This window comes from Chlorocebus sabaeus, chromosome 29 (assembly GCF_047675955.1).
Source record: "Chlorocebus sabaeus isolate Y175 chromosome 29, mChlSab1.0.hap1, whole genome shotgun sequence".
NCBI lineage: Eukaryota > Metazoa > Chordata > Mammalia > Primates > Cercopithecidae > Chlorocebus > Chlorocebus sabaeus.
The window spans coordinates 19,010,894-19,082,982 of record NC_132932.1 but is presented as its reverse complement, the minus strand read 5'-3'; positions in this window follow the sequence as shown (position 1 = coordinate 19,082,982).

The window sequence follows — 72,089 nt, the reverse complement described above, 5'->3', positions numbered from 1 at the left end:
TGTTGATGGTCATGTAAAATGATACAGATGCTTTGCAAAGCAGTATAGCGCCCCTCAAAAAAGTAAAACTAAAATAATCATATAATACATCAAGTTACTTCTGGGTCTTGAAAACATATTTGTAGACCCATGATAATAGCAGCATTATTCACTATAGCTAAAACAGAAGAAATCCAAGTATCCATTGACTAATGAATGAATTAGCAAAAAGTTTTATGTACATAAAATGGAATATCATTCAGCCTTAAGAAAGGAATTGTGACACTTGCTACAACATAGATGGTCTTTGAGGACATAATGCTAAGTAAAATAAGCCAGATACAAAAAGACAAACACTATTATTTCACTTATATGAGCTACCTAGTGTAGTCACACTCACAGAGACAGAAAGTAGATTAGTGGTGTTAGGGGCTGGGAGATGGGAGAAAAGAGGAGTTACTGTTTAATTGGTACAGTTTCAGTGTTGCAAGATTAAAGGAATTCTTAATATGGATGGTGGTGATGGTTGCACATCAGTTTGAATGTACTGAATGCCAATGAGCTGTACACTTAAAAATGGTTATGATAAATATTTTGTGTTATGTGTATTTTACTACAATAAAAAAATAGAAAAAGTGATACATGAGGAATAGATTATAGAAGTCTCTATTTATCTCTATTATAACATTTATTGCTGCAATAGTAAATCCTGTCCCAGGAAAACGTTGTACTAATTCATCTGTTTATGAGTCTGCCTCCCCAAGTAGTCCTTGAACTCAAAAGACATGTACGGTGTTCACTCTTTCTTGGCATCCAAAATATCCACCATGGTGTTGACATTCAGAAGGTATTCAATGACTATTTTTTGAAACTGTTGACTATATACTTATATTCCATTGTAGCTAGAGAGGTAGGATACCATCTTCACTAACATAAAGCCTACTTGTATTTGGTCCAAATTAAGAATCATTTATTTAAAGAATGAGGTATTAATTGTAAGCCATTCATTATTAGTGTCTGTAACTGATACCATGTAGAAGACAGAGAGTAGGAACTGATATGTGTGTGTAGCAGGGGTGGGGGTGTTGTCTCTAGATTTAAGTTTTAAAACAATGAAGGAGAAAGAGCAGAAAAAGATGGAAAAAGAGAAGGAGAAAGAGGAGGAAGAGAGAAGAAAGAGGAGGAGAAAGGGAGGAAAACAAAGAGGAGCGGGAGGAAGAATAAGAAGTAAGGTAGGGAGAGGAAAAGAAAGAAGGAAGGGAGGGAGAAAAGAAGAGAGGGGAAAAGAGAGGGAGAGAAGACACGAGGAAACGAAGGAGTGGGAGAGATGGAGAGAGAGAAAGTTAGAATATGAACACAAAAGGCTTTCTCAGCTGGAGAAACTAGAAAAGATTAGTATCCGGCATGTCTTCTGCACTGTAAAAATGGTTAGGCAATAGAATATGCCTGAGGGTTTGGTTTGGGAATCTAAGCATCAAGTCTACTTGTGCAGTTCTCAGGAAACCACACACCCAATTCCTAGTAGAGTTGAGTCATGGCTTTATCCTTCTGACTATTCAGAAATAGAAACCTTCAGTTTGGAGCATAGGATTACCTTCTGCAACCACAGTATTAAAAGTCAAAGTCATGGATGCTCCAAAGAGCCATTAAGCATCCCTTTCTTAACTTTGTTTCCATCCAGAGGAAGATTGTAATTAGTCTGTCTGTGTGTCAGAATTTTGCTCACTTACTGCCCATTTATCAGAGAAATTGCAAGCACATTTGGTGGAAGGATGGAGAGAGAACATCTTTGGTGGTGGGATTATGCATGATCTCATATCCACCTAAATTACTTTTCTGAAGATCACAGATTATTGCAAATGGGGGAGAAAATAAATAAGTAATTGGTGTTATGGAAGAATGGAACCCATAAACCTCTAGTACTTTGTAACTCTGAGAAACGTTGATAGATTATTAAGTAGTAACAATAGGTAAAAAATTACTGAATTTCCAGTGATTACCCTAATGAGCACTACTTCTTTGCTCTCTTATACGATATTGTGCAAAGAAATGTGTGACTAATTCTTGAATTAAAAGCATTATTTAATATGGTTCCAAGATCCCTGAAATCAATAAAATGACCGTAGGTTCCTTTGAAAAAAAGTAAAAAGGCATCATTGCGTTACTACTATTGAGCAAAATAGAAAACTCCTCATAAGCATTTGTGGTTGAGGAAGTGAGAAAATCTTGTTTCAGTCAAGAAGGTTTATATAATCCTAAGCAGTCTAATCTAATAAACATTGCATTAAGAATTTGAATTTTATTATCAAGGCCAACAGTCTTCATAGGGTGCAAAACAACCCACTGAGATGCAGAAAGAAATTATTAGATTTTCTGTTTATAATGCTAAGCTAAAATGTAAAGAAAATAAGCTTTATTTATATCACTATATAAATTGTCACCAGACTCATTATTTGGGTCATATGGAAAATGGTCCTAAGTGTCATCTGGCATGCAGGTGTTCTGGGTGAAGGCTACAAGGGCCCAAAGCAAGGGTTGACCACTCTACCCTTTCTTGTTTGCACATTTTCAGCACATTACAACATGTTGCAGTTTCTGTGGACCAGGTTGAGTGGATTTGTGTATTAAATTATCTGGCTTTAATTAAAGTATCATAAAGTGGACAAGTGGTTTAAAAAGATTTTTTTCCCAAGAGCTGCAGGCTGAAGATAACACTAAAAATGCAGATACAAGTGATGAACTCAAAAATGGCAAAGCTGACACTCTTTCTTCACCTTGTAGTAACTTTTCATCAGCCACATGATGAAGAAAAACGTAATGACAGTGTAATCAGCTCTGACAAGGCATCAGCTAAAATGCTCGACATCATCAAGAAGGTCCTCTAAAACGTCTACATTTATTATTCAGAATGAACTTTGTTCTAAGTGTATATTTTGTTATAAGCTATTGGCTAATAATAGTATAGATTCAATATGATTAGTAAGACATACTAAAATGCTATTTTCATACTATTCCTATGCTTTTATATGACACATTATGCAATATACTAATATGCTAATTATAGTTTAAGATTGTGATTCATGGGCATGCTTCATAGATATTCATAAAAAATATAAATGTAACAGGTGAGGGATTCATGTCCAATAATGTTTAGTGATGGAACGGTTGAAAACAAAATTGGAAACTACTGTTTAAAAAACTTTTCAAATAGAATAATAACCTGAAATCTAGTTTTAGAAAGGTTAACTAAAAGATTATGTTATAGAAGGTAGATTTGGGGAAAGAATCCAAGCAGAGTTACCATCTAGTATGATATTTTGATGTTGAAGACAAGAGTCAAATAGATTTCAGAAAAATCAAGTAGTGTTTAGTTTCTGCGGAGCAAAGTAGTCCTGAGAAGACCTGTTTGTCCACAGGGAATATTCTTTTAAAGAAACATTATAACTCAGAGGAAAAACCATAACAAGGTAAAGAAAACAAGAACAAGGGGAGGAAAAAGCCTGCTACCAGGAAGATAGGCCACCTTTCCTTTGACTGTTCAGAGCTAAAAATTAGGAGGGAAAAAATAAAATTTGTCTCTTCCCTAGGAAAATAATTAAATCAATATGAAAAATATTTTATTTTCTCTTTTCTTCAAAGGATCCTGTAATTTAAATCGGAAAGGATGTACAAGGCCAGCCCTTTGTTTTTCTAAAAATGCACTGAGCAAAGAAATCACCTGAGAATATAGTGAAAATGCAGATTCTGATTCAGCAAATCAAACAGTCACTTAGGCAAGGCTGTTGCTAATGGTTGGCTGGCCCCAATTAGAGTAGCAAGGCTTCAGAGCAGGAATCTTGGAAATTATGTGAACTTGAATTATGCTTAATGAAAAATGTGAGAGCATACACCTCTGATATGTGTAAGTTTATTGAGGTATAAAGTGATATATTTGCTGTCACTTGCTACCAATATTATGGATGTTATAAAATGTAACAAAAAATTTTAAAAATGTATATTCCATTAAAAATAAATATGAATAGAAGTTCTATCTACTTTGTAGATTCCCACACAGAGGATCGTATGTTGTAACCTGGGAGCATGTACCCCATTCTGGAGGCTACAGGGCTAGAGGATAAGTATTAGTTCTTGATTCTTTTGTCTGAAATTTGGGTGTTCACCCCAGGTGAATAATGGTACCTTAAGGTTTGGTTACATAAGCCAATGTTAAAGCTTTGAAAACGGGTATTGAGTCTAGTGTATATTTCTAATGTGTAATTTCTGTACATTTAATGATTGTTGAAAATAGCATGATTATTTGTCACTAATTATTAATCCTTGAAAAACAGGTATAAGTAAAATATAAATAGCAATTTTTCAAGTAAATGCAGATTACCTAGAAGAAATCAAGTGCTCTTCTAGTTAAGCTGAATTGAAGTAATACAATTTTCTACATAGTTAAACTCTTGCATATTCTTTTGGCTATCTTTCACTTACATGCTGGATAATCAGTTTGTCTACATGATAGACAATAGCTGTAAACCATGTGCAAGGGATCCATTAAAGCAGAATTATTCACCTTCCCAACCTTCCAAAATGGCTCATAAGAGAAGTGGAGAAAATAAGTCTCTTTTGTGGGATAGTTAGAAAACTATATAGTTTTCTATAAAGTTTTCTTGATAAGTATCTGCTACTGTGCTAACAATTTACCAAACTTACTGAATTAGTACAAAATCTAAGCTAGTACTCAAAATCTAGTGTGCATAAGAACTTTCTGTGGAACTTGTTTAAAATACAGATTCTCAGGTCTTATGGAGATCCTTTTTTATTAATATGAATAAAGTTAAAAGAAAAATAGCTTAAAAACAGACTCATAAATGTATAAAAATATGTATAATAGAAAACATTTTTTAATTAATAGGGAAATGATAGTGTATTCCATAAATGGTATTATAAAAAATTGTTTTACACATATAAAAATTAAAAGGGGTTACATTGGTCCAGCAGGAAATAAATCGCACATGCATGTTAGAATACTTTGAAGAAGGTTTAATAAAAGGGTTGTTTATAGGGTAAAGGCAGGGTATATACACTCAAACCACAAAGGTTGTCATATTCAAGGACTAGAAACAGAAATTTTACTACTCATGGACTCAAGGTAGACCAGGGTGAGAGAGGGTTACCAGAATTGAAAGTAGAGCTGTTGTGTAGGGAGGGTGACTTTGACATTCAGTGTCCCTTTTAACCAAGAGATACAACTAGCTGCAGGCAACACTTCAAGAAGATACCCCAATATTACTTCCCTCTCTCATTCCAATTCCCTTCAGTTCCTTACTCTCTGAAGCAAACCAGAAGGCAGATCAAGTATTATCTTTGTTAAATGCCATATAGATGAATATTTCTGGTCAGAGAGTAGGGTGCAGAAAGGGGAACTGGTAGAGAGGGGCAAATATAAGATATCCAACAAAGTTTGCTAATGCACACAATACGTAAAATCCATTCCAGGTGCACTAAATTCTTAATTGTATGCTTAAAATATAATTGTTATTGGTATATACTTATATAAAGTAGTATACCTATTTTTAAAAGAATTTTGTTGCTGTCATATAGGGACAAATTTCTCACCACAGGTTAAAATGAAATCACTGTTCTGTGGTTCGAGTTCTTACCAAGATGTTAAACTAGCAAAAGTTCTAGCTCTCTCCCTCCAAAAACAACCCCAAAGAAAGTATAGGAGAACATCAAGATGAAATGGGAGAGTTCCCTGACCACCCTCACAGGACAGTTGACAGGAGTGTGGCTCATCTGTGTGGTTGCCACCACTGCTCAAACCCCTCATGGGAGGGTAAGCACTCAGATGGATAGGTGCAGGAGTTCAAGTGGGCATGTGTTACAGTGTGCTCTTTTAGGCTTGTTGTGCATGGATGGTTTAAGTGTTAAGCTGGTTAGCACTTAACATTGCAAGGGCAGAGGGCCAGTATAACAGCTTTCTGCATCCTGAACTCTTGTGCAGCATCCCAGAAGATTTAGGCCACACACGGACTTGAAGGATGGTGAATGCATGGTTTTATTGTATAGTGGAGGTGGTTCTCAGTAGGATGGATGGGGAGCTGGACAGGGGATGGAGTGGGAAGATGATCTTCCCCTGGAGTTTGGCCATCCAGCGGCCAATTCTCCAGCTGTCCCCAAAGTCCTCCTGACATTCCTTTTCTTCTCTCCTTCCCTGCTGCACTCTTCTGCCATTTGTCTGCTCATCTCCTGTTTGTTGCCTAGTCTGCTTCTGAGGCCTGGGGTTTGGAGTTTATATGGGTAGAGGATAGGGGGCATGGCATGCCAAAAGACAACTTTTGGGCACAAAAACTGGAATGCCTGTCCTCATTTAGGGTCACAGGTATCCAAGCTTGAGGGTGGAGCCTTTGCCAGGTAACTGCCCACTTCTACCCAGTATTTCCCTCTCCATTGTCTATATCAAAGATACACCAAAAACCAAAAACCCCTAGGGTGCACAATTGTTTGTGTGGTGTAGTGGTTTTATTGGAGGATAAAAAGCAAGACTTTTCTTGATTATCTTCAATCTTTGCTTTGTGATCAACTAATAGTTCTCAAAGTTTGGCCCCAGGCTGGTGGAATCCACATCACCTGGGAACTTGTGAGAAACTCAAATTATTGGGTCCTATCCCAGATAAACTGAGCCAGAAACTGAAATAGGATAGAGCCCACAAATCTGTTTTAACAAGTCCTCCAGGAGATTCCAATACTCACTAACATTTGAGAACCACTGGGATAAACAATGCCTGTATCTACCCTAGCGTTGTCAGATTTAGCAAATCAAAATACAGTATCGCCAATTAAATTTGAATTTCAGATAAACAACAAATTTTTCTTTTGTGTAAGTGTGCTACTGAAATTCAAATTTAACTGGATGCCCTGCATTTTATTGGGCAACCCTAATCTATACCTGTAATTAGTCAAAACTCTGGTCCAGGTGTCTTTCAGAGTAAACTCAGGACAGCTCAGAAGCACAGTGGTTGTGCTGGGAAAACAGGTTGGGACTAATTAAGTACTACAGTACTGACAGCTGTCGATCATCAGCATCATCTGAGAGCTTGTAAAAATTTGCAAATTCTTAGCCCCACCTCTGCATCACTAAATCAGAAACTCTGGGGATGTGGCCCAGGACTCTGGTTTACGAAGACCTACAGGTGTCTCTTATGCACCCTGAAGTTTGAGAAGCACTGAACTAACTAATCTCAGGCAATGAATCTGACCTCTTTTTCTTTTAAATACCCAAGACTAAGAAGAGGCTGCTTCTCTCAGGGAAGCATAGAGTGAAGCTTTGACCGGAGGGATTATTTTGTTGACATACCAGCATTCCTGTGGAATTGTATTCATTAGAAGTGAGTAACTAAGAGCAGCCCATAGTCAAGGGGAAACAAATTAAGCTTCATCTCATGAAGAAAGAACACTAAGAATCTGAAGATACTGTTAGAAGAAAAACTTTAGCTGAATTAAATTTAAAGGAGTTTAACTGAGCAATGAACAATTCACTCATCTGGCAGCCCCCAGAATCACAGCAGATTCAGAGAGACTCCAGGGATGCCTCGTGGGCAGAACACATTTATAGACAAAAAAAATATATAAATAACAAACAGAAATCAGAAGTGAGGAATAGAAACAACTGAATTGATTACAACTGAATTGGTAACAGGCAAATAAGGTGTTTGCCTTATTTGAAAACAGTTTGAACACTCATCAGTGTATGAGTGGTTGAAGTACGGCTGCTGGGATTGTCCAAGACTCAGCTATGGTTACAGGTGCATACTCCTAAGTTAGGTTTTCAATCCTGTCTCGCTATTAAGTTAGGTTGCAGTTCCACAAGGACTCAAATATATGGGCTAAGACATCTTTCTTAGCCCATATAGCCCATACTTAGTCTGATTTAACAGTACATATTTTTAAATCGCCACAGACACAAAATGTTGAAACTAAAAGCATGGAAAAATTAATATCAATCAAATGCTATGATAACCAAAGGAAACCTGGGATTACTATATTAATATGAAATAAAATTAATTTAAAACAAGCACAAACACAATTTATTAGAGATTGATAGGATCACAAATAGAAAATAAAGGGTTCAACTCAGTAGCCAAAATATAACAATTTAAAAGATGTAAACATTTAATAAAATTACTTTAAAACATACAAAGCAAAAAAGCAATGGAACTACAAAGAGAAACATAAATCCTCTACTTTAATAGGAAAATTCAAAACATCTCTCTTGATTGACAAATCAATAAGACAGAAAACTAATAAGGACATAGAAGATCTGGAAAACACAACCAAAACATTGAACTTAATGACTACATGTAGAGTTCTATGCAACAATTGGAAAATATACTTATTTTCATTCACATATTCAAATATTGGTTATGTACAAAGTCATAGAGAAAGCCTCAATAAACTTAAAGAACAGGTATTCTTCAGATCACAATCTGTGGTCAAAATATAATTAAGTTAAACTTTAATAACAAAAAATATTTTCTAAGAACCTTCACAGTAATTTTAAAATCCATGGATGTACTAGAAAAGAAATAATGACAAAAATTTTAACCTACTTATAATTAAATCATAATGAAGAATAATATCCTGTACTATGAAAGTTAGCAAACATTATGTACCATGGGATATTTACGGCCTTAAGTACCTACATAAGAAAAGAAGAAAACTTAAAAATTAATGCGTAAATACCTATCCTAAGAAGTTAGCAATAGAAAATTATCATTATCATAATAAGCAAAGAGAAGAATAAAAATTAATAAAAATAGCATACAAAAATACAATGGTAAAGATAAAACAATGAGTTGGTTCTTTGAAAAAATTAAAATAGATGAGGCAGAAATAATCAAGAGATAAAGAAGACAAAACTAAATAACATTATTTTTAAAAACCCTGACACTCATATATAGAGTATAAACTTACAATAAGATAATATGCCATAAATATTGTGATTTAATTAAAAACTTAAGTGACTGTGATAGTTATTTTTATGTCAAGTTGACTGGGCAATAAGGTGCCCAGATATCTGGTCAAACATTATCCTGGTTGTTTCTACAAGGATGTTTCTGGATGAAATAAACATTTAAATCAATAGACTGAGTAAAGCAAATGGGTGGGCCTTATTCAATCAGTTGAAGGCCTGAATCGAATAAAAAGGCTGATGTCCCCAGCCAAAAAGTAATTCCTCCTGCCTGATTGCTTTCAAAATGGAATATCAGCTTTTTCCTGCCTTTGGATTTGAACTGAAACATCAAGTCTTTCTAGATCTCACGTCTGCCAGCATTTAGACAGGACCTACAGGCCTTCAAGTTTGGACTGTAACCACACTATCAGCTTTCCTGTGTCTCCAGGCTTCTGTCTTTCTTTGCAAATCTTAGGACTTGCAAACCTTCATAATTATCACACAAACACACATACACCTTATTGGTTCTCTTTTTATGGAGAACCCTAATTGAGTAACGTAGACAAATACTTAGGAAAAAATGTAACATCAGAAATCAGTGAAAAAGAAATAAAAAGCTTCATTAGTCCTATAACTATTAAGAATTGTAGCAGTTAAATAATCATTAAGCCAAGATAGTTTAAAATAAATTCTTATCAATCTTCCAAGGCAAAGAAAAGAAAAAAGGACAAACATTTACATCCACATCCAAATTGGGTGTATTCGGATAGGCAAAGATAATTTTACTTTTAAATCTTTATAAATGAAGTTCACTGCATTATCAAATTGAAAGAGAAACACCATATGATAATTTCAATAGAAGTAAAATAATTTGATGAAAGTCAACACTTATTCAGAATAAAATATACAGCTAAATAGAATTCTAAATGGAAAAAAAAAGAATTATTCTTTTCATAGTAGAGACTGAGATAAGGGGACCCATTGTCACCACTTCTAGTTAATATTTTAGTAGAAATACTAGCCAGTATAAGAATTAAGAGAAGAAAAATAAGAAAATTATAAATTTTTGAATGGAAAAAAGTAAAACTGTCATCATTTGAAGATGATATGACTGTTTACATAGAATACCTAAAATAATACAGGGAAATTATTTTAGAAATAATTGAAGAGTTTAGCAAAATGTCTACATTGGTATATAAAACAGTTGCATTTCTGGACAGCAGACATAAACCTGAAAAGGCAATTGAAAAGAAGACACATTTTTTAGTAATATCAGGGAAAATCCCATATTAAGAAATAAAACAAAAAATTAAAACCTTTATAGAAAAAAATACAGATTTATTAGACATAGCAAAGACAACATAAATGAGAGGGAGAAAAAAACACAACATACCAAGTTAAGATAGGAATATCACAGAGAGAGGTTAATTCTCTCAAAATTCATCCCTAGGTTCAATATAATCACCCTGAAATTGTAACAAGGGTTTTTTTTTTTTTTTAAAACTTGATACTTCTAATATGTATTTAGTGGAGTAATGGGCCAAAAATAATAGCCAGGATACTTTTAATAAGAGCAGAGAGGAGGAACTTACCTTGCCAGGTATCAATAGCAGGAAGCTACAGTAATAAAGATAGCATGGTGTTGGTATAACAGAGACAAATTCTCCTTGGAATCAGAAGCAGACCCACACATTTATGCCACATTGGGATATGATAGAGGGGTCATGTCAGACAAGAATATAAAAGGGAGACTTTTGATAAAAAGATGTGGTAAAAAGAAAATCACATAAAAAATAAATTTGTTTTCTAATCTCATAAGATTTAATAAAAGTCAATTCCAGATGGATGTTAAAGGATATAAAGCTCTTAGTAGAAAATGTAGATGCAGGCCGGGCACGGTGGCTCAAGCCTGTAATCCCAGCACTTTGGGAGGCCAAGATAGGCGGATCACGAGGTCAGGAGATCGAGACCATCCTGGCTAACACGGTGAAACCCCGTCTTTACTAAAAAAAATACGAAAAAAATAACTAGCTGGGCGAGGTGGCAGGCACCTGTAGTCCCAGCTACTTGGGAGGCTGAGGCAGGAGAATGGCATAAACCCAGGAGGCGGAGCTTGTAGTGAGCTGAGATCCAGCCACTGCACTCCAGCCTGGGCCACAAAACGAGACTCCGTCTCAAAAAAAAAAAAAAAAAAATGTAGATGCATACAGTTTAGAAATTGAGGTAGGAAAAAAATTCTTAAATAAGATAGAAGTGGAAAGGAATAAAAACATCAATAAATTTGGTAATATTTAAATCAGGATTTTTTTATTCATCAAAAGAGTTCTTAAAGAATATGGAAAAAAATAGTTTCAAACTGGGAAAGGATACCTGTATTACATAAAATGAAAAGACTAATACCAAGAACACATTTTAAAAACTCATAAAAATTAACTGGAAAAATACCAGCAAACCGGTAAAAAAAGAAGGAGTGGTATGGAGAGTGAGAATAGCCATCTTACAGAGAAGCAAACCTACGATGAAACAGTCAACATAATTAGTGATAAGAGCAATGCCAATAATGACCATGAACAGTTTATATTATTTAATTGACAAAAAATAAAAATCTGACAATATGAAGTATTGGAGAGAAGTGCATTGACTGAATGTCTTTTATATTGCTGGAGGGAGTATAAATTCGATGAACTACTTTGGAAAATGGTTTGATATTCCCCTTTAGAGTCCCCATGTTTTGGCCTGGCAATTCTATGGCTCAGAAGATACCCAAGAGAAACTCTTGCATGTGAACACAGGAGACATGACCTGGAATATTTATAGCAGTACTGTTCACATTATTCAAAATTTGGGAACAGCCCAAATGCTCACCAGCAGGACAGTGGGTGGCTAAAATATGGTATATGCACACCATAAAACATCACAAGCAATGAGGATGAGTAACTACGGGGACATGCAAAAAGAGGGATGAAATTTAGCAGTATAATATTAAGTAAAAAGTAATTCTGGAAGGATTATATGCAGTATGATACTCATTTTTATAAAATTAAATAAAAGTACAAATAACATATGTAAAATATAATTTTAGCAGTTCCTACATATAAAATAAATGTGTAAAAAGGAAAGCAGGAGAAGGATGAATATGAAATTCAAGATGATCACCTTCTCAGGCAAGGGTTGGCAGAGGGATGAGAAAAGTTGATAGATTCATGGATGGCTACAACATTATTAAAAATAACTAAAGGAAGTCATGCACGGATCAACAATGGAATGATTTTAATGGATACAATTTTGCTTACCTGAGGTCTAAAGGCAGCAGGGAATTCACTGTCTCCCACAGGAAATTGGGACTCTGATTACAGAAGTGATGCTATGGCTACAGTGAAGAGGTAGGTAGACATGTAGCCACAAGAACTGTTCTTTTTCGTGCATGAGGGAGGTCTTTGTCCTCAGAGAGAAGGTGTTTCTTGTCCTTTGTTGTTATCTGGAACTGCTCTGCCTCTTTCTTTTGTTGCAGCAAGAAAGCTCTATATGGGATGGCAAATTCCACAGTCAGCTCTTATGACACAGACTGGTCAGGATATGCTATGTCAGAGCCCTTTGATTTCAATTGATAGCACTGATGATTTCCACACAGCTCACTCCTACAGCCTACCCCTGCTGACTCTGATCTTAGGGAAACTCCCCTTTTTGAAGCCCCTCTCTTATTGTTTCCATATTGACATGCTCTTTTTTTAAAAAAAAATAAATTATGTTCTCAATTACAGGAATTGGTAGCATCCATAGCAGAAGTTCTTAAATGTCATGGTTTCCATATTGACATGTTCTTTTTTTAAAAAAAAATAAATTATGTTCTCAATTACAGGAATTTGTAGCATCCATAGCAGAGGTTCTTAAATGTCATGGTCTGTTGATGGACAGCTTCCTATATTCCTAATGCCTCTGTGAATCTGTGCTTTTATTTTTCCCTTTCTCTGTCACTTCACTGGGCTTTAAGTCATGAGGAGGTATAACATCATGTACTCTGTCAGCCATCTTAAACTGGAAGTTCTTGGAAATTAGTTTAGAATGAGGACAGGGAGTTGGGGTTGCTTTGGTCTCTTTGAAAAGATAAAATGTTGATGACTTAGAAAGATGTGTTCTAGTGGTTTGAGTCAGGATTCTTAAATTATTTATCAGACTCAGGCTGAGTTACTAGAACTGAACAAAACAAACAGAATGAATCTAAAAGAAAATTGGGTTTCCAACAATTGAGTCTTTAAACAGAAAGTCTACAACCCTCAGCACAAGTGCTGTATTCCTCAGACTTCAGCGCCTTTCAGACATACTAAATATATGTATATAGTAAACACATTAAGAGCTGTTGAAATGATAACAAGCTGAACTTTAAATAATTTGTTAGTATGGCTTCTCTTGTTTTCTCCCATTGAAAATGGTTGCTTATATTCTGCAGGAATGGTCTGCAATTTTAATTTAATTTTGTTTGCAAGACATTCTAACCTACTGATATGAGAGATACACTGAAGAAGTGCATGTATTGTTTTTGTTTGTTTTTTTCATATGACCCCTTTAGGAAATCTTCTGCTAGAGTCATTACAAAGAGTATTTTTATTAGGCTACATAAATAATATGCACCAAAATTTCCAGGAAGATTGTAGAAAATAAAACAGTGAGAATCCCTGAGATATAATATTACACTTTGTCTCCTGAGTCATCTAAGATTGATCTTCAATGCTACCCAAGACCTCCCACGGATACACTTGACCCTTTATTTTATTTTTTGCCCATTCACTCACCTTCTTTGGTTGTACCCTGGTTTTCTATCACAACTAAAATCCAGATACTAGCCTATCTATGAATTCCACAGTCTTGATTATAGCTTGCAATGACCTGGCCTTGCCCTGCTGTCTCCCTGTCTTCATGGTTTAATCACATTGCCTTTGGTTTCTGAAACATGCCAAGATCCTTGCACTTGTGTTTTTCTTCTTTCTGCCTAGAGAATTCGTACCCTTTCACCTCTCCGGACTAGCATCGATTAACTCTGTAATTCTCAGCTTAAATACCCCTCATTTACAAATGTTTTTCTGACCTCCCTATATAAAATCCTAGCAGCTTGAAGTTTTCCCTTAGAGCAATGATCAATATTACAATTTTATACCTGTGTTAATTTTCCCTTTGGTTCCTGTTTAAAGTGTCTTCAGTATGGCATTAGGACGGGTATGATACCTCTTTGTTCCCTGTATAAATGCAATAAATGTACAGTGGTTAAAACTTAGTAGTTTTCCAATACATATTTACTGAGTTCCACAAATTGAAGGTAGAGTTTTAGATAAATTAGGGCTAAAGTACACACTTGAGGAAAAACCAAGTCCAGATTCACTTTGTTATGTATTGCACTTGTTAGAGCCTGATCTTTCACCCCAATGTGACTTAATTCACTCTTGATTCTAGGATGAAGTTTTACTTTTACTATCAAAAAACTTGGAGATCTTAATATATTCCCTGAATCTTTATCTTTAGGCAAGTCACAAAACCTTTCTGAGCCATGGTTCTTTCATTTGAAGAATGAAGGTCAGGTTAATCAGGATGATTAAGTGAGACCATTTAAACATAGAGCTAAGCACTGATCCGAGAGCACACAGCCACACATAGATGCTAGCTCCTTTTCCTCACTATTATACTTGTCTGTGAGTTCAGACCAGGTTTGAGAGCACACAGCCAACATAAGACCACTCTCACTTCTGACACCAATTGTAACTTGAGCACGGTGGTTCCCAAAACTACCCTCGGATGTGATAATTTGCTAAAAGAACTCACAGAATTCACTGCAAGCCATTATACTCACAGTTACATACGGTTTCACAGTGAAAGAATGCAGATTAAAATCAGCCAAGGGAGAGACACATAGAGCAGAATCCAGGAGGCATCCAAATGTGGAGTTTCCAGTCCTGAATGTGGAGTCAGGACAGTGTTAATTCTTCCTAGCCATAATGTGGGATAACAGGATGGAGTATTGTTGACCTAAGCCACACCTGATACACACCTGAGCCACGGTGCCCAGGGCATTTACTGGGGCTTCATCGCTTAGGCATGATTGATTGCCTACATAGTTGATCTTTATCTCCAGGTTGGCTGAGATTGTGTGTTCCAAAAGTCCCCACCCTAAGTGACATTGTTACCATCTGGTTTGGCCTAAGGCCTCACCCTAAATCACATTGCTAGACAATCCAGTGCGATGCAAAGCCCCCAGACAAACAGACACATCTATTAGGCACGCTGTTGCAACGAGTAGAAATTACCTTGTAATCTCTAAGGCAGAGGTCGGGCCTATTTTGGGGCAAGGTTAAATTAGTTATTACATAGATGGATACCACATGTTCACCTATTGGCTCCTTATACAAACTCTATTTTCATACCCATCTTCTTCATCAATTCAAAGTTCTGTCTTCCCTGGAACATTAATGTCTCTTGGTCTCCTCTCCTTGCTCTGTGACATAGAGTCATCTTCAAGCTGAATGTAAGTAAGCTGAATGCTTATTAATGTATTGACCTTAATCTATTTACACTGCTCTAACAAATACCACAAACCAGGTAGATTATAAACAATAGAAATTTATATCTCACAGTTCTGGAGGCTGGGAAGTGAAAGATCAAGGTGCCAGAAGACTCAGTGTGGCAAAGGCCACTTTCTCATATATAGCACTTTCTTGCTGTGTCTTTGCATGACAGAGAGGGCAAGGAAGATCTCTGGGACTTTTTTTTAAGGATGATAATTCCCTTTATGAGGGCTTCATCCTCATGACCTAATCACTTCCAAAATGGCCCTACCTCCTAATACCATCACCTATGAGTTAAGATGTAAATTTGGGGGAACACATACATTCAAACCGTATCAATATACTACAACCCTATTGTGCCTTTCACTAGGTTTCTTAAAATGATCTCTTACCTCAACTCTATAGCAATATGGTATAGTAGTCCAAGACAGACTTTGGAGCCAAAATCCTAAAACCTGCCACTGACTAGGTCTGTAACTTTATGTCTCTGTGTCTTTTTCTTTTTCCAAAATTAGTGAATCCCCAAAGATATTCCCCTATGCCTATTTTGTACAGACTATATATAAGAATCACCTGGGGAACTTGTTAAAACCTGGTATTTCTTGGTGAAGCAGTCAGTATTCTTGGTTGCAAACGACAGAACCCACTCTTGCAAGTTGAAGCAAAAAGGAGCTTATTACAGCATGTACAATTGCTCTTAAAATCCCCATACTCTCAGAGTCTGAGATTTCAGCTCTGAGAATACAGAGACAAAACAGGATAAAAGCTGCACCACTGGTTGGCTCCCAGACTTGATTCTACCACTGCTGCTGTTACAAAGTACCCAGCATGAACACTGAGCACTAAATCCTGAAGCCAAAATATTGAGCAAAGTGTGTGTCCACAGGATCTCAGCTAGAACTGCCTCTAAAGACTCTATAACTCTTTGCCAATCTCCAGGTGCCTCAATGATAAAACATCACTTCCCTCCTCACACCACCCTTTCCAGAAATGAACCCCAAGAAGAGGCATCTGTTGGACAGAGCCTAGAGTGCACATTATGACCCCAGCCACAAGGCAACTGCCAAAATGAGTGTGCAGGTGTCGACCTTGAGAAGATGAGGCTTGCGTTGCAGGAAATAACTAAAATGTAGAAGTAGTGTACCAAGTATTCTGACACACACAAATGTTACAAAGGAAGACTGCATCTGTTGCCTATTATGGGAAGCAGAAGTCCAATCACATCTGCCCACTACATCTTGGTATCAGTAAATACCAAGTAAAACACTAAGTAAAACAACACAGTGAAGCACTGGATGGAACAACACTTTACTCACATATGGAAGAGATAGAGCAAGATTGACTTCAATGGGAGGCATTGGTCCCCCATGGCCAGTAGGTCCCTTCCAGCTACCAAAACAGGGCAATTGAGCTGTATACATCCATCCTGAGCTGCAACAGAAGGATCCTGTCTCCTCTTCACAGAGAACTCATAAAGCAGTGGGATTGGCCAGGAGCTATATGATGCAGATACTTAAGTGGAACAAAAAATACACACTGAGCCTGAAATAGGAATGGTTTTTCCATGTAAGATGAAAAGTCCAGCACAGGCTGTGAGGACGCTTTATCTCTTGGTAAGGAAGTGTCCCAGGCCCAAGGCCCATTCTTATGCAGCTGAGTGGAGGTCAAAAGACTGCATGCAGGAGACTGACTTTTCTAATAAATGTGATAGACACTCACCCATGTGATTCCATAATCACCCAACCACAAGGACAATGTGCACCCTTCATCTGTATTTCAATTAACATAACACTACCACTCTGCCCCAACAAACATAAAATAGCGATTCATCATAAATGAGACAAACCAAAGACTTAGTTTCATTTTCCTCTTCTAAGACTTGTATCTTAAGTGATATCCTTTCTCCTTCAGTTCTACCATAATCCTATTGACTAAATTGGTAGAATAATATAATCTATGTGCTAAATTTTATAGTCACCTAATATAAATACATTCTATAAACAATAGAAGAAAATAAGGGAATCATTTAAGTATTAATTACAAAATCAATAAGAAGTTATGGATCAGTACTGCTTTAATTTCTGCTCTAGTGCAAGCAGCCTTGAATGGTATTTATTATTTTATCCACTATATTTCTATGTTCATTTTGCTCTGTCAACACTAGATGCTCTCTACTCTTCTCCAGGTGGATGGCCTAAATTTCATCCTTGAACGATTATAATTCTTCCTGGCTTTACCTACATGAAGTCACTTTAGTTTTCCATTAACATCTACCCTTGTGCATGGCAAAAGCAGGAAACATACCAAGATATCCTCCTGAGTTTTAGGAAAAAAGTTATCTTCCCCTATTCTCACACCTAGTATATATCAACAAACCCCCCCATTTCTTGAAAACCAGAATTAATAACCCTACAAAGACCATTTTTACCCCTGCTCACACAATGTCCCCAGAAGCTTGAAATTTCAGTGGAACTATTATTGAACCCCGTGGAGGGAGCATTTCTACAATGGCTACTAAGACCTCTGAACCAGCAGAAACTGGAGATAGAGTAAGGAAAGCACAATATCATGAATATGCTATTAGATAAAATGGTGTAAAGTGGCATTCCCTCTTTCACCCCTCACTTCTGAATTCATGAATGCTGGCTATTAAGGATGCGGCACTGGTTTTTTCTCCTACTGGTACATTCAGTTATTAAAATATTATTTTATTTTCTGTAAGACCAACTATTAGGCTGGTGCAAAATTGCTGTTTTTGTCATTTAAGAATAACGGTAAAAACTGCAATTACTCTTGCACCAAAAATATTTCTGGATCATGGGTGATCATCATAGGACCTCTAAATTCCATGAGTATAAGCACATGGCGTTAATTCTTTTACTGTAAAATCAGTTTTTTGGTCTGAGACAATGTTGTTGCATAGGGTATTTACTCAGTCCAGGATTATATTGTCATAGAAATATGGCTGGTAGAGAAGACAATTCTAAATCTAGGTTCTATGTCTGTCACAGATAAGACAAATTAGAAAGAGTCCAATGTATTCAGCTTACTACTGGTAGGTTGGTTGGTTCCCCTGTATTTAGTATAATAACAGGGTTCAGAATTGGTCACACCACTGCAAAATTGGGCACCCAGGCTTGGCAGTAGTCAAGTCATCTTTGAAGAGAAGTCCATGCTGTTGAGCCTTTGTATAATCTCGATCCCTGTCCCCATGAGCTTCTTGAGCAAGCCTTGTGGCTGCTAATGAAAAGGGAATGTTATGCATTAGGCATTTTTTTTTTCACCTGATTTCTTGTATCTTTCCCTGCTGCTAGGGGCTTTTGTGAATATTTACTTGGAAAATAAGTTTTCTCACTTAAGGCTCACTCTGAAGTTCCTTTCATGAAATTGTTACCCAAAATACTTTACCATCATTATCCAGAATTCTGTTTCCCACTAAGCGCCTGACCAAATCAAAGCTCAGAAAAGAAACTAGTGAAAGAGAGAAATGTAACCATTACAACATAAATGGCACATTGAAAGCTGTAAAGATGAGAATTAGCATTACTGAAAACAAAGGGCAGGAATGACAAATAAGAAAAATGTCAAAATGAAATTGAAATAAAAAGAAATAAAACTAAAAAATAAAGTTTAAATAATGAGAGAAGAAATGACAGATCTGGAAGAAAGATGAATTTGATTCAATATATACTGATAACCAGGAAAATGAGAGTTAAAAAAATGGATCAAAACCTATTCAAATAAATCAAAAAATTTTTCAGACCTAAAAAAACATTGTGACATGTATACTTTTGAAAAGTTCCTTGTGTCTTGGTAAATATACTGGATTTTAAAATTAAAGAAAGAATCTTTTGCATATCAAACCATGCATCAAATAATGTCTGCTATAAGGGATGGGAGTAGGGCTTGGTGGCTCAGGCTGGGTGGCTCTACAACAAACGCTAAAAGACAGTGGAACTGTACCTATCATGCCTTGAGAGAAAGAAAGCTGGATCTTAAGCTTTAACCATTCAGCCCAAGGGTGAACAGATAAATGAAGCTAAAATACCCAAGGTAAGTAGTGAACACATTCAGCAATGAAAGAAAGACAGAAACAAAAGTGAGGACCATGATTGCAGAAAGCAAAGTGTTGCAGGAAATGACAGTGTGGAAATAATATAACTAACACAAGTGGAGGGAAAAAGGAGACAAAGGCAGAGGTAAGGTAAATATGTTTCATTACCTCACCTTTTTATTGTAGGATATCAAAAGGTCTAATTTAAATCTGAAATTTCATGTTATAAATGTGTAGGTATACTTAAAGGTACAAAGGTAGACAGGGAAAAAAATTTTAAAATATAAAACTGTTAACTGAAATCAATTGTTGGAAGAAAGGAAGGGAAAGTGGATGTTTATTTTGCCATCTCTTGTAGCTGAGCATCAGCAGACACTGTTTTAATAAGTAGAAGAATGGGTATATTTGATAAAGTTATTTTCTGAATCTTAAAGTAAGCATATATATTACCTACAGAAACTTTTAAATTACTAAATAAAAGTAATTTATAATATAAATCAAATCAATATATAAATATAAAATGTATTAAAATATGACAAAATAGAATTAAATTAAACAAAAATGATGGTTCCTCATTGCCCTTGACATATTGTTCAGATTCTATAATAGCACACCCTGAGTTTTCTCATGTATCTTTCTGGACTCCTCTCCAACCACTGCATATAGCATACTCTATGCTTCCTCAACTGTACTATCTACACATTTCATAACTTATGTATTTGCTTCCTGGCTTTCATGCATGTCATCATGCTATCCCATCTGCCTTGAAGGCTGCTTCTTCTCACCTCTGCACCCTTCTTTACTGAAATGTCTTCAGGAGCTTTCTTTGAAAGTTTTTTGATGCCCCTAGGGAAGACTGTTTTCTCTTTTGTTCATTGGTTTACTTAATATGTAGGATATAGCTTTATAGCCATTTCTTTTTAGATCCTTTTGTCCCCCTTCCTAGCTTGTATACTCCTCCCTGATGAAGATAAATGTTTATACATCCTTCTGTTTTCAACACTTAGCACCGTTAAAAGAAGCAATAAATGAACAAGAATAAGGTCTATTATATGTATTTTCTTCATTGTTTAAACTTTATGTGAATACAAGTATTTGTTTATATGTAAAACTGCATACCTATATGTAGCTAGGTAAAGACAATATAGGCTGATCACAGTGGCTCATGCCTTTGATCCCAACACTTTGGGAGTCTAAGGTAGGAGAATCGCTTGAAGCCAGGGGTTCATGACTAGCCTAGGCAACATAGCAAGACCTTGTCTCTAAAAAAGATGAAAAAAATAGCCTGGCCTGTGGAGGCACTTGCCTGTAGTCCCAGCTTCTTGAGAAGCTGAGGCAGGAGGACTGCTTGAGCCCAGAAGACTGAAACTGCCCTAAGCTGTGATTGGGCCACTGCACTCTAGCCTGGATGACAGAGTGAGACCCTGTCTCAAAAAAGAAAAGACAAAAAAGGTAATGTAGATATAGATACACATACTCAAGATTTTAAGCTCCTTGAAGGAAGGCAATACAATGTTTTTACCTGTTTTTATAAATCCTGCAACATTTTGAGCAGGGTTTAACATGGAATTGAAATTCAGTAACTACTTGTCGGAACATTCATGGTTATTGGGAAGAAAATACAATTTTGAAGACATTAGCAATCATTTTCCTGATATCATATGAATTGTATGAATGAGACCTTTTATTCACCTCATAATACTACATTCCCTAAAAGGTAAGTTGAATTGCTTAAAAGGACAGTCTGACATTTCCCATGAAAAATTATTAATACTTTGCTTGACTCTCTTAATGAGAGTCACTGTTAAACACTTAATTTTCAGGATTCTTCACCTTCTCCTTGGAATATCAGATTTTTAAAATATTCTGGCATTCCTCCAATTCCCTACAATTACATTAGTTTAATTATTTTAAAATTTCCAGTGGCACAGCATTTGATCAGATCAACAAAATCATGTTCATCTATTGCAATAGTCAGTTATTCCCTACCACTTCTTACAAAAAGGATTCTTTTGTAAGAGAGAAAAGCTCAAAATTAGCCACTAATTATCTCTACTATATTTCTTAAATTGTAAATAGGTTAAATTTATCATTTTCACCAGATCTGTGTACCCTGAAATTTCTGTGTGTGTGTGTGTGTGTGTGTGTGTGTGTATGTGTTTCCCAAAATTGGATCCATTCATCCCCTGGATGTGTCCCATCATCTCATTCCATGCTTTCCTGAGAATCCTATCTAGTTCTTTGTTTGCACTCACTCAATCTGTGCCCTTTTCCTTCTTGCTGCTTTGTGCAGAGACAGACTTTCACGACTATGCAGGGATCACTTTAATTGTGTTATTTCTTCTCTCTTTCTACTACTGATTTCCACTTGGCCTGCAGACAAAGCAGCAGCCTTTCATAAAGTCCTGTTAGCTGTTTCTTGAGAGTATTACCTTTCATGGGCCTAGTTAAAGAGGGTATTTAGAAGCTGGTAGGTTATTCAATAACTCTACTCATTTTTATAAAGTGAGCTACACAGAAGTGTTTATTGTGATTTACAGATGGGCTGCACAGAAACTGTGCATCATGACCTCCAAGTGGCCCTGCTACCCAATGTCACTTTCGTTGCTACTGTATCTCAGTGTATCCCAAGAAACAGGTAAACATAACTCAGCATGTTTAGTATACAAACTGCCAACACCTCAAGGAACAGCCTTCTAAACAAATGTGACTCCAAAGCTAGTATATTCTAAAATCTTAACTGGTTTTATAAAAGGTAAATTAGGGGTTCTGCCTTGTTTTTTAAATCTGTATTGATTTTATGTCTTGAAGCAAAACAGAGTCAGTTTCCACACACTGTTGGAATTGGGCTCTGCCTTTTATCTTTCTCTGTTTATCTTAAGTGAAAGGGGAAGTGGCTGAATAGGACACAAGCTTTAATGTCATATGATCAAGAAAAAACATTCCGCTTTGTCGTCCTACAATGTCTACATCAGTCAACATATTCAAGTCATTAATGTGAACTCCCCATTCTCCATATCCAACATTCAACACATAAGTTCTTAAACTCCACTCAGCAGTTTATAGCAGTGCTGAGGGCTACCTACAAGAACAATTCTATCACTATTTCCTGAGTTCCTGATGGGCATAAACTATAAGGAGATAAACTGAATTCCAAGCCGAGAAACCTGAAATTCAAAATCTCCACTGGTCTCATACACATTCTAGAGTATTGCATCAATCACAATAGAAAGATAAAACACAAAACACTGGAGAACTGAAGATGGAGCTGGGTCTGTGCAAATAAAACAAATAAAAAAAATTGACTTTGTAAAGGAAACTTAAAAAATTTGGCAAACCAAATATGTTTAAAGATGTCATGGATCTCTGGTGGCAAATGCTAAGGTTACCCAAATGAGAAGAACATTTGCTAAACTTCAGCAGGCATTGTTGATTCACCTAAAAAAGGGGGGTGGATCTTTAAGAATAACACAGTTGGATTTTTAAAACAAATTGAGTGTGGACTTAGGTTACATCTCTAATGATGTCTAATCATATTATTTTAGAAAATGTAACCACTCTAGAAGGTTAAATGTTTATCACTTACTTGCCTGGGATATTGTCAAAAGAATCAGCGAAAGACATTCTGCGAAGTATTTGTGATATAATCACCTTCATGGTTATTGGTCCAAAATTTGAAGAACTCTAAAGTTTTAAGTTAGCTGAGCCTAGCAGAGCAAGAACAAGAACAAGTAGAGGGTACACATTACAGGAACCTAAGCCTTCAGAAAGAAATGAGTACAATTAAATTGCAACACTTATCTTGTTCCCCTCCTTTTAATGGGACAAGTCTCTTGGCTTACCTCTAATTGAGCTCATCTTTGATGAGTAGATTGTATGATGTACAACAATATCATTTTTTTTACCAAACTTAGAACAGCAAACAGCAGGTTGGGCATGGTGGCTCATGCCTGTAATCCCAGCACTTTGGGAGGCTGAGGCCAGCGGCTCACCTGAGATCAGGAGTTCAAGACCAGCCTGGCCAACATGGTGAAACCCTGTCTCTACAAAAATACAAATTTAGCCGGGCATGATGGTGGGTACCTGGAATCCCTACTACTGGGGAGGTTGAAGGGGGAGAATCACTTCAACCCGGGAGGTGGAGTTGCAGTGAGCCGAGATCACACCATTGCCCTCCAGCCTGAGCAACAGAGTGAGACTCCATCTCAAAAAAATTTAAAAAAGGACAGGAAACAGCAGATGTGCAACTAAGATAATACTATCATTTTTTAAATTTTCTTTATTTATATGTATTTATTTATAGACAGGATCTTGCTCTGTCACCTGGACTAGACTGCAGTGACACAATCATAGCTCACTGCAACCTTCAACTCCTGGGCTCAAGTGATCCTCCCAACTCAGCCTCCCGAGTTGCTGGGACAACAGGCACAGGCCTCATCTAATTTTTTTTTTTTTCTTGTAAAGATGGGGTCTCACTATGTTACCTATGCTGGTCTCAAGCTCCTAGGTTCAAGCAATCCTCCTGCCTTGGCCTCTCAAAGTGCTAGAATTACAGGCATGAGCCACTAGCCCCAGCCTATTTTTTATTTTTAAAACCACATATATTTGTAACTATAAGAAAAAACACAGGAAAAAAACAGGCACATAGATTTATTCATCATGAAACTTCTTTCCTTTCAAGTTTAATTCAGTGTGAAAGCCATTTCTGTGAAACCCAGTTGATATTAACCTTAACTCAATGTTATTTTGAGTTGAAGATAAGAGAGGAGATACGGAGTTGGAAGCTGCTTTTTTCGAATTGCATAAGATGAATAAAAGTGCTTGAGCGAGTGTATCTCTTTAAGATCAACGACCCTAGTAAGGCTAATTACTCTAACCCTCTCCCTCTAAATTTAAAAAGACCTTGGTAACTGGAAGGACCACATGAGTAACCGGCTGACTGGCCATGATAAGGGTGGTTGGTACTTCCAGGTCTCCCCCTCAGTTGTCTCTTTGTCACCTGGAGAATATACTGTATGTGCCTATGAGCTGCATCTCGAAGGGCAGGGAGATTCTTTCATGAAGATTGATAGCAGTGGTACAAGGATGGGGAAATACATTTTAGGTCTTAATGAGCTTGTACTTCCTGGGAAAATGTGGAATGGCATTGGGATTCTAGGGACTCGCTGTTATGGGACAGTCTAGATGACATTGTCTTGCTTTCTTTCAAACCATAGCCCAGGCTTCCTGCTGAAGATGGGGCCATCTTCGTCTTCCAAAGTGGCATTCTCCATCGGAGACTCTTTATTAAAATGAAAATTAGTTGATCAAAATTGTTATTTTTTAAACTTCTTCTCCTTATACTACTTATATCTGTCTGAATCTGTTTGTGACTATTATTTAGGGGCATGAATATTTTCTCATGCTGTTAACAAGAACCTCTCTTCATCATAATACAACTCCTAGTCACATGCTGCTTTTTTTCTTGCATTCTTGTTCCCCGTCTCAGAATAGTAAATTTACTTATTTCTTGTGCTGTAATAACAAACATGTCACGGAAACCAAAACTTAATTTGTTTCTTTTTAATGAAGTTACATAATGTTTAATGAAAAATTCTGCTAGTACGCATATAAATGGAAACAACACTTCAGACCCATGAGGTGGTTTATATATTTTGGGTCAGGAATAGCATTCCTGGAAATTCATCCTAAAGAAATAATTAAGCAAATGTGAAAACAAACAAACATAGTGTTTAAAAGGCAACTATTGTCAATTATTTAAAAACTATTAAAAGCTATCCAAATGTCCAACTATAGGAAAATAGCTAAGTAGATGTTACACCATTGAACAGGACAGGACCATTCACTAGATATTTAAAAATATAATTATTAAGGTGATATAGAAAACCAAATACTTTATAGTTTAGTGTTAATTTTAAAAGCCTTATATAAAATAATATGCTATGTTTTATCATTGTGATTATATAAAACTATGTAGATTAGAAACAAATGATCATGTACAAAAAATGCTCTGTTAAGTGATGTTAGCAAAATTTTTTCTTCAGAAATTTATATTATCATCTCATTTTTTGTTTAAAATTTAATTGTACTGATTTTTTAAAATCATAAAGTATGCTAATTTTCATGTGTTAAATCTATGTGTCTACCCTTCAGTACTTCTGACTAAAGATAGTAAATGTTGACCGAAATAAAATTTATAATTAAATTTTTTTTTTAATTTACAAGACTTGTAAGTGTAGAAGAAATTTAAATAATGCTTCACATGATGTTTTCATAAGCTTGTAGCATCTGTAATTAAAAATTTTAAAGCTTAATTCTACACTAAGACTTTTGGTTTACTTGTCTGTAAGTATACACATGTACAGTTTTACTGCAACTATATGAGAGTAGATTAAAGACAGTTTGCCTGTCTAATAAAAATAGTAGAAAAAAGTATCATCTTATATAACCACAGTGCAATGATCAAAGTCAGAAAAACTGACATCATTTATTACTATCCTCTAATCCATAATTTGTATTTAAATTTTATCAAATGACTCAATGTTTCTATAACTAGGATTTTTTTTTTTTTTTCTGGTATGTAGGAGGCAATTCAGGATCATATGGTGCATTTAGTTGTCTTAGTTCCTTCATCTTCAGCTGTAGAGTATCTTTCAACTGAGTGCGCCTGATCTTTTCTCATAACTAGACTCAAGTGAAGAGTTTTAGTACATACCACAGAAATGACGAAGTAACTTTCTTCCTTTCATTGTTAATAAAAATTGAGATATAAAACTTGTCTTAAATTGTTAATTATATGGAATTGTACTCAAAAAAGAGTTGTCACTAGAGGTAACTCAAAAAGTTTGACTTTGAGAGATTACTCTGACAAGACAATGCAAGATGAAAGCAAAGCTAACTGTTCAGGCTCCTCAGACCAGTAAGTGAGGCAAATCTTTCCACCAAATACGGGGTTTGGGTGGGTTTAATTTCCAGAAGTATGATTATAAACTACATGTCTTGGGCTCAGAGAGCAATGGTGAGGGGTATTCACATTTGAAATATAGCTTGGACCAGAAAACTTGGCCCATCCAAATGATGCTTTCTCCTGCATCCAAGATCATTCCCATCCCTCTCTGACTTGCAGACCTGCTCAGCCTCAGCTCATCATTCCCATATAACCCAGCCAGAGAACAGCTGGAGGGCCAGGACATCAAAGCCAAGCTGCGGTGGATGCACGACTGCAGCTCTGCCATTACCAGGGGTGACTCTAGAGACAAGAAAGTCACAGTGGGGTGCTCAGATCTCAAGAGGGGACCACACTCCAGGCAATTACAGAATGTATCAATGAGTTATATGATGAGAAAATGTCTTCTGGATGTCATGGAGAAAAAAATAAAGAGAAAACCCCAGGATCTTGTGTTTTATAGACTCCTTTGTGATTGGAGTCAAACTCACAATAACCCCTTTGCTTTCTGCAGCCACTACTTCTGGGACATGATGCTACTTGATGTGTTTATATAGGGTTCTTTGTGCAGTATTTAAAAGCAAATCTCTAAAGCAAGTTACATTTGAGGAGATATGGGTTGGGTTGATTTTTAAAAAAGAGAGTTCACTTAATCCTCAGAAACTGCTGTTGACTTTTCTGCCTGTGCTTCTGCTTATTTATCCCATTTACAATGCATGTTTGCTCAACAAAAGAAGCAGACAATCATCCTTACACATTCACATCTGTGACACACAATCTGACTACTTCTAACCTTTCGATTATGATTTTCATAAAATCCTAAGTGAATAGATACTATATTTTCTGCTGCTCTTGCCATCATGATGCTTGAAGACTTCTCATTTATATTTCTAGCTGAGCTTCATCAAACAGGAGCAGGCAAGGGGGATTCACCTAATGCCAACCCTCTCAATATCTTAAAAATGAGAAAAGATAAGCATGGAAAAATCAAGGGAAAAAAACTGAGATACAGCAAAGCTCCCTGGCATAAGTTGAAATAGACTAACTCTGCTTTTAAGGCAAAGAAAAGGAGTCAGGCTTCCCTGCTTTGCAAAACCATATAACAAGACTGCCCTGGGAGTCCTCATAAAATAATCTGAAAGAGAAATAGGAGAGGTAAAGGGCAACCCAGGCAGAGAGATAGTAGAAACACAGGCCAAGAGAAGCAAGAAAAAAACCCCTGAGATATTGTATAAGTTAGCTATTGCTAACTAATAAGCCACCCCAAAATTTAATGGCTTAAAGTAATGTAGCATTTTTCACCAGGTATGAGCTGGCAGGGCAGTTCTGCTGATCTGATCTGGCTTACAGGACTCACACATGCATCTGTGGTTAATTGCCAGTCAGGTTGGTGGTGAATCTGACCTTGGATGGGCTTCGGTACAGATGTAGAGCCTTAGCTAGAAGAGCTGGGCTGATGTGGCTCTGCTCTGTGGGTCTCATACTGCAACAGGCTGGCCCACACAAAGCCTCATGACAAAGGCAGAGGAGTGACAGGGAGAGTAAAATCATGCAAGGTCTCTTGAAGTCCAGGTTCCCAACTGTCACATCATCACTTTCATTGCATTCTTTTGAGCCAAGCAAGTCACAGGATAGCCTAGATTTAAGGGGAGAGCTGCAAAGTTATATTGCAAAGGGCATAGATTCAGATACAGAATTGGGGTCATTTTTTGCAATCAACCTACCACAGAAATGCTTAGGGAAGAGCTAATGGTCAAATATGCATAAACACTATGACTATCAATGAAGGGTAGTGTTGGGGAATGAGACTGGTTGTGTAATTAAAGGCATAACTAGGTTTAATGCATTTTCATCTGATTGCCAATGGGAGAGTCTAAGCACAGAAGTGTTATGATGAGGAACATTAACCTTGCAACACTGTAGAATTAATTGGAATGGGAAGAAACTATAGGTGGGGAGCTCAGTTCTGAGACTATTGGAGGGCAGGGGTGGGGATTAACGTGAATTGGACCTCTTGTCTCAGTGGTGGGGTAAAGAGAGGTCCACCTCTGGGCTGCCTTGTGGTAGTGTCTCAGTTCCTGCCAATGGCAGGATCATGGGGTTCTCAGTGGCTGAGGAGGGCAGCATTAGTGTATCAGAAGCACACTTCCAGCTACAGAAGAAGGAGAGGCTCAAAGGGTCAAGCCACCTGGGATAAAATGACTTAAGGATGGTCAGAATAGTGAAAACCTTACAGTAGTCTTCTGGATCTAAACCAAGGAGGACAAAAGGCTTTAATAAGAGTTGCTTGGGTCTAACAACTTGGACTCCCTAAAATTACTGAGACAGAGCAAAAGTTACAATTCTATATATAAGCTACGCTTCAGAATTTCTCTTTCTATGACAGTATTCTGAATTGAGTGTTCACTTTATATCCTGGGCCCATCCTAGACACTGTGGCTCCTGAAAAGAAAGTAAAAGTCACATTTTTTCTATCCCTGGTCCATCTGTTCATATGGAGTTGCCCTCCCTATAAAATATCCTCTGGGATCCAATTCCCACCACATAGATGACAGATATAGTGAAGTCACTTATTCTATATAGAGACCTTCTAGGTAAATAAAAATTACTAATTTACTATTTAAAACAAATGAGTACAGAATAGTTATTTGTTCACCTGATGATTATCCTCAGTCTCAGTTGAACTTGTTAGCTCTCCTTCCAAATTTCTTCTTTTCCTATATAGAAACATGTGTGACTGATGAAAAGCAAGATATTATAATTAGTAAATAAGCCTGGTGAGGAGGCCAGAGGATGCCTTGAGTGTGCTTCAAACCCCACTTGCCTCGTAACACAATGTCCTTCAACCTCCCAAGTCATCCATATAAATGTACTCTTTGAACAAAAACATTGTGCTTAACATGCAAACAGGACTTTGAGCACAACCTATCATCTTCGTCTTTGTGGAGACTCCTTTCCCAAGCCTTTTCTCCATGGAAACTCTTGAACTGTCATCAGCTGAGGCCTCAATGATTGGCTTCAATGCATACTAATATATGTATGTGTATATGTGACAGCTGAACAGATACAGAAAGGAGATTAGATAGAAAGATAAGTAGATAGACAGATAGATAGACAAACAGACAGAAAAAGTTGGCCAATATAGTTCTTAAAGAGACAAATGCTATCTTCTCCTTGGACCTCACATCCACTATACCCCCAAACCAGTCATACCATCATATCATCTAGTCTATTAAAATTATCACAATCTGTCCTGGCTCTTTAACTTTCCATCTGCTGTACCTCTGACTGTAGTATTTTAAAATTTCATTTAGTCATGGTTTTCTGTAGGGCCAGTAGTGTCCTCTTATGGCATATCCCAGTATACCTACTAGGAACATCTGCCATATTGATTGGATAGCCTCTTGCCCTCCCACCCTGAAGGTGCTTTTGGCATAAGACTATATAAAGAAGTTCTGTTGACTAATTGAATACATGAAAATATGAAGTCAGTGTATTTGACATCAAGGTTGAATATATAGTACATTTTCTGATGGTAGGCAGCTTGGCACACAAGAGAAAATCTGAGTTTTACCTCTGGCTTTTACACGTACTCTTTATGTGACCTTAAGCAAGCTACCTAATCCTTTTGAACCCCTTTCTCTTCATCTGTAAGTTGACAGATAATAATGGATACCTCATAAGGCTGCTGTGAAAAATAAGATAAAGGATAAAAATTGTTGGCCAAAATATCTATCACATTTTGGTTATACAGCAAGTGAACGCTTCTTTCCTCTTAATTATGTGAATGCATTACTTCATTGAATTTAAAATATAGAAGAAAAGATGTGGAGGAAGGAAGGGGACTCTCTAATGCAAGATACTCTTCATATAAATTGTAGCTTCTAGTTTGTAGAGGTCTCCACCATTGATTGATCAAGAGTAGCATTTTACACTTTGTTCCAATTGCCTATTGCTGCACAACAAATGATCCTAAAATTTAGTGATTTAAAGTAACAACATCACTTACTTTGCTAACAAATCTGTAATTTGGGCTAGGATCATTGGCACAACTCTACTCTGCTTCACCAAGCATCAACTGGAGTGGCTCAAAGACAGGGCCTATCATTTAGTGAAGGCTCATTCACTCGCATGTCCGGCAGTTGTTGCTGGTTATTGACTGGAACCTCACCAGCCTTTCCATGTGGTCACTTCTTCGCAACATGCAGCTGGGTTCCAAGGGTGAGTGTTTTAAAAGAGCCAGGTGGAAGCTGTATCATCTCTACAATTCAGCTTCAGAAATCATATAGTGGGACTTCCACCATAGTCACAGCTCCATTGAGATTTAAGGGTAGGCCATACACACCTCATGTCTCAAACGTCACCCTGCAAGCATGTGGCAGGGAATATATTGGTATAATCATCTTTGGAAAACACAATCTTCCATATTCTACAACTAAAAATTGACTCTGTGAGGAAGTCTTACGACTGTGTTCCTTTTTGGAGTCACTTTATGCTTTGTGCAGCAATCTTTGGAAAATACAATCTTCCATATTCTACAACTAGAAATTGACTCTGTGAGGAAGTCTTATGACTGTGTTCCTTTTTGGGGTCGCTTTATGCTTTGTGCAGCAATCACATTGGGCTGACTGCATACAATGGGTTATGTTCTTCCTACTGTGGTAAAAGAGGTTTCCAAAACCTAGGAGATATTTCTTTAATCAAAACAAAATATCTTTTTGTTTATTTTATTATAAACATAACACATTCTTTTTTAATGGAAAAAAGGCAGAAAGTAAAAAGAGGAAATCAAAGGAGAAGAAAGAAAGGAAAGAAGGGAGGAAGAAAGGAAGAAAGAAACAAAGCAAGGAAAAAAATTGGAAGTACTTATCTATCAAATCTTCTAAACAGAATCACCTTGTACATAGCCCTGAAAAGTTTGTTTCTTTAAATATTTAATCTTTACATGACATAGTGGTTTACTTTATGAATGTATTAGAATTTATCTAATACTTCCGGTTGATGTATACCTCCATTGTGTGCAATTTCTTACTACTATAAAAATACAGGACAATGCTTTTTCTAATCCAACATATTCCTGAACACTGATCGTAGCATTTTCTTAAGCCTTAAATTAAATTGCCTATGAATTTTAAATTAGTTTTCTTTATAAAGGAAAGTGTAAGATTTCTGGCCCAATTTTGTCCTCAAGGACTCCCTTGGTAACATCCCCACTCCCCTAATTATTTCAAGTCTCACTTATTTCCAGCAGCCTTGGTAAAAACAACAACTTGTATTTTGTTGCTATATATCTGCACATAAATTTTTATGAATATGGTCATATATAAACCAATTTGTATAACTATGTCAGGCAAGATACTAGTGTTTTATGCAAATTATTTTATTTAATTTTCAAAACAACTGTATAAAGCAGGTATTAATATCCTTATCTTACTGATAATAAAACAGACTCAGAGCAGTTCACTCTGAGTTTGAGCCTGACAGCAGAGTTTTTGCCTAACTCCCTTTACATTATGTAACACTGTATTCCCACTGAAATGTGTATAAAATATCAGGCAGAAACAAAGAGAAATAGCATATTTATATACAAAGCAGTGAGTCTTTCGTGGAACTCCTTATTACTCTCTTAAATTTTTGCAATGGCTTTGAAAGAATGTATCACCCAATCAGTTGTAGACTCTTCATGTCTGTTTTCTCTGACTGCTCAGCTTCAAGGACATAGCAGATGAATCTGCCTGACCTTGGCTCTGACCTTGGCCCTGTGTCTCACTCACTTTCTCCTACCTTCAACTCTGCATCTCTTTTCCTCTTTGTTTCCATTACTGATTCTCTTGTTTCCTCTTGCCCTCAGCAGTAGGCCTTCCCAAAGCCAGAGGTCTCTCCCTTTTTTTTTTTTTTTTTTCTTTGAGACAGTGTCTCACTCTGTCACCCAGGCTGGATTGCAGTGGCCGGATCTCAGCTCACTGCAAGCTCCGCCTCCTGAGTTCATGCCATTCTCCTACCTCAGCCTCCCGAGTAGCTGGGACTGCAGGCACCCACCACCTCGCCCCCCCGGCTAGTTTTTTGTATTCCTTTAACACATCCTGGGAGAGCTCATCCATTCTCATGGCTTTACACATCACTTCTATGCTAATGACTCCTAAATTTACATTTCCAGCCCCATCTTCAATCAAAGCAAACCCTCATTAATTACTGAGTTCCTGTTCCTTGTCTCTAGTTGCCCACTGGACACATTCAGCAGGAATATCTTACTGTTACCACATGTTTAAAACCAAAAACATCATCTACTCACCAAAATGGGGTCTCCCTCTTTAAGCCAATGGCACTATCCTTCCATTCTTTGAGTGACACCTGCTGTCTCCACCTTAATTCTGGAAATACACTATAAACGTGATGCTTCCCTTATTAATGTAATTAGTATTGTTATACAAAACTAAAGGAAAAATATTTGATGTATCTTCGAGATGTTTCTCTAATCTTTAGCTGAATTCACAAGATAAATACTGTTCAGCTTTTCCTCCTCCGAGGATGATGATGATGGTAATGGCTAACATTTACTGGCCCCTTTTTATGAATGAGGCACAGTTTTTAGTACGTCACATATGTTAGCACATGTTGAATTCTACCAAAGAGCCTGATGCGATCTCCATTATGCAGACTGGGCATCCAATGCCAGATCACAGCAGCATGATTTGACTTCACCTTTGCTCTCCTCATGTATTAACCCCTCTTTTACCTTTCCTTTAGCTTTCTCAGAACTGGGCAAAAATGTAATCACTTTTAATTTATCAGCCAGCTTAGCTCCCTTTTCTCTTCCACATGTTTAGTTTCTTCTTGTCATTACCAACATGGATCCCCTTACTTCCCAGGCTCACTAGTCTCCTGAATAGTTGCCTCTTCTGCTTGTCAAATGCCACCATACTGATGTGAGCCTTTGTCCTCTCCCCTGACCTCACATCCCTCCTGGCTTTGGCCTCCTTCTTCCATTGTCCCTTAGCTATAATCTATCCTGCATGCTATTTACCAGACAAATTCTCCATGCACAGCCTGTTCGCCTGACAGTTCACTTCTGCTGGGACAAAACAAATGGCCACGTTTCTTAGCTTGCTCCCAAATCTACCCTCAAATATTATACCACTGGTTATGAAAGTTTTTACCCTATGTACTTTTATTTTTTTTTAATCCGAAGCATTTTACAATATATACCTATGATACAATTTCATAGTACTGTATATGTATCATAAAAATGAGTGCATGTAAAAACTGGTAAAATCTGAATAATTTATCTAGTTTAACTCATAGCTGATTGTACCAATGTCAGTTTCCTGGTTTTGATAATAATAATTAATAATAAACTATAGCTCTGAGAAATGTTCTCCTTGAGGGAAGCTAGGTAAAGGGTACGTGGGAACTCATTATACTATTTCAGAAACATATTAGAAGGCTTGTTTATTTCAAAATAAAAGTAAAAAGTACCCTAGGTCATTTTTATGGGAAGCTACACCCCAAGTTGTTATTATTGGGATGAACTGCAATGAAAGGAAGAGAAAAGCTTTTCCTTTTCATGCTACATAGTTCTGCAGTGTCTGAATGTTTTGCTAAATTAATATATCCATGTAGAAGTTGTATACGAATAAGACAAACAGTCTCAGAAAAAAATCAAAAGCTTTGTTAGTGTAAATGTTATGTTTGGTTTTCAAATGTCTAACTACTTATCTGCTTACTACAATTCGACATCATTTTGTATTATTCACAAATATGGTCCTTTTAGTCTGATCATGTAGATCATTTTAAAATTCTAGAGTGCATACCTTATCCACCCCTGTCTTTTGTTGCTTTCTCTGTTGACAGCTCTGTGGATTTGGCTATGTTCTCTAAGAAGATGACTTCCAAATATGTCTCCTCTAGCTCTCTTGCTCTCTCTCTCTTTTTTTTTTTTTTTTTTTTTGAGATGGAGTCTTGCTCTGTTACCCAGGCTGGAGTGCAACGGTGTGATCTTGGCTCATTGTAACCTCTGCCTACCAGGTTCAATTTCCCTGCATTAGCCTCCTGAGTAGTTGGGATTACAGGCATGCACCAGCACACTCGGCTAATTTTTGTATTTTTAGCTGAGATGGGTTTCACCATGTCGCCCAGGCTGGTCTTCAACACCTGACCTCAAGGGACCTACCCGCCTCGGCCTCCCAAATTGCTGGGATTACAGGCAGGAGCCACCACGCCTGGCCTCCCCTGGCTCCCTTATCTCCCAGAGCTCTATTCCTAAATTCCAACTGCTGCTATCCTTTGCATGTCGATTTTTTTTTTCTTTTTTTTTTTTTTGCTGGTATCTCAAATTTAGTTTGTTAAAAAATTGAGCTTCAATTCCCTCCCATGCTATCTCGTCCCTCAATGCTGTGCATATTCGTTAATGACACCATCATCTTTAGAATCAGTCTGACTCAAATCAAGTTAAAGTCATCTTTTGTTCTTTTCTCTCCTCTCTTTTTTCTTCTACCCTCTTAGCATCACTTTCTGTTTCTGCAGACTTGGATGTCCCTCTAGCATGGCATTTAATGTCATGAAAAATCTGACTCCATGTATTTTCTTAGGTGTCTTACTGCTCAACACCACACTTTCTACATTTTCATAGAAATAAAATTCACACCATTGTTTTCACAGGTCTCTTTTCCACCTCCCTACCCTTCATAAGTAGATAATAGTGTCCTGGAAGGAAAGGAGTTATATCTTTCTTATCTTTATGTCACTTATCTGGCATTAGAGGCTCAATAGTCACTCAAAAACTATTTGTTGAAGTGAATTGATTTTCTTAATCAGATTGTAGTGATTTGGAAATAGGCTCTTAGGCATACAAAAAATTCTGAACACATAGTAGGAGCTTAATAAATATTCATTGATTAAAATTTGTTAGCCAGGTTTCATTATCAGACAAAATGAAGTACAGAAAATAAACTCCCATCTCAGGCTAACTTCTCCTTCTAGAAATAAAGTAGAGATGAATGATTCCATTGAGTTATATAGATGAGTATCTGGTCTGGCATCCATAGAGAAGAGTAAATTAGATTTTTTAAATAGTTCCAGGGTTAATAATGTAAGATGTTATTAGTAACACAAGTAAGGAATCATTTTTAATGCAGTCTATGACCTTTATCTTGATATACTGGAATGAGAGATTTATGCATCAGAATGGGAAGAATTGCTCATTTTCAGCAAGGATTTGGAAACAAAGGACAGAACCTCAAATAGGGAACATTCAAGTTTGACTAAGAACCAACTGTGAGAATGCATTGCAATTTCCCAGGCCCCACACAAGGTCTCAGAAACTGAATCAGTCCAGAGGTAGATAGTAGTTAAGAACAAGAAAGCTACTCTTTCCACATAAATACATAAGTCATAATCATCAATAATTTAAGAAGAATAAAGCAAATTCAAAAACAGTCTATGTCAGTTTAATGAGATTTGGGGAAAAATATGATCTCCTTCTAAAGTTTGCTTCAATACAACAGGGCCTCTTTAACACATCCCTCATTGGATTTAATAGAGGTGAAACAGATTTAACCAGTCTTAACCCAGACTTATTCAATATTATGTAGATTTTATAAATTCACTGGAGGTTCAATACCAGTTACTGTGAACTTAGTAAATCTTCCCTGATTCTTATTTGCACTTTCTGTAATTTAATAAGGAGGCAGGTGTAACCAACAGTAAGATTTCATATTTAGAGTTTTAGTGAAAAAAATAAACAATTCAAAGACGCAATCAATAGGCTTAAGACTTAACAAATATCGTCTCAACTCAGGGAAATACAAATTGAATAAAAATAGCCCTAATTGCTTGCTCTGAGACAAGTGTTCAATTTACCAATCATTTTTATATATTTAATAAATAGATTATTAAATCAAGTGCAATGCTCATTAAAGATTATATCATTTGAAGGAACTCCTCTCAGCTATGATTTATTTACTTTAGTGCCCCATTGATTAAATGTTCTTCAGATTTTAAAAGTCCACTTCAGGTTTAATAGGTATCAGGTCAATTTAGAAAAGCATTTGGAACACATGAAAGCCAATCAGCAGGGCAATGATATGTACACTCTGTACTGTATGGGTGCCATAAGTAGGAGGGATGTTGGAAAATCATGTACTTAAAATGCTACTTAAAAGCATTTCCAAGAGAAAATATTATAATTCTCTAAGCTTCTCAAGTGCCTTTAAGTGGGATGGATGGGAGCAAAAGGTATAACCCAAGGAAAAGCTGGTAAACGGGAGAAATTCTCCAGAGTAGACCTAGGAATATGACTTTTGGTGGAACTGCCTCATAGCTAAAGTGCCTTCTTTGGAAGTTATATGAATTAGGGCTGTAACCATATCTCCGGGGTTCCAATGACATGTTTTATTCTTCCATGTGTCATGTCTCCAAGACATCTATAGAGTTACAACTTTGAAATTTGGGGCACATTCTTACTTGGCTAAATTCCACAGTGATGTAATATTATGATTCCAAGAACTGATGTCTGCTAGGGTTCAGTGCTTTTGTTGTGATAGATAAAGAACAGATTCTATGTGAAGCAATACCTTGGATACTGCACCCAAATTGTTACTCTGTGCGTTTATGGAAAGAAGATAACATGGCATTTTATACTTAATCATTAAGTCAAGAGTCCCTGGATACCACAGCAGGTAATCAGTGAGCTCAACACAAGCCTTTCATTTGCCCTTTTACTGCTAAAATAATAATACACTCACTCCCATTTATTTAGCAGCTACTATATACTGTATATACTGGATACTATTTCTTTTATTTACTATAAATATTCTAAATGAAGTTCTACACATCTTCATATTATAGAGTAACACACTAAGATTTTGAAGTGAAATAACTTAATTCAAATAGCTAGTGAGTAGCAGAACTGAGATTTGACATCAAAATTACATCATTCCAAAGTATACGGATTTCTTTTACTATCTGACATTGCTTCTGTGGAATATCAGGACCATCAAATTTGATTAAAATCATAAATTGAGTGACTATCTTTTTTTCCTCTCACAGTGCTGAGTAATAAAGATACAGAAATTTAAAAAAAAAAAAAAAAAAGCAGACCTGTTTTCAAGTAAATCACTGTTTGCTTGGAGAGAAAGTCAAGTTAAAAGAAAATTAGCAAGTCGTAAGACAAATATTTTGATAGAGCAATTCACTGTGCCCAATAGAGGCATTTAGTTGCACCATATGAGAATAATAAATGAAGGTGTCTGAGACTACTAAGCTGTGTTTTGGATAATAAACCCAAAAGAACACAAAGAATGGCATCTTGAACAGAAAAAAGTTTATGTGTAAAGGCATAGTGATAGACCCATAATATTTTAAGTATGCATGAAGTCATCTACATGTCTCAGAAAATGCATGAAAGATCAGCAATACCATTTCCCAATACTAAAGATGACTTATTCAGGTGCCAAGTCAAATGAATGAGGTAAGGATATTATTTTCAAACAATGGTGTTAGATTCTCAAATAAACAATATAATTATTGAGCTGTAACTCATTCCAGACACAAAAATTAACTTGAAATGTTACAGAGTCTGAAATAGGAAAGCTGGAACCATGAAACTTCTAGAAGAAAATATAGGAAGTGCCTTTTTAATCTTGGGTTAGAAAAAAATAGACAAATAAAAATCACTAATCATAAAAGACAAATAGGATTGATAAGACTTCATCAAAATTAAAAAGATATACTCATCAAAAAGTACCATTAACAAAATAAACTGGCAAATTACAGACAAGAATAAAAGTTTTTCAATATATAATATTGGACAAAGAAATTATATACGGAAAACATGATGTATTCCTAAAAAGCAATAACAAAAAAACAATCCAATTTTAAACGGGCAAAAGACTTAAACACATAATCACCAAAAACTGCATGAATAGACAATAAGCTTAATATAAGGCACTCAGTTATTAGGTAAATGCAAGTTTAAGCCATACTATAAAGCCATTTAATATTTTCCAATTGAGATAAATAAAAAGACTGATAATACCGAATGTTTTGGAGGTAATGAAGTAGCTAAACTTCTCACACACTGCTTGTAGAGACAGCTTTCAAAAACCCTAGCAATTTTACAAATAAACTAAGCATAGATACAGCCTACAACCCACCAATTTGAATCCCAGCTATGTACCCAAGAGGAATAAAAACATCAATGCATGCAAGACTTATGCAAGGAAGCTTATGGAAACCTTATTCTTAATAGCCCCAAACTGAAAACAACTATCAGGAGGTATTTGAATCAACAAATTGCAGCATATTCACACAATTAAATATTCATCAACAACAAAAATGAATAGCCTACTTATACATATGACAATGTAAATAAATCTAAAATATATCAGACACTAAAGAACACATACATACCATCAGAAGGAATTGCCTTTGTGGGGTTTGGGATGACACTGAATGAAAAGGAGCATGAAGAATCTCTCTGGAGAGTTAGAACATTTCTATATCTTGTTTTAGGTAGCAGTTACATAGGTATATGCAATAGTCAAAACTTACCAAGCTTCAAACTAATATTGTATTCTTGAAAATTTTTGTATTGTATTTTGTATTGTATTTTTGAAAAAAAAAAAAAAAAAAAAAAAACCCTTATTCTGAAAAGGTCTTCATAAGCCACAGTAAGAACCATCCTAAAATATCTCCCCTCAGTGGCAGTGAACAATTCAGAAGAATGAAGAGGAAGGCCAATTTTAATTTCTTCATGCTGGAAGAGCATCATTACGATAGGCTTTCAAGTTGGAGTGTAAAATATGTTCTATCCCTTACTCAATTTTTTAGTCCGTTGGCTAGCGAAACCATGCATTTTCCTTTCCTGAAATAACTGTTAGAAGTCGGAGATCAAAATTCTCTAATGTGAAAAATGCAGATGAGGATTTAGAAGGCTTGGACATTCAAGTCCCGGGTCAGCAATGGTACAGGTGACTTTGGGCAAGTCCATGAACCATCTGGAGCTCAGTTTTCCATTGTAGGTCATGTGTGTGAGAGGCGGGTGAGGGGAGGGAGAGTTGTACAACCTAGTGATGGACAAAGATTTGTGATGGTAACATAACAAGAGAGGGAAGTTCAAAGAGGAGAGTTTGAGCTTTCAAATGCCCTGAGAGACAGAAAGTATTTTCTTTTAATTCTAAGATATATTAAGGTACTACCTGGCTAACTAACATCTTTAGGATGCCCTGAAATTAGTCACCTGGAACTAAACTTCCCAGTGAGGGCTGAAAGTATGGGACTGATATGCTGGAGGTTGAAATATCAGAAGACACCTCCCAGTGGGAAAGTCAAGAAAAATAAATAAATAAATAAATAAATAAATAAATAAATAAATAAAACCTCTAAATACCATGAATAACATCAATAGATAGCTGAATATTTAGAGTCAAGCCAACATATTTTGAAATACCCATGTGCATATTTAGTATGCGTATACTACATATTAGTGATACACATAGGCCTGCATACACTTTCTAAATATGAACTCTATTTTTGTAGTCTTACGTTAAAAGTGTTTGATAATTGGAGTCAGAATGGGACCAATTTAGTATACCAGATATTCATGGCTGTGTTTGACACAATAGGTCACACATGTAGGAAAAGCTTCTTTAAATCAATGTGAAGGAATAATATTTTAAAGTACTCATTAGTGTGATTTGAATTTCACACCTATTAACAGTATTTTCCTGGGTCTTCATCATAAATAATTACTAGTATATATCTATTAAAAGATGAATTTCAATACTGTCCCTTTGTATAACTTGTTTCAAGAACATTTAAGTCTAACAGCATTTTACTTTGAGAATATTCTTCACTGGAAAACTGAATGTATTATTTTGGATGTATCATTAGTTTCCTCAACCAAAAATTTGTACCATTCTTATCATGTATTGAGAGAAGTTTTTAAAGGTTATTACAAGACTGACTCACATTCCATTGAGTTTCACAAGTTTATGAAGATATTATCACCACACCAGGAAGTATTCATGATTTGTTCAGAATATTGAATAAGGTATCATGTTCAAATACTGCTAAAGAAAGTATAATACAAACATTTATGTGCATGATGCTTAACAAAGACCTGAAAATTATAGGCATGTAACTAGAATTTCTCAATCATTTGTCAGATGATAAGGCAGGAATTATCACACTCATTTGACCAATAAGGAAACTGAGGCTCAGAGGTTTGGTAATTTAACCAATGGAACCCATGTACTAATAGGCACGATAGAAACTTGACCTTGGTCTTCTGATTTAGATAAGGACTTTTCACAGCCCCAAATGGCCTTTCTGACTTGCACTTCATTTTTAGAATTGTATATACTTTTTGCTATAAAAACCACAGAGCTTATCTTCCACATGAAAAGTAACAGTGACTCCTGTCCTTGATTTCAAGCTGCTAACCCTTAGCAGGATAGGAAAAGGGACTTCAGAATTTAAGACAAAGAGACCTGAAGGGGAAAGTAGACTCAATACAAATAAGCCTAGTTATCCCTAGCTAACACCCTTTTAAAATAGATCAGCCAAAGGGAATTCTGGGGAAAAAAGGAGAAACCATCACTCAAAGGAGATAATAATCTTAATTGAAATCAGAAAGCCTTCAGATCTCGTTGTGTATAAATGTATGTGCTGTAATAGCGAACATTTAAAATCCCTATGGGATTTTTAAAATTCTGAACGTGTTTAATCTTTTTTTTGCTCTTATTTTTTCCTAATTGGAGGTGGATAGGGAGGAGGAAGTTCAGGAAAATCAGAATCCCAGAACCATTCTCTGCTTCCTGAAAGTTCTTTCTATGGTGCTTCACTGGGCTGTCTGGAATCCAGGATCTTGGGGGAATAACAATGATGTGGCATTCTAAAGGAAAAAAGAAAGTAAAGAAATAAGAACTTGGTATTCTTAAGGAAACATGCTGTAGTGACAGGTATCCATGGGTTCCCTTGGAGGGTGGAAATGAAGTTGGTTAAAATTCTGCAGCTGAACACACTAAAGATAGAGACAGTCACACGAGAATGTGGAGCAGAGATTTTTCTGCAATAGTTCAGCTCACAACATCTTTTGAATAAACAATTAAAATATACAAACATAATAGTGACATCCTATGATATTGTGATAGAATAAATATATATTTTGTTTCTGTCCTTGGTTCCTGGCAAAAAATTCATAAAACCCTTGGAATTTCCCTATGGGGTGAGAGGGGCATTTTTTGCTATGCATCATAAGCCCCATTCAACCACACCTGAGTTTATGCTAATGAGGTGACTCTTAGGGGATGGGACTGGTTGCCTGAGGAAACAACCATGTGATTAGTGGTGGGAACTTTCAGCCCTACCCCTTGACCTCTGAGAAGGGGAAGAGAGACTGGAGATTAGCTTTAATCACCAATAGTCAATTATTTAATCAATAAGTCTTATGTAATGCAGCCTTGTGTAATGAAGCCTCCATCAAAACTGTAATGGAAAGGATTCAGAGAGCTTCTGGGTTGGAAACACATGGAGGTGCTTGAAAGGCAACAAGCTTGGAGAGAGCATGTGGAAGCTCCACATTGCCCCTGTACCTCACACTGTGCGTCTTTTCCATTTGGGAAAGATGTATTCTGACTTGAATCTTTTTATGATAAATAGGTAAATATAAGTAAATATTTCCCTAAATTATGTGAACCATTCTAGCAAATAACTGAACCCAAGAAGGAAGTCATGGATAATCTTGACTTATAGTTGGTGGGTCAGAAGTACGAGAGGTCCAGACTTTCAACTGGCATCTGAAGCTGGGAATAAGTCTTGTAGCACTGAGCTCTTAGCCTGTGCAGTCTATACAAACTATGTGCAGTTAATGTCAGAATTGAGTTAAATTGTCCACTAAACATTGGAGAATTGGTTGGTGTGGGAAAAACCACCAGACATTTGGTGTCAGAAGTTTCTGTGTGAGTGTAGGGAAAAATTTATTTTATACATCATTAAATAGAGCCAATTCATGAAGACTCCCATTCTCTTGTGTGCTTGAGCATCTTATTAAAAAGAAATATCTCCAGGGCAAAACCAAGTTAAGGAAAGATATTGGCATGACTCTCCAGCCACAGGTATAGAAGGCAAGCATACCTCAGGTGAGAAATATATTGGCCCTGGTTGTTTTCTTTAAAATTGTAGTCATCACTCATCGTTCTTAACCACTCTATAAGAGAGGGGCAGGATTTAGGGTCCTTGGCTCTTAAAAACAAAACCAAAACACAAAAACAAACAGGGACTTCTAATTTTAGCTCCACATATACCATTTTACAACAAAGAAAACCTAGGTAAGTTAAACACTAATAACTTTTCTTAGACCCATCAGAGGGATGTTTTAAAGCCTAATCTCCAGTCTAAAACCTGAAGAACCATATAAATTCAGAGTTACAGGAGAAATCTCCTTACATAGAGCAGAAACCACTAAGGGTATAAAATGATAGAAACACTTAAATAATTTTGATGAATTGCTGGAGAGGGAGTGTGTGCTAGTTTAAATGCAGCTCATACTTCATTCTGGGGCTATAGTCTTAGGGAACCTCCCACACTTCTGTAGGATGTACCTCCAGCAACATCCAGGAATCTTTACATGGTGAAGACCAGACAAAAATACTTTCCTGGCACTAGTAGGAGGAGTTATAGGGTAATCCTTGTGAAATATGCTCAGAGCCTTCCCTATAATAAAGACCTATTCTTCAGGGAATAAGAATTTACCAGAACCTTGTCCCAAGGAATGAGGAAAGAACATTCCTCCAACTCCAGTCCCCTATAGCCTGCATTTCACACCAAATGTGGGAAGTTGGAGAGGTCGGCCCTAAAAGAAGAAATACTTCTGAAGATCACAGGTCAGAGAAGCAAAGCCAGTAAAATAATTAGATTTAATTAGAATTTTGTAGAACACTCCTCTTGTTTTATGCCTTAACACCACATCAAAATGGAGAATAGGTTTACAGATTATAGCTGAAATAACGGCAAAATGCAGACCCTCTCTGAGGAAGCCAACGTTAAAACAGAAGACAAATCAAGGACACTGAAGAATTTAAAGCCTCTGGTACCTATAATGACAATAAATACCAAACAAAACCCAAGCTCCTAGTCAAATTAACATAAAACTTTATACTAAGGTCTTACATATCTCAATTCCTATGACCAATATCATATCAAGCTTCTAATCAAACATTGCAGGGGATGCTGAAAGGCAAAAACAAACAAACAAGAAAACACAGTTTGAAGAAGTTGTACATCAGAACCAATCGATATGACAAATATGCTGGAATTATAATATAGAAAATGTAAGATTATAATTGGCATGTTAATAGTTCTCATGGCAAAAGTAGACTGCTTGAGAAAACAGATAAAATATGAAGAAAGATGGAAACTCAGAATAAAACAAAAGAAATAAGCAGACATGAAAAATACTGTAATAGAAATAAATAATGTTTATAATGAGCTCATTGGTAAATTGGTCACAGTTTAGCAAAGAATTGGTGAGTTTGTTGATAGGTCAGTAGGAGCTTCACAAACTGAAATAGAAAGAGAAAAAATAGTTTTAAAAAAGAACAGACCACTCAATGACTGTACAATAATTTCAAAACCTGTGACATACACATAAGTGCAATACCAGAAGAAAGAGAGAATAGAGTAGAAAAAAATGTATTCAGTAATACTGGTAGAGAATTTTCCAAAATTAATGACAGCCACTAAATCACAGACCCAAGAAAATGAGAGAACACCAGACTGAATGAATACCAAAGGAAATACATTTATACACATCTTATTTAAACTTCAGAAAAACAAAAGAAAAAAAAATATCTTTAAAGTAGCCAGGGGAAAAGGATGGTCGGTGGGTGGTTGAGGGGAGACACATTACCTTTAGGGGGGAGCATAGATAAGGATTACAGCAGACCTTCTCAAGAGAAACCAGGCAAGCAAGAAGAGACTAGAGTAAAAAATACGTAAGGTATTGGAAGGAAAAAACAACTATCAAACTAGGTTTCAATATCCAGTGAAATCATCTTTCAAGTGCAAAGGAGAAATAAAGACAACATCAAACAAAGAAAAACACTGAGGGAATTCATTGCCAGCAGCTCTGCCCTGCAAGATGTATTAAACATTTTCTTTAGCCAGGCAGCAAATGGTAAGAAATTTGGATCCACATTTTAAAAATACATAGTATCAGAGAAGTAATAAATAAGAGGCTGGGCGCAGTGGCTAATGCTTGTAATCCCGCCAAGGCAGGCAGATCACCTGAGGTCGGAGGTTCAAGACCAGCCTGACCAACATGGAGAAATTACGTCTCTACTAAAAATGCAAAATTAGCCAGGCATGGTGGTGCATGCCTGTAATCCCAGCTACTTGGGAGGTTGAGGCAGGAGAATCGTTTGAATCCAGGAGGCAGACGTTGTGGTGCACTGAGATCGCATCATTGCAATCCAGCCTGCGCAACAAGAGCAAAACTCTATCTCAGAAATAAATAAATAAATAAATAAAACTACTGTTTATTTAAAGTAATAATAGTAACAGTATTAATAACATATAAATAAGTGAAAAAATGACAGTAATGACATAAGAAATTAGAGGGAGGAATTAGGAATATTCTGTTTTAGTTACCTGAACTACAGGTGAAATTGAATTTTGTGATTTAAATGTGGACTTAAATTAGTTAGAGTGTATATTGTAAACTACAGTTCAGTGTTTAAACAATTTTTCAAAGAAGCATAATTAATATACTAAGAGAGGAGGTAAAATTGAATCATATAAAATGCTGAATTAAAGCCAGAAAGTAAAAAAGAATATTTCACTGGCAATAAGAACAAAAAACAGTTTAAATAACAGCTTATATTACTCCAGATATATCAGTAATTACTTAAAAAAATCCATGGTCTAAATGCACCAATTCAAAGATGAATATCATAAGAGTAAATAGGAAAATAAGATCCAAATATATTTTGTATACAAATAACTAATTTTAAATATAAAGATTCTGATAGATTAAAGAGATGGAGAAATATATACCATGGTAACACTGACCAAAAGAAAGTTGAAATTGCTATAGTAATTTCAGACAAAAGGGATTTTGCAAAGAAAGAAAAATTATTAGAAATAAAAGACAGTAAATAATGATAAAGAAGTAAATTGTCTGAGCGAAAATAAAAATACTAAAAGAATATGTACCTAACAATAGAGTCAAAATACGTAAGACAAAAAAAAAATAGTTAACTGCAACCTGAAATAAATATATCTACTATTATAGTTAGAGGTAGAGAATCAGAAAAATATTGAATAATAGTATCAACCAACTTGATCTAATTTACACTTGTAGAATACTCCATCCAGTGATAGCAAAATACATATTTTCTCAAGCTGATATGGATCTCTCACCAAGATATATCACATTCTGTGTCATAAAACAAACCACAAATTAAAAAAATCAGAAATTTAAGAAAACATGTCCTCAAACTCCCAATAAAATTAAACCAGAAATCAATAAAGATAGTTGAAAAATTAAACGACAGATTTCTTAATAACATGCAATCAAAAAGAAGTCTTAAGAGAAATATGCAGATATTTTCAACTAATAGAAATGAAAATATAACTTATACAAGTTGTTGAATGCAGCAAAAACAGTGTCTACAGGAGGTATGTATCATGAAATACATATATGAGAAAAGAAAAGTGATCTAACATTGATAACCTAAATTTTCAGCTTAGAAAATTAAAGAAATCAAACATTTTTAATTAAAGAAAACAGAAGAAAAAGAATAATAAAATTAATAACAGTAATCAGATAAACTGAAGGCAGGACATCAATGAAGAAAATTAATAAACCAAAACTGGGTTATTTGAGGAGAGCAATAAAATCGATAAACTTCTCACCAGGCTAGCCAATAAAAAAGAGTAATTGCCAATATTATAAATGAAAGAGAGATCATGAATATTGGTCCCATGGGCATTAAAAGAACATAAAGAAATGCTATGAACATATAAACACACATAAAAACAAATTTGACAACTTACATGAAATAGATTAACTGTCTGAAGGACATAAACTGTACAAATTTACACTAAGAGAAGTAAGTTACCTGACCACTCATGTGTCTAAACAAACAGAATCAATTAACAACCTTCTGAAATAGAAATCACCAGGTCCACATGATTTCACTGCTAAATTACATTGACTATAAGAGGAAGAAATTATATCAATTCTTCACAGTCTCTCACAGAAAACAGTAGGGAAAACTTTTTAATTTGTTCTATAAGACCAACATTATTCTACTACCAAAACTAGGTAAAGACTCACAAAAAGGAAATCAAAGACCAATATTCTTCATTAATATAGATGCAAAAATTTTGAGCAAAACATTAAGAAATTAAATTCAACAATCTATGAGAAAAATTATATGCCACAATGATGTGAGATTTATTCCGGGTCAGTTATGCAAGGCTGGTTCAGCAGCAGAAAATCAATTAATGTAATCCACATCAACAGACTGAGGAAGAAAAATACTGATCATGTCAATTGATGTAGAAAGAGAATTTGACAAAATCCACTACTTACACATGGTAAAAACCATGAGGTAACCAGGAATAGAGAAGAACTTCCCCAATTTGATTTAAAAAAAAATCTACAACAAAACCTTAGAACTAATATTACACTTAATGGTGAGATCCCGGACACTTTATCCTCAGTGTCAGGAATAAGGATGTCCTCTCTCACCAGTCTATTCAGTATTGTACTGGAATTTCTAGCTGGTACAATATGGTAAAAAAATAAAAGGAATGCAATTTGAAAAGAAAAATAATAAAACTCCCTATTTACAGATTGTATGATTATGTAGAGAATCCCAAATAATCAAAAAAACAATTCCTGGAACTAATGAGAGAGTGTTGCAGTGTTGCAGGACCCATGGTTAATATACAATGTCAATTGCTTTTCTTTATATCAGCAATGAACAATCAGAATTTGAAAATTTAAAAAAATGCCATTTACAATAGCATTCCCAGTACCTACATCTAAATAGCTAACTAAAGATACACAGAACCTATATCCTGGCAAGTACAAAATACAGATAAAAAATAAGAGAAAATTTAAATAAATGGTACATACACAAAATGAACTAGTATTCAGCGATAAAAATAAGTGAACTACTAAGCCGTGAGGAGACATAGATGAATCTTATTGCACATTGCTAAATAAAATAAGCCAATCTGAAGTAGCTAATATTGTATAATTCTGATTATACAACAGGATTATTATCTGTTGTAGTACCAGATAATAATAAAGTTCTAAAAACAAAACAAAACAAACAGAAGAACTCCACAATGATCAGATGTCAAAAGAATACAAGAGTCAACTGAAAAAGCTTCAAATGACCACAACAGTGACAATTTGAGTAGCAAAATAAAATTCAATTATTATAACCCAAAGTATAAAATAAATATTCATGAGTTCATACTGTTGTAAATAAGTAACTTAATAAATTGTGAGAAGTTAAAAAATCTCATCTGCAAAAAATAATTCCAAATTGTGAGAAGTAAAAAAATCTCATCTGCAAAAGAATTCCAAAGTCACTATACCCTTCCCACATTTAAGAAATGGGGAGTTACATACATATATGTAAGGTATAGTGACTTTCATCCAAAAGGTGCAGTACAGAAAATAAGAATAAAGACAGCAGAGAAAACTGACAAACACTAAGTCAAGCCTAGCGATCAAGGTTAACAACAAAAGTGGTAAGTTGTATTAATAATATATATCCTAGATACAATGTGATGAAAATGACACTTGCCTCTGTGGTCTTCCTCCCAAACCATATTACTGGAGTGGTCTACTTACAAAACATAATAAACAAACAAACAAGTAAGTAAGGAAAAAGCATATATCAGAGACAATTTTCAATTCAAAGACATTCTACAGAGTATCTGACCAATAATCTTCAAAGCTTTCAAGGTCACTAAAAACAAGCAACATCTGAGAAATCATCACACTCAAGAAGAACTGAAACCAAAATGGCTATTAGATGTAATGTGGTATTCTCGATCAGATCACGGAACAGAGAAAGGACATCAGAGAAAAATCTGAGGAAATCTGAATAAAGTATGAACTTCAGTTAGTAAGAACTTATTGTTATTACTTTATTAATTGTGACAAATGTAAAATATTAATAAAGAGGAAATCGAGTTTCGGGGTATATAAGAACTCTCTGTACTATCTTCACAATAATTCTGTAAATATCTAAACTGTTAAAATGTTTATATTTAAAAAATAAAATACAGTCATTTCAAATGGATTATATGTCTTTCTTATCATCGTTGTTATGTAATTATAACAGCTTTATGGAAAAGAAACCTCTCAACACTATTCCTCGTCTGCTTCCTGTGGTCTCTGGATAGACGGGTAGCATTTCATTTTAATTCTCTGTCAAACACATCTTATCACATGGTCTTGGTTTGCAGAGAAGAAAATGGCTGTGGGCAACATTTTAAGGTTCTTATAGGGTAGGCTTGACAGGTATATTTTAGAAAGTGAGTAACAGAAGGAGACTTTTCAGATCCCCAAGATGGTGCATTTATTTTGAAAACAAGGACAAGGGTATGCAGACAGTCTTCCTCCCAGTGAAACAAAACTATGAAGACAAGGACCTTAACTCAGGTTTTCCAACTTTTTGTTGTGGGGCTTTTTCCTGGTGTTTTTTGTTGTTGTTGTTCATTTTTGTCTATACATTTATTTGCATTACTTTAAAATTCTATGTACACTACTGTAAAATTGTTCAAAAATGTAGACCAAGTACCTTGTGACATCATAATATTATACCATCATGCTTCTTGCATGAGACAAATCAATGTTAGAATTGTTAGTAGATTACCAATCCAATTCAACATACGTTTACTGTGTGTTTGCCCAGACATCGGGTGGACAAGGTCCACCACTTTCATATGGACAAGATCAATATGAAAAGTGGAAGACACATGAGTAAAGTTAGAACAAGATGTGTGATATGGCCAAAGCTCATACCATACAGGCAAGGAGGAAAGAGGTGAGGTGCCTATATACCTCAAATTGCTCCATTAGACCCAATATATGCCTATTGACCCTTTATGTTATAAAATGTATACCAATCACATAATAAATTATGCAGCTTTTTGTTTGTTTGTTTTTGAGATGGAGTCTTGCTCTGTTGCTCAGGTTGGTGTGCAGTGGCACGATCTCAGCTCACTGCAACCTCTGTCTCCTGGGTTCAAGTGATTCCCCTGCCTCAGCCTCCTAAGTAGCTGGGATTACAGGTGCCACCACCATGCTCAGCTAATTTTTGTATTTTTAGTAGAGATGGAGTTTCACCATGTTTGTCAGGCTGGTCTTGAACTCTTGACGTTGTGATCTGCCTGCCTTGGCCTCCCAAAGTGCTGGGATTATAGGCATGAGCCACTGCACCCCGCCGCAGTTGTTCTTTTAAAGGGTGATGAATGCTGTCCTGGAACTACATGAATCAATATCTGCTCTGAGTCTTATTTCTACTCAACCCACGGGACTCCCTGTTAGCAACTTTAGTTCTGAGTCTTCCTAGTCTCCCACTTCTTTCTTCAGATATGCAATGAAGCATTCCTGCTCTGCTTAACTCTATGTTAGCCAAGTGATCTTGCTCATTACATAGACTCCATGTTTGCTTCCATTCATAAAATAGATAACACTAGTGTCCTCCTCATGAAGTTTATATGAGAAATAAACTTAAAAGTGTCTACCACATAGTAAGAGTTCAATAAATTTAGCTATTATGATTATGTACTCTGAGTTCCTTAAATGAATAAATTCTAGGTTACATTTTTCCTCTCAATTTTTAACATGTAACTAGTAACATTGTTTAATGGATTTAACTAAGGCAGAGCAATAGATTTTAAAATAAGAGATATTTGTTCTATTATTTATTCTCTAGATTTTACTGAGCACCTCCTGTGTGGTAGACAGTGTTCTGAGTGCTGGGAGTACAATGGCAAACAAGAGCAACAAAGACTCTGCTCTCAGGGAACATTCTTTAAAATGCAAGAGAGACTCCAAGCTAATTTTCATTTGTTCATATTAAAATACGGTGCCCCTTAGTGGAGTATCAGGTCCATGAGTACACAACTCATAGAAAATGGGTGCCTTTTGGTGAGATAAATTGAACCTCTTCTTTTCAAGGTGCAGTCCCATGCTAGACACATAGATTCTCCATCATAACTTGCACTGGACGGAAGCCTTTCTAACAATCTCTATTGAATAATTCTGTGCCAAACTCAATGGCTTTAGACTACCCAGTGTGGAGTTTGGGGAATGAAGTAAGCAGTTGGATATACCAGTTTGGTTTCAAGGGCAGGATCAGGACTAGATAAATATACTTATGAGTTGCTAAAAATTAGAAAAAAAGTTAAGTCATAGGACTAGATGGACTGAGAGCACAGAATATGCCCAGGAGTACACTCACATGTAGAGGATCTACAGAGGAGGAGGAGGAGACAGAGAGGAAGATCTGGGAAACTGCCAGAAACAAAGAAGGTTAGAAACCAGATACTAGGGTTGATGGAGAAGGTATGCAATGATGCTGGAACTATGAACCAGAACCAGGTCAGCACAGCCTTGTACATATGTCGAGGTATTTGAATGCTATACTGGAGGCAGTAAAGGATAATTAAAAATGTAAGCTTCTGAAAGTATCTTATATTCCCTTAGTTTATCTCTTAAATAATGTTTTGGGAATCAATGGTGCTTGAACATGTACACCCTTGGTATACTAGGCTTTACAATTACTAAAATGATTACACAAAAACATAACAGACAGGAGTCCTCCTTCCTTCTAGAAAACAGATATTTGGAGGGCTATAGGCTCAAGGGTTGGAGTTCATCTTCATTGTGAAGTCCACAAGCACAGATAATTGGCCGAGGCATGCCACTGTGGGGAGAAACAGTATGGTAACTATGAGCTACAGTGCTTGAGAGAAACCTGAGAGTCAAGAACTACATAGATCATAGGATAGAAAAGCTAATAGTAGCAAAAACATATCAAAAGAAGTGAAAAAATCCAGGGTCAGGAAATGCACTGTATAAAAGGGAGAACAAGTTGTCAATTAGGAAGTAAAACTTGGAAAAAAACTATGAATAGAAGTCATGCCATAAATAGCTATCGAATATTGACCAAGTTGCTTCACCTCTCTATCCCTTAGTTTTCTCCTCTGTAAAATGGGAAGAATGACTACACCTAACTCATGAGACTGCTGTGAGGTATAAATGGAATCACACACATCTACCTATAAGATGGTCTGGCACTCAGCAGGTGCATAGAACATGCTAGCTCTTATTATATTTTATAGTTGTTACTTCTGTAGACCTGCTGGTGCATGGTATGGAGAGCTAATTAAATCAGAGAGAATGAGGAATGGGAAAGAACAATTTTAGGCTGACTGAAAGAAGAAGGTTGAAACCACATTTTAATCCATATGTGTGCATAAACATGCACGTGAGAAACAGAGAAGCACTCCATCACTAAAGCTCCTGGGTTGCTTGCAGATTGCCAGCAGAATCATCATTTCTCCCTTCCCTAAGAGACCTTACATGCACAGATGAGCAGTGCTTTGTTTATAGAATCAGGCATTAAGTTAGAACATTGAGAGAGTAAGACAAAATCGTCTTCCCTTCCAAACAAAACTGTGCTAATAAACAGGTGCAGACAGAGTATACGCAATACATTCCTCCAAGCAGTCTTTCATGTGTTCAAACTGTCCGCCCTTTCTGTATTTGTTTATGGTGTGTTAACTGTAACTTTGCTTGTTTCTCCCCAGATGTTTGGACATCCATTAATTAGCACATCCTCTACAACATATTTGTGGATGCTTTTCACCAAGTGAAAGGAAAAGCTGGATTCCAGCTGGAAAGAAACTGCAATTAAGAAAACACACACACCACATGCACAAAAAAAGATCTCTCTTTAGGACAGCTTCAGAGTGACAAGGGAAAACATGTGAATACTGAAGAACAGTGATCCGATGGGACTCATGCCTAACTTAAACATTTTTAAACTTACATCATGAACAAACATGTAGCTAGCCTGTGAATCCAAGGTCAAATTAATGCAGGAAAAAGAATCTTGCCAGAGTGAAAAAAGAAGGCCTTTACTTTCTAAAATAAGATGCCTCAAAATTAATTCTTTTTCTGGACCTCACTTTTACTATTTTATTCCTGGTTAAGGAGCCATCCAGGTAACTGGTGAATTCAGTGCAAAAAAGGCAATGCTGATTTCTAAATCATCAAACAGACCATTTGGTTAAGAGCATGTTAAGCTGCATCATTTTTCTTACTCTGGCACACCTGTCTGAAAAGGCACAGAGTAAAAGGTGAAAGAAGTATTGGTTGCCTCTTTGCAGTGACATGCCCAGTCTCTCACTCCATCTCTCACATCTTTCCTGGAAAGCTGTCCTGCCATGGTGGTCACATTTCCTCCTATTAAATATGATGCCATCGATTCCTTTATGAAGCAATGGTGCCAATCTCTCTTGGCTTCTGGAAATCATATACAATTTTCATTTGTCACATTCCACTCACCTCCTTGGAGCCTGCATCGTTTTCTTAAATTTTTTAGTATCAAGTCTCCCATCCTCTAGCCCATGGCACTGTCCTTTTTAAGGGAAAAGAGCAAGACCATGCAAAAATCCAACCAGTAGAACCAGGGAAATCTCTCATCTAGCCCAGGAATATGTCTCTCTAGAAAATTAATAATCTCTATAAAATTTCATTCCCAAATTCCAACAACTAATTTTGAATTTTGAATCGGTCATTTCACATTGAGCCAAAGTCACAATCTAAGACTGTGACTGACAAACGTTACTTCAGTTTTCATAGGAATTATTCATCCTCATTTTAATATTTTACCTCTGGTTGTATTTCTTAGAAGGAAGCCAGCCAAATGCCCATTGGATCTTAATAAGATCCATTGTGTACTGAGGATCTACAAAGAACTACTGTATTTTTTGTGACGGCTTGCAAGTGAAACAGGAGCATGGGGGAAATAAGGAATGGTGCTAAGTATATTATCACTTCTAAACATCTGCAATAATAGTGCAAATTTGGCATTATTATTTCCATGAAACAATAAGGAAGCTGAGAATCAGAGAGATTAAGTAATTTCTTCAGAGTCAGAGACCTAGGAATGATATTTGTAGAGCTCTTAGCAGTGGTTAAAAACATGGGCTTGTGAATCCCAAAATGTCAGATCGAGCCTTGACCTATGAAAGAGCAAAGGAAGTGGAGGAGACTGGGGCATCAGGCTAAGACGATAGCTCCATTGCACAGCACTATATTCACACAGCAGAGCCCAAGTGGAGGTGGGTACATACAGAAGAAAGAGGCATGCAGATGTGATGACTTCAGAGGACCAACCAGACCTCAGGTTCAGAATCCAAAGAAAGAGTAATTATACAGAATTCAACTGTATCAAGCTTCATCCCTGAAACTTATTTAATAAATGTGAGTCAGCTGCCCCCATTGCTGTGGGTATAGGGTAAACACTAAATCAACAGCTTAAGAGACAAAGCTGGGAATCTAGCAAGATTGTGATATAAAACTGGGCAGACTCAATAACTCTATTGGGTAGGTCTAAATGACCAATTGCCCATTTCACATATATATTCATCTAAACACATACACAAACCCACCTTATAATGTAGGCATTATTTTCCCCATTTTATCAACAGGAAAACAGACAGGCATAAGTACAATTTGCTGCAGTTACAGACCTGAGGAGGGGCATGACTCAGATTTGAAACTACATATGGCTGACTTTGAAACCCATATCCTGTGCCATGCTGCTAATTAGAGATTATGGTCAATCAGATGTTTGTTCACTTGAGGCAAGTGTCAAGAATCAGAAGGAGTGAATAGAAGTACAAACAAAGGACATAAGCAAAGAAAACTAAAAACAAAATCCCATGGCCAAGAATCTATGAAAATACAGTCAACCTTACTAATGTCCTCTATTTGGACATTTTGATTGTTTTTGAATTTTTTGTAATTACAAACAAGGCTGTAGTCAGTGTCCTTGTACAAACATTGCTGTGTGTATGTGTACATCTCTGTGAAAATAGTTCTTGGACATATACCAAAGAGTGAAACTGATAAATTAAGATTATTTAAATTTTAAAGGATATTGCCAAATTGACCATCAAAACAGCTGTGTAAATTGATACTCCTATGAGCAGTGTACAAGACTATCCACATTCTCATACTTTTACCAAAACTTGATGTTATCAAACATCTATAATTTTTGACAACCTTGTCAGAAATAGTGTCTCACTAATGCTTTAGTTTTACTTTCCTTGGGCATAGAGCATAGAATGATGCGTCCAATTCTTGTTGGCATTGTGAGCAAAGGTAACCTATGCACTGGCTCCTTCTTGGTTCTTGAAGAACCAAGGAACAGACTAAACAAGACATAGACTGTCCTTACACACAGCCAGGAAAAGAGTGTTGTCCCTAGTGGAGACAAGAGAAGGAACAGATCCTGCTTTCTGTCTTGTCTATACTTGGAGGGACAAAGTTGCACGGTGAGAAGAGCAGCTCTTGAAAGACTCATGAATGAAATCAGAAACAAACAGTTCTGTTTATCAGAAAAAGAAATAAACATACACAAACAAATGGGACTGTGAACTTCTCCCTCTGATGACTCTGAGATGGGGGAATCCCCAAGCTAGCATACAGCATACCTCCAAAGCTCGCTGTGGTTAAATGTGCCAGCTGTAACTAGCCATGAAGCAGAGAGTAGCACCCCACAACACCCCCTCATAGACAAAGCCAATTACCTTGAAATGATGGAAAATGATTAGGCATGTGAATTAAGAAATAATTTTCATTCACACTCCTAAAAAGGTCAGACTGTCAGCTGTATGGAAAATTGAGCTTTCATGCATTTTTGTTTGATTTCATATTCAAAGTCTAATTAGTCACAATTTGTTGTTAAAAGTGATTTTTTTTCGGATAATGTAGTTGTTTTTGATCGTGTTTGCCTTCATTATCATGGCAGCGTTATCCTTAATACTGTTACAGGGTGGTGTTTTTACTCTTCTGAGCTAATGAAATAACAAGCTGATACTTCCTCAAGTGCTGCTGATCAAATCCAGAAAGATCACAAGGTGCTAGCGATGGAATGGAGGAGACAACTGTTCCACGTCTGGATTACATGCTTTTCATGTTAAAAGCAAGCAAACCAACAAACCCTTAGACTATAGGGTCAGAGAAACCTGTGTTCAATCTAAGCTTCATCACTGTGTAATCATGGGTGATTCACGTTTCCTCTCAGATCATAAGATTCCCCAACTTAAACATGGAGATAACATTATCTCATGTATTGTCGGGAAAAATAAACAAGTGTCAAATGCCTAGCAGAGTGCCTGGCCTTCAGGAGGTTGTCAACAGATGTTAGTGAAGAGAAGCTCATGTGTGAGATAACGAGTTTATTTTCTCTTAATTTAGGTAGAATCTAAATGATAGTATCAAAAATAGCCTATACTTAGAGCTTTAAAATGTAAAATGAATTCTTTTATATATTACATTACTCAATCTTCCTGGTAGTTGATGATATACATGTCACCCTGGAGAAATTAAATGACTTGTTCAAAATTATACAAGGAGTGAATGGTAAAACCAGGCCACATATCCTAACTGTTTGCACTAAACTATTTTTTAAAGAGATGTTAGCACTCTCTGCAACACACAAGTCCTCCACAGAGTGTTGGTTGCCCATGGTAACAGACCACAGGCAAAAAGCACAATCCACTTTAGTCACTGGTGTTTTCTCTGTTCTGTTGGGAGATCTGAAACCAAACCTGTTTATCTTAGATGAGGGTTTGGAGCAAAGGCCTCATTGCCAATGCCCACCCATTAAAACTGGAATAATCTATAAGTCAATTTATATATCATCTAGTCCTGGTCTTCACAGCCATATGAGGAATTTTACTCTTATTATTACCTTTTAACTCTGAACTGTTCTCATTCGGACCCTGAGAGAACAGAAGAAATGAATGGAATTCTGCATCTAATGTTAACATATTGTGGTCATGCTTGACATATACTGATGTGATTGATTATCTTAGTTAAGTGCATGCATTGTCACTTAAAGTAAACTTAAAAAAATAAAGGTGAATAAAAGAGCACAGTTTTGATTTGACACAAAAGACAACATATCTTAATTGTTCCTGTAAACAGGAAAAGTCCACTCAGTGATGCCAGTCAGAGGAGAAACCACTTAGGAAAGCAACAGTCTGGTGGATTAAAAAAACCTTTTTGTCAAATGTAAAGGTCACTGAGGCAGTAAACGCCTTAAAAGGAAAACAACACATTTCACGCATGGGAAACTCAGCCTTAAACAAGACACATTGACCATATGAATGGATAATCCTATCTAAGTGTAAATGGACTCAGAGACATCATTTGGAGACTTAATGGCATTTTAAAAAAAGAAAAAGCCAACATTGGAGAGAACGGGCAAGTTCATGACTGCCCTAGATGCTACACACAGACAAGTGTCCTTGGTAATCTCAGAAAGTTCAGTAAAATCTTCTAGATGACCAGGTCTGAGGCTATGAACTAAACCTCGTGGTTTCTAGTTGCACATCCTTCCGGTAAAAGGTCCACAAGCCAGGAGCTTCCCTCAGTCATACAGAAAACCCATTCCCTCCCCTTCCTTAATTGGAAATATCAATTCTGGGACAAGTCTTCCTTCAGGATGGGCTCATCTGCCCCTCTGGACCATGACCCCATTAGTGGAGTTAAGCAGAACAGATTGCTGGTGCTCAGGGTTAACTAATAACCATCATTGAGTTTGTGCCATGCAGGCCAACACAAGAGTCTTTTGAAGGAACTTACTTTTCCATCAAGTTACTCTCCCAATGCATTCCCCAGTGTGGCAAGTAATCAAGACCATCTGTGTACGGTAATCTTGTAGGTGGAGAAGAGAATAGAGCTTCAGAAGGTAAATCCACCAAAACTGCCACATCGCTGATACAGGTTCCCAAGGCTCAATTTCCCTCTCTTGTGCTGTTACAACAGGACCATCATAATCTAACTTTAGAAGTTTCCTACTCAGAGGAGTATGCTCCAAAACACAGCCAAATTTTCCACTTCCAACTGGGCCATATATTTTGGACCTACTCTTTTTCACACCTTTTCTGGGGATGTGTACTACAGTATTTACATCATTGAATTGGATTAAATCCAAGCTGCCTTCAATAATGGAGGGGAGTTTCCAGGCTGCTACATATGGTTGTGCAGATTGCACATGGCAAAAAAATGGTTGTGCACTGCTTCAGTTCCCCAGCAAATATCTTTGGATGAAACTATCAAGTCATCTGGATTAAAGCAAGCTGGATTCTAGGATTTCACTGGCCTTCTCAAGTTGTGAGCAGATTTGTCTTTGCTGGGGCACTTAAAGCTGGAATCTATAAGATAGTTATGTTACTTGTTAAGGTTATTTGGTTGTAAGCAACAGGGACAGTCTCTGGTTATAACTTATGGCAAAAGAAAGTTACTGGAATGAGAACAGGTAATTCTCAGAACTGAAAGCCTACTTAACCAGAAAATAAAAGGGCACAGGAATCAAAGCAGGTCCAGGGTCAAGTTAAAAGGAGCTATTTGACAAGTATTAAAAATAACTCCATTCTTTCTAACCAGTGGTTACTCTACTCAGTGAGAGCACCCAGTTAGCCTGGCTTAGATCACCTGAGTCTTCCTTGACTGGAGTTGGACAGAGAACCCCGATTTGATGTCCCACCAACACTACACACAAGAGGGAAAGCAAGTTCCCCCAAGGAGATGAGAGTGGGCTGATGCCAAGCAAAAAGAGTGAAGGCTAGACAACCAAAAGCAGCAAGTGTCCACCATGACCCCCAGGCTGTTCTTTTCCAAAAAAAAAAGCATTTAGTACTTCGTAAGCATCTGTTACACAGAGTTCTGTTTAAGGAGCAATAAGGAGACAAGTTCAGAACAATGTCTCTGACTTTGCAAAATAAAGGAAAAACCCATGCAAGGCATATACCTCCACATCTATCCCAATGTATAACAAGGTTTTTAAAAAGCATGGCAGAGTAAATAATTTTCAAACTTTGATATTGAAAGTTTAATTAGCAGTAAATTACCTGTGACATATCTCATAAGTCCATGGCTATAGAGCTTTGACCTAGAGAATTTTTGGTCTTAAAAATTATTTTCAAACTCCATTCTGTGTAGTCCCTCACTGAACAGAGTGGGGTAACAGTTTTTTACAGCAGAGGAGTGCTTTTATCCACTTGTCACTTCCAGGGAAGTTTTCAATTGAATATAATATTTTCTGGCAAAACAAATGTATAAACCATTGCTCTTAAAGTTCAGAGTTAAGGTTCTCTGAGGTAGAGAGCTTCACAGAGAAAGGGACTTAGAGAGAAATGTGTTTGATTTAAATGAGGTTAGTGCCAAGGAGAGAGCTTTAGAAATGGGAATGTGCTATGCAAAGGAGCAGAGGCGAACACATGCGTGACTTGGTAGAGAACAGCAAAAAGCACAGACCTGATGGGGAGGGGAGCAGAACAACGTCCTCTGTGCATCTGGAAAAGACAGTAGCAAAAGCAGCTTGCTGGTGGGGTTGCTGTAAGGATTAGATGAGATCACGTTTCTAATGCCCTTAGTGTGCGAACAGAGTGAATGGCACTTTAAATAAAGCGCTCAGTGAATGCCAGCTATGCATTGATTACTTTATGCTCTGGAACAGATGATGAATGTCGGGCTTGGGAAAATGCTATATCAAGGGCCACTGCAGGGCCAATGGGGCAGGCATTCACCCTGTTGTAGCTGGGAAGGCTACCTGCTTGGGAAGAAACTCATGCTGTGGGACCTGCAATAAGGATGTGACAGTAAATCAGTCAAAATGAACGGGAATGATAACAACATGGTAGGACAGACTCTAACCTCAAAATAAAAATAAAAATCTGAATTTAAATATAAAGGAAACACAATGAAGGAAATTTGTTACATGGGTGATGGAAATGTTTTGAAGCTAACATAGGACTTGAAGCAATCTAAAATCTAGTGACAGGCAGGTAGCAACTGCCAACCCTGGCTGAAGGGAAAGGGAAAAGATGTATTCCAGATTCCAGTAGCTGGGATCACTGAGCCTGGGCCCTGTCAGGAGGAAAGTGAAGCCCCTGAGGAGTTCAAGAAGAGGTGGCTACTGCTAGAGTTGCTTTCCCCAGAGAGCAGGGCCCACAATCCCCTGGCTTCCTTCTTCCCTACTCCAGGCTCCCAGAAATCCCTCCCCGTGGCTAACTCAGTCTGAAAGGCCAAAATAATGCAGGTGTGTAGAAGGAAGGTCAGTAAAAATGTAGGAATGGATCTCAGGGCAAACAGGCCAAGGACAAAACAGATTCTGAAGAAAGTATCAATGAAATAGATGACTCTCTAGAACTGTTCAAAGATAAACTTCGGCACATTAGAATTTTAATGAGTTTATTTGAGCATTCGTAGATTCATCAATCAGGCAGGACTCCACTGCAGGCAGTTCAGCACTCCACGGAGGGATATGGGGCAGACAGGCAGAGAAGAAACCATTCATAAGATATTTACAGAAGCAAGGGCAAGGCTAGGTTTTGATTGGCTAGAGTGGAAAGTCCCTTACTTAGAAGTAAGTGAATGGTTTCTGATTGGCTAGGCATAGTTTCATTTAACTGTTTACAACAGGCTTCTACTATTTGCTTACCCAAGTCATTGGAGCCCTCTAGGCCCAACGTCCTCTTTTCTATTTTCTTGTTTGTTTGTTTTTGTTTTGTTTTGAGACAAAGTCTCACTCCGTTGCCCAGACTGGAGTGCAGTGGTGAGATCTTAGCTCACCTCAACCTCCACCTACCAGGCTCAACTGATTCTCCTGCCTCCGCCTCCTGAGTAGCTGGAATTAAAGGCACACGCCACTACCGCCTGGCTAAGTTTTTGTATTTTTAGTACAGACAGGGTTTCACCATATTGGCCAGGCTGCTGTCAAACCCCTGACGTCAAATGATCCACCCGCCTTGGCCTCCCAAAATGCTTGGATTACAGGCATGAGCCACCACGCCCAGCCCCAATGTACTCTTAATTAAAATTTTTAACAAAACAACTAGAAAGAGAAATAGGCAAGTTCAGCTTAACTCTTGTTTTAGACAAAGATGACTCAAGCCAGGTATTTTGCTTTGATCATGAGGAGAAGGAGTTGTGTGGCCAAGGGAGATAAATGGCTGGAGGGAAGAGGGCCTCTCCCAAAGAATGTCCCTTGTCCTGCTATACCATCTCTTAGGATCCTGCTGGGAGGTGAGTGGGATATAACCTTCCATGGGTCTCAATGGATCTGTGTTTGTGTGTGTGTGTGTGTGTGTGTGTGTGTGACTAAATTTGCTCCTCCTTAGTTGGAAGATTCTTTCTTTAAACAGCAATGTCACTGGCTAGGCACAGAGGCTCACACCTGTAATCCCAGCATTTTGGGAGGTCAAGGTGGGCAGATCACTTGAGGCCAGGAGTTTCAGACCAGCCTGACCAACATGGTGAAACCGCATCTCTACTAAAAATACAAAAATTTGCCATGCGTAGGGGTGTACGCTTGTAATCCCAGCTGCTTAGGTGGCTGAGTCAGGAGAATCGCTTGAGCATGGGAGGCGGAGTTTGCAGTGACCCGAGATCATGCCACTGCACTCCAGCCTGGACGACAGAGTGAGACTCCATCTCAAACAAACAATACCTTAATGTCACTGATTAACCTGTTGCTGGGGGTTCTTCTGCTTACAGCTTCTGTCTCTTACTTAACCTTGATCTTTATAAGTCAAGAACTCGAGGTAAGCTTGCCTTACTATGACTCTTGTGAACTCCATGTTACCTCATTGATTCCAACAGGAAATTTGAAAAAAGTAAATACTTTAGGGAAGAAAGATAATAAAAGGAAGAGAAGATGGTTAGAACTACCACAAATGAATTTATTTTTAAGTGTTTGTTTTTTTTTTAGTAAGTCTTTAGAGGACATGCCAGGACAACTAATTTTAATTTCCTTTACTTAGTTTTATTTTGTAATTGAGATAACCATTCGTTGGATTACATTTGATTGTTGATTTGGTGTGTTATGACTCTGTGGCCATAACAAGAAAGCTCATCATCCTCGGTTAGTGTATAAAGAGCTGGCAGCAGGAGGACCACTGGCTGTCTCATTTCTCAGGTATGACGTATGTTTGCCAGCCTTATGACTTTCACAGCTTTGAGTGAATTATACATCTGTGTTCATATATCCTGTGATCACATTTCCTAACCCTAAGGAAATATTCGCAGAGGACCTCCATCTTCTTTTACTTGTAACTAGAGTTTACTAAAGAAAGAGCATTAACCAAAATAATAATTTTTGAATAATATATTATAGTGAGTAATATAGCAGAGATAAGAGAAAAGCAATGTGTATAGACGGGGCTGATTCATATTCAGATCTGTGTGTGTTCTTTTGTGGATCTACAAGGAGAATCTGGGACAAGGATATCATTTCAACCTAAGAACTAGTTTTTTATCCCAAGGGGAAAGAGTATGTGTTTCCCTAGCTCTGGGGTTGAGCTAAACAATACTGTATGTTCATTTGAGCCACTTGAGTACCTACAAATTATGATTGAGTGTCTGTCCTCAAGCTGGCCTGGGTCCATATTAATAATGGGAAAATTCTACTTAACCTTTTCCAAACCACAGGTCTCAAATTAGGCTGCAGGTCTTTTTAGGAACAAATCCATCTCAATGACATTTACATGCATCTTTATGTGTGTGGGTGTTTGTGTGTACGATTACATATATTCTCAAAAAGTATAAAATAGCTTTGGCAATAACCTTACATTTGCTACATCTACTTCAATTAAAATTAGGGAATACTGTGTCCCAGAAAAAAGAAGCAAACTCACCTGCACTGCCAGATTAATATTTAGATCATCTTCCAAGTCACCTTCTGACATCACAATGTTCAAAAGGCCTTCTTTGCTGCTGCATGAACTGTTTTTCTTCCAGCCTCTCTTAGCTTGGTTACTGACACCTCCTTCTAGTTGCTTTAACTCCTCTTCGTATTGCAACCGGTAGAGCAGAAGAGTATCCAGATGCCCCTTCATTTCCCCTACTCAAAAACAAGAAAACAACTTGCAACTGAATTAAGAAAGCAAAACAAAACCAATTCTGGCACACAATAAGCGGACCAAAGCAACTCAATATTTCATCCTCATGTTGTGTTTGAAGAGTTTCATGAGAATCCTGTTTATAATCCCACTGAAAATAAAGTGCTCAAAAATAAAAGCTGTTTCATTTTTTCAAACTCACTGTCCTTTGTTCATGGTACACTAATGGAACAATTTTTAAATAATGACTTAATTTTTTTTTTTCCTTGTGAAAGATGCTTTCTGCAATCAAAAGCGGGTTATTTTTGAGCCTGGCACTCACATTCATTAGGACTAGTTGCATCCAAGTAGTAGAGGCTTATTTGTTCAGCTGGAAATGGGACATTAACATTTTAAGAGAATGATGCATAAGCTTTTAGAGATAATATTCCCCCTTCCCTATTCTGTTGATGCTCTCTTAGAAAATGCAACATATTTTTTTCCCTTAGCAATGATGAGTTCATAATAAACAGGTTACTATAAAAGACATATTTTTTTTTTTTTGCAATCCTCCATCACTTCAAAAAATCAAAATTTGGGTTACAAATAGAAAGTCTACAAATATGAGAGAAAGCCCAAACTAAGCACCCATCAAGTCCAAATCAACAATGAATATATCTCTCTGTGTAAACATGCACCACAGTATACCAGTAACATCTCACGGTCCTAGCAGGCTGGCAACTGTAGTGGCTAAGTCTCACCCTTTCTCATTTTCTTTTGTTCGTTTTCTGTTTCTCCTCTTGTTGAAGGGATTTCCCTCTCCTCTGACCTCCTCAAAAATTTCCTCCCTCAATTTCCCCCAGTCTCTCCTGCTTCATCACTTTCTTCCAGTCTGCCTTCTGGCTTACTCTCATTAGCAAACAAACAAGCTCCACTCTCTCAGTGTAACTAACCTTCCATTTCCCCATCCAAACTATTGCCTTATATCCCTCATTTTTAATAGCCAGACTTCTCTGGTGTTGTTTATGCATGCTGTCTCCAATTCCTCCTTTCCCATGCTCTTCAATCCACTCTCATCTGACTTCTGTCCCTACCACTCCATAAAACCTTTTCTGGCCAAGCTCACCAAAGATCTCTGTTTTGGCAAATCTTACAATTATTTCTCCTTTTTAAATTTTATTCCCTCTCTTAACAGGACCCAATAAAACCAACCATTCTTCCCCATTGGTGAGAGGGACAAAATCCCCCTCCACAGGAAGGCAGAAGACAAAGGACTTCCTAACAATGTCCATTGTTTTGCTTTTTATCCAACCCAATACGCTTTCAAGGTCCGGACTATAACACAGCAAATGTAGCTCAGTCCTCATCTGCACTCACTTATATTTTTAAAAAGATAAGGAGAAACTGACCAGAATTTATTCTGTTAGAATTTCCATGGGAATCTCCCGGTTCAAAGGTGACTTTGGGCCAGCATTATGTTGGAATCCTGGTGGTTACCTTTTGAGTATCACAAGGAAAAACAATGCAGTCAACTTGTTTCTGTACCCCTGGTCTTTTACTCATATTTCATGTACTGAAAAACAAATGAAAACTCAAAGCAAATTTTATCCTTGAAAAATACCTTTGATTCTTCAGTTTTTACCCCTGTAGAGGCTCTTCTGAAGGCTACTCCAGGAATGAATTCTGGTCACTTATCTCAGGCCAGTTGCTCCGTTTCTTTGCTAATTTTATGGATTTAAGTTAATCTGTTAATGAAACAGATGGGGACATGGGTGCTTGAAAGAACTTTGCAGTTAGCTATGAAGAATAAACTAATTTATCAACTCTTAGCGAGGAGCCATCTGAAGACTTAATTGAGACTTGTCTTTAGAACTCAGATCTGTTGTTTCACTGTATGTTTTCATGGTGTGCTAATTGTCCTCTAGGGAATCTATTCTTTGTCACTTTTTTTCTTTGCTGTCTGTCAGTGTTCTCTATCCACACGCCTCTCATAGCTCAATAGTTTAGCCTGCCTGATGTTTCCATTTGTCATCTATCTGCCCATCCACCTATGTATTTCTATCCTGCAGAGCACTGAGAATTGCAGGTACTTTGACAACAGAGCCAAATTAGCATCAACAGTAATCACAAGGAAGTCCAAATGACTTCCTTGGAATTAACCATTTGCTACCCTCAGAAGGAGTCACAAGGAGGCCCATCAAGCAGTGAGTGGTATTGCCATGTCTCTCAAAACTAGGGTGTAGGGAGATCCAAGGAATTCTGACCCTGGGACATATAGGAAAACTAGCATTTCATTTCAAGAAGAGTTCTAATTTTCCTGTGGCCACTGCCTAAGAGGTTTTTAAAGCACTGCCTGGTACTGCAGACATCTGTTTTTGATGGACTGCCAGTAGCATTTCCCCCTCTAAAGAGTCCTCAGTACAACACAGCCAGCTGTGTAGTCTATTTAACCACAGTGTGAAAACTTTCAGCCTTGAAACTACCAGCAGGTAGGACAGTGGGTGCCTAGCTTCATTAGTCAATGCAACTTTGCATGAATTTATTCAGTGTCCATTCATGAGTATTAAGAGGGGTCTAGGTACAGGGAGTATTGCCCAAGGTTCCCAAACCTATTCAGTTCCACCCACAATTGTCAGAGAAGAGCCCTGCACACTGAATAACTCCACCCTTCCCCACCAGTCATCAAGACAGATGTGCATGCTTACAGACTAATTCCACACTTTTTCCACCCCTGGCCTCCATCCATGGAGATCTAGAAGGTGTCCCAGAATGTAAACTTGCCTGCCCCCAATACTCACTATCACATACTTTAAGTCCACTAGGAATTAATCTCATGTTGCCCCTTATTCCAGTTTATATTACAAGAAACTCCATTACAGGTCAACTGCAGTCCTCTTAGTTCAATCCCTGAAATGCTTTGCATGTCACATCCTCTATTCTCTGCGTCCACCACCCCCTGGCTTTTGAAACCTTGCACTTCACCCCCTGGAATTCCCAGCCTGTTGGCAACAGAATATCCTATATTTTTGAACTCCTGGGCTCAAGTGATCCTCCCGCCTCAGCATCCCAAACTGCTGGGATTACAGGTGTGAGCCACTGCACCCAGCCCACCTCCTATATTCCAAAACTTTTCTCTGAATTTCCCTTTCGACTTCTCACTGTCACTGAAACTGGAATCTCCCTGAGAGCTGCTTTCCCTGTAGCCCTCTTAAGTGGTAGCTGGCAGTGGAGAGGGCATCTTCCTTGGTCCTCACTTCCCCTTCAGACTTTTCTCCCTCTGCGTTTCCCTTCCAGTTCTAAAACTTGCAACTCTGAATCTCTTGACATCAGATTATATCAAGAACATCTGCTCCTTGTTTCAGTTATTTTTGACTCCTGTGTGCTCCCTTAATATTTTCCCTCCAGCTTGTGTCCTGCCCTCCACACAACTCTTATTCATTCATATTTTTTCCCTACACATGTAAAGACATCTTCCACATCAGAATTCAATTCCTTGAGCTTTTTTGCTCACTGGTTTTGTTCTTCACCCTACCTCAGCCTCTACTTTTAGGCTCATAATATTGACCCCATCACTACCAAGAGCCACAGCCCATCCACAGTCATAGTTCTATGCAACCCACTCTCTGACCACCACTTCCTTTCTTTCCAGACAGTTATTTCAGGTGGCTAAACTCCAATGAAATCTTTTTTTTTTTTTTTTAAAGACAGACTCTCACTCTGTCTCCCAGGCTGGAGTGCAGTGGTGTGATCTCAACTCACTGCAACCTCCGCCTCCCAGGTTCAATTGATTCTTCTGCCTCAGCCTCCCAAGTAGCTGGGATTACAAGCACCCACCACCACACCTGACTAATTGTTGTATTTTTAATAGAGACAGGGTTTCACCATGTTGGCAAGACTGGCCTTGAATTCCTGACCTCAGGCGATCTGCCCACCTTGGCCTCCCAAATTGCTGAGATTACAGGCATGAGCACACCGCGCCCAGCTATCCAACAAAATCTTGACAACACCTTTGCACTTTCTCTTCCCGGTGGTCTCTTCCCTTCTTCCCAGTTTAAATTCCATTGTCCCTCATTATAATCACTCCTTAAATATACCCTCATTTCTCTTGCTTATCTTGACCTTCACAGTACACAACTGGCAAAATCAGAACCCTAATTATATCCAGCTCTTAGCCTACTTCCTGCTTGCATACTGGCTGTAGAACACAGCTGTAGAATGACTTACAAATGCACCGTCCTGCATCATTTTATGTAGTTAGGAGCTTCCAGTGGGCTCTTAGTAATGTCCAGCAATCTCATGCCAAATCCTTGACCTCATCCCTCACTCACTCTCCAGGAGAACACTTTCATACTTTTTCCCTTTTCTTCCAACCTCTAACATTTTTTCCCTAACTCTTCCTTTCAGCTTATAATTAAACAATCATAAGAGAACTTCTTCACCATTGTATTTGTCCACTCTTTAACATTTGTACTCGACCTCCCCACCTCTTACAGAAAATTTATATGTTTAAATAATTTAAATTTAAAATTAAATAATAAATAGCAGCAAAATTATTTGAAGGAGTTGCCTGTACTCAGTGTCTAATTCCTTTCCTCCAATTATGTTAAGTAAGTGTCTCAAATTCAGCGATGTATATGCCCTTGCCAGTCCACCAAAACCATATTTGTCAAGGTTGTCAATTACCTCTACATTATTCAAACCAATGGTCAATTCTCAGCCAATTTTACTTGACTTGTCATCAACATTTAGGGCAGTTGATCATTCCCTTCTAATTCAAACACTTTTTTCCCCTTTCACTTTGCTTCCAGGACATTATGCTTTCTTGATTTTCTTCCCATTACACTGGCCATTTCTCAGCAGCCTTGACGAATATCTTCTCTTTTCTCCAGTTTCTTAATTTCGGGATGATGTTCCAGGGCTCCATTCTTGCTCCTCTTTCTTATCTACCCTCACTCCCTTGGTGCTCCATACAGTCTCTTGACTTTAAACATCACGCAGATGTCAAGGACTCCAAAACTTATATTTCCAGTGTGAGCCTCTCTTTTAGACTCCAGACTCCTGTGGCCACCTTTCTGTCTCCGTTAAGATTTCCAAGACACACCTCAAACTTAATATGTGCTCCCCATCTCCTCTCACCCTAATCACCCAAATCTCCTCATCTCAGTCAGTCCTCTTTAGGCTGAAGTCCTTGCAGCCCTCTTTTATTATTTCCTTTCTCTTATATCCAATATCCATGCTATTATTCAAACATGTCCTGCAAATTTCCACATCAGAGTAATGACTCTTCTGGTTTATTCTGCTTAGAAAGCATAGAAGTGCTCCTACACTGCAAAACATCACCTTCTTAGTGATCTCCCTATTATAAACTGAACAGCATCCCTTCTAACACTCACTAGATCCTTCTTTGCTTTACTTTTCTATCCATTTATTTATCAAGCATGTATAAAGTATATATTCATATAAGTGCAATTACAATGTTAACTCATTTAAGTTTCATAACAATGCTATGAGATTATTGTCACCCCTACTCTACAGAAAAGACAATAAAGGCGCAGAGAGGTTAAAATCTGCCCAAAGTCGTATAGTTGGCAGGAGACAGAGCTGACATTAAATCAAGGAGTCTAGTTCCAGAATCTACACTCACCTGCTACACCAGGCTGTCTTTCCTAAGTACTTCTGATCTCTGGCATTATATTTATATATTCTCTATATAATATAGATATAGGTTGGGCACAGTGGCTCGTGCCTAATAAAAATATATAAATATAAAAATATAAAATATATTTTATAAAATACAAACAGGCATATCTATAACATACATATACATATTCATATATATCAATATAAAACTACGTAAAATATATTTTTATAAAATAAATGTATATTTTATGTTTATATTTATCTCTCTCTTCCTCTAGAATATTCTATTAGGGCAGGAATCCTTTAATGTTTTTGTCAGTGCTTTATTTCCAGAACCCAGAACAGCCTCTACCACCTACTGTCAGCTGCATAGATATTTCTTTTATGAATAAATGGGTAATTACACCAGCAGAGAGCAATGTAATTCCAAAGTGAACAGAACATTCACTCAGGAGATCTATGTAGCACAGGGTACTCATGGAAAATGGGCTGCCATTAGAGTTTTCTAATTGATTATTATTACTAAAGCTCTTTTAAAAAATTGGGAACAATGTACATGTCAATAAGTGGCCAATATATCATGTATTCAATTTAGTGGTTGCTGGAGGTTTTAGCCAAAGCGTAAGTTTCAATTCCCTAGGAGTAGGACATCAGAGTTAGAGATCAGATGAGAGGCTGGATGGGAATAGGAAAAGGTGGAAGAATCCTTAATGGAAACAAGGGTAGTTAGTGGCAAGCCTGATAACTCAGATTGTTTGGCACTGCCAGTGAGAAGCAGAGTGATTTCTCAAACCAATCGTTCACCCTCTCCAGTTCTTACTTTGTCTGGAACATAAACGTAATTTTACCTATCGCATAGATTTGAAGAAAGTGTTAATTTAGTGGATGGGATAAAGCTATCAGAACAGTACCTGAGAAGTCACAAATACTCAACAAATCTGAGCAAATAATATTCATCACACACCTGGTACTCCAGTGAGGTAGATACTATTATCCCCTTTCTTCAAGAGAGAGAACTGAACCTCAGAGAACTCAGGTAATTTGGCCTGTGAGTGACAGAGCTGGAACTCACAACTCAGTTGACCGAACTCCTTATTTACCATATTACACACTTGTCCCTTGGATTATATTCTAAAATAGAATCTTAACAATATTAATAATGAGATCTCTCATGTGTTTGGAAGTTACACATGCTAACACTTGTTCTGAAGTCTTTACATGTATTACCTCATTTAAACTTCACAGCAACTTCACAGTGAAGTGGACCCTAATATCACCCCACTTTTAAAAATGGGGAAACATAGGCACAGAGACAGCAATTGCATGGCCAAAGTTACATAGCTAACATGGGGCAAAGTCGGCGGTGGAACACAGGCAGTGTATCGCCAAACCCTCATCCCATAGCCCAAGGAACTACCGGAAGGTGATTCCTCGATAAAGAATAATGATTCCAACTCCAAGTTTTCCTGATCCTAAAGTTTGGCAATAACAAACCTTGATTTTCCCATTTTTGAGTCCAATTGTCATATAGGCTCTTCAACTCCATAATTAGCAGTGATAATGGTAATAACATCCTGTCCTGCACTGAAAAATCTGACACTGACTAAAGCAGCAAATCTAAATAATTGATATTAATTACATGAGGTTTTTAGGAATAATCTGCCTGAAACAACTCTGAAATGAGAGGATTAAAAGGCAGAGATAATTCTCAGCAGCTGCTGGAAAGGCGTTCTGCAGAGGCATGGCTGACATCAGCCTGTCGGCTCTGAGGCAAAGCATGCTTTGTCTTCAATTGCTTAGCTTTTTACATTCTGTAACCCAGATAGTCAGACCATTAATTGGTCAGTTTATGACTTATTTAGCCCCCAAGTCCCCTTTCATATTTCTAAACTATGGTCCCTTCATAACCTAAATATTTCTGCTTTATCCTCCTATAGCTGACATTAGTTTTATAATTACAGAAATGTGGACCATAAGTTCCTCACAGAATTAGCTTCCCAGAGCTACTTTTAAAAAGCACTGCAGACTGGGTGGCTTAAAACAACATAAATTTATTTTCTTACCATTTTGGAGGCCTCTCACAACTCCTGGTCTTTTGTTTTGGTTTGGTTCTTCCCTGAGGCCCTTTTCCTTGGCTGGTAGATGGCTGTCTTCTTTGGATGTCTTAACAGGGTCTTCCTTTCCTAACCTCCTCTTCTTATAAAGACACCAGGATTGGAGCCCACCCTAATGACTTCGTTTAACTTGATTATCTCTTTAAAAACTCTGTCTCCAAATATAACCACTTGCTGAGGCACTGGAGGTTAAGACTTCAGCATAGAAATTTGGAGTAGATACACAGTTTGGCCTCTAACACTGGTAGATTTTATTGTCCTGGAACAAATTTTGTCCTGTCACCTCTACTTTAGTATCCCTTCTCTCATCCAGGGAAGCCCTTAGTAAGGCAGTGGGAACATTTGAGCTATCACCCAGCCATCCTAATTTCTGTTCCCACAAAGGTTAAAGCATCAGGCCACAGATCTCCCCACCCATTTTCTGCAGTATAACTTTTAGGAAGAGAGAGAAAAGAACTCACATTAACTGAGCACCTATTAAGTCTAGGAGCAGTGCAAGATTGTATCTATTATGTAGATATTATATAGATTGTATCTATATAATGTAAATATTATATTTCATGTAAACTCTCAACAATCTTATGAAACGGGTATTATCTCAGTTTTAGAGATAAAAAGAACAGCCTCAGAGAGTTTAATAACCTGGTAAAAAATTCCCATAATTAATGATGACAGAACTAAGAGGTTTGGATTCAATAAAAAAAAAAAAAGCAAGAAAAGGAAAGAGGGAAGGGAACGGGAAAGAGAGAGGAAAGAAAGAAAGAAAGAAAGAAAGAAAGAAAGAAAGAAAGAAAGAAAGAAAGAAAGAAAGAAAGAAAGAAAGAAAGAAAGAAAGAAAGAAAGAGAAAGAGAGAGAGAGAGAGAAAGAAAGAAGGAAAGAAAGAAAGAGAAAGAGAGAGAAAGAGAGAGATGTGGGGGTTGAGGGTGTAGGAGCAAGGGGAAGAGAGAGTGACTGAATTATGTTAAAAACCTATAGGACAGCAGATCATAGCAGAAAAGTTTAAATTCCCATTTATCCCTAAATGAGCCATTTTATAGCACAATAAAAGATAGCAGCATGTGATACAATCTAATACCACCCATTTGTTTAATCATGATATACTTACAGCCTCCCCAGACACCCATCGTGTGGGTCCCAAGACACTTTACAAGTCCAATTGCAGGCCTTACTTTCACCTCACACTCCCGTGCAGCCATCTGTGAGGAGAGATGAGCTCCCAGTTCCCTGGGTCCAGGTTGCAGTACTTACATGCCTGTGTCACAGCATTAACACTTTGAACCAATTAATTATGCTTAAAGATAAAGAAAGAGCCATGAGAACCCACTAGGAGGAAGGAACTGGCAAGAGTAGAATAGCAAACATCAAGCATTCTTGTGGTACAAAAGGGATTGGGGGAAGTTCTATATCTGAGATCATTACTCTGCTAGCCTTCAGCAGACACAACTGGCAGAAGGCAGCTCACTGTGTTTGCCAGCGGGCATGAGAATTATGGAAATGGTCATTGTTAGGGATTTCAGTAAGTAAGCTGATTCTGGGATTCTCTGGGTATAGAAGCATCCCTGGTAAGAAAATACTGACCTAGCTAGTCCCCAGGTTTTTGCTAATTTCAGGACAACTAGTCCCCTACATCCCAATGGATCCATTTTTTTCAAAAGTCTCTGCATTTTACCTGCTTGGCAGAGATGGTAATGTGGATAGGAGATA